The sequence below is a fragment of the Marmota flaviventris genome, chromosome X (assembly GCF_047511675.1).
Source record: "Marmota flaviventris isolate mMarFla1 chromosome X, mMarFla1.hap1, whole genome shotgun sequence".
Taxonomy (NCBI): domain Eukaryota; kingdom Metazoa; phylum Chordata; class Mammalia; order Rodentia; family Sciuridae; genus Marmota; species Marmota flaviventris.
Window position 1 is genome coordinate 124,912,706 of NC_092518.1, and position 72,089 is coordinate 124,984,794.

At 33.4% G+C, this 72,089-nt stretch overlaps 1 non-coding gene and 1 pseudogene across 1 annotated transcript; one reads left to right on the forward strand and one right to left on the reverse strand.

The window, feature by feature from the left end:
• Positions 1 to 18,985: 18,985 nt before the first annotated feature.
• On the forward strand, positions 18,986 to 19,058 carry Trnaa-cgc (transfer RNA alanine (anticodon CGC)). Its single transcript has one exon. It is a non-coding gene; the product is annotated as a tRNA-Ala (tRNA).
• A 25,917-nt stretch (positions 19,059 to 44,975) lies between these two features.
• Positions 44,976 to 45,743, reverse strand: LOC114096645 (nucleophosmin pseudogene; annotated as a pseudogene).
• Between the last annotated feature and the right edge of the window lie 26,346 nt (positions 45,744 to 72,089).

The window sequence follows — 72,089 nt, forward strand, 5'->3', positions numbered from 1 at the left end:
ACATCTGGAAAATGATGAATGTTCTGAAGTGGCAGCAGATCATGTTGTACGCATTCATGGCTTGTAGAGTGTTGGCTATTCAGGCAGATGACAGTAGCTGCCAAAAATTATTGGCAATTAATGGCTGCATGCCAGGAACTGTGCTAAACTCATCATGGGTTTTTTCCTTATTTAATTTTCACAATCCTGGGATTGAGTCAGGTATTACACTTATTCCCATTTACAGAGAAGGAAAGAGGCTCAGAGTAGGCTGAATATTCCCCATTTACCCATCAGTCCACTCTTCATGCTTCTCCAACTTCTTCTATGATTGGAAAGGCTGAATGCTATCGATTATATCACCTATATCTCCTGTGGTAAGTCCAAATTTGGTTTGTCTAACAAGAAACACTAGAAGGGGATTTGTGACATGAAGATGAGAAATGCTGGGTATATTTTGTCACCAATCATTCTTCTATACTAAATGTCACAGCTCTTCTAAGATGACCCTATATCTATAATCTATAGCTCCTACAAGCCTCTGGCAATCACCTCCTCATCTTACCCTTTCAGGCCTAGGCATAATAAGGGTTTTCTGATTTGTCCAGGATGCTTCATCAACATATTTGATAAATACATACTTTAACTCTGTCTACACATTTCAGAAACAATCTGGATTTGAATCTCCTTTTAGATACTTCTTTTAAGTGGCATCTGTTTTATGCTAGACCCAGATCACACAGCTAAAAGATTACTTAGCTGTGTTGTTCATAGTCTTTCTTTTCATTATGGTAAAAAATAACATAAAATTTAATCTTATTAAATTTTAAGTGTACTGATCAGTAGTGTTAAATATAGTCACACCATCATGAAGGAGAGCTCCAGAACTTTTCCATCCTGAAAATATGAAAGTCTAAACCCATAAATAACTCCCCTTTTCCCAAGCCCTGGTAAATATCATTCTACATCCTGGTTTCTATGAATTTCCTTAATATCTTCCAAAAGCAGAATTGCGTAGTATTTGTCTTGCAACTGAAGTATTCCACATAGCACAATGTCCTCAAGTTCCATTTGTATTGCAGCATGTCACAACCTTGCTACATTTTTAAAACTGGATAATACTCTATTGTATGCATTTACCACATTTTTTATTGATTCTTGGATAATAAAAATGAATGTCTTCTTTGCTGTTGTTAATGATGCTATTGTGCATGTGGATTTTCAAATATTTCTTTGAAACGTGATCTAAATTAATTGTGATATATACTCTGAATAAGACTTCCAAATTGTATGTTAAGTTTATCTTTAATTTTACAATGGACCACCATTATGTTTTGCACAGTAGTTGTACCATTTTTTATAGCAGTTTTACTGTCCCCTCAATGGTGCACAAGGATTGCAATTTCTCCATTTTTTCATTAATACTTATTATTTTTCTCTTTTCTTTTATTTTATTTTTATAGTAATCATCCTAGTAGGTATGAGGTAATATCCCACTGTGACTTTTATTTGTATTTGCTTCATGTCTACATCTATTCCTATATATTCTATTGTTTTTGAAGCTATGGTAAATGGAATTGTTTTAATTTCCTTTCCACATTGTTTATTGCTAGTGAGTATGGACAAATTTTTATCTTCTTTATTTCATTTATGTTCTTCTTCTTTCCTAGTTTCCTGAAGTATAAAGTTAGGTATTTGATTTGAGATATTTCTGTATTGATTTTTTTCCTTTCATTCCATTGCTGATTGGGAAAAATACTATATATGATTACAATCTTATTGAATTAGTTAACACATTTTTATAGCCTAACGTGGTCTATCCTGGAGAATGCTCTATGTGCCCTTGAGAATAATGTATATTGTATTGTTGATGGGTAGACTGTTCTGTACTATGGCCATTAATCCCAGTTAATATATAATGTTATTCAAATTATTGACCATTTGTCTGATTGGTATATCCATTATCAAAAATGAGTTATTGAATTCTTGTTCATTTCCTGTTTTCAGTATTACTAAAAGTTGATTTGTGTGCTTAAGAACTCAGTGGTTTCTTATACATACATTTATAATTTCTTCAACTTCTTAGTAACTTGACAATTTCACCATTAATGCTCCCTTCTGGTAGTTGTTTGCAGAGAATATATTTTTCCATACCAATATTTTCAGGCCAAGATTCTCCTTAGTTCTAAGATGAATCACATGTAGATACCATTAGAGTTGTATCCTGATTTTTTTAAAAAAAATACAGATTACTCATCCAATTTATGACTTTGGACTGTGCAGTTTAATTAATTAATTAATTAATTAATTAATTTTTGTACAGGGATTAAATCCAGAGGGTTGTTTCCACTGAGCCACATCCCCAGTCCTTCTTATATTTTATTTTGAGACAGGATCTCAGTAAGTTACTTAAGGGCCTCTCTAAGTTGCTGAGGCTGGCTTTGAACTTGTGATCCTTCTGCCTCAGCCTCCTGAGCCACTGGGATTACAGGCATGTACCATCATGTCTGGCTAACTTATTTATTTTAAAGTAATTACTGATAAGGAAGAACTTACTGTTTTCATTGTTTTCTGTATATTCTGTTTTTTTTTTTCTTTATTGGTTGTTTTTAGTTATGTGTGACAGTAGAATTTATTTTGATATAATTATACAAGCATGAAATACATTTTATTCTAATTGGGACCTCATTTTTATGGATATATATGATGGTGGAATTCACCATTCATTATGGTATAATCATGTATGTACATATGAAAGTTATTTCGGATTCATTCCACTGTCTTTCATTTTCCTGTACCCTCTTTCTTGCCTTCATTTCCTCTTTGTCTAGTGTACTGAATATCTATTTTTTCCATCTCCCCTTTTATTGTAGGGTTAGGTTCCACTTATCAGTGAAAACATTCAACCTTTGGGTTTTGGGGCCTGGCTTATTTCACTTAGCATGACAGTCTCCAGATCCATCCATTTGCTGTTAAATGTCATAAAGTCATTTTTCTTTATGGCTGGGTAGTATTCCGTATATACATATACCACTATTATTTTATCCATTCATCTCTTAATTGGCATCTAGTTTGGTTCTGCAGTTTATCTCTTGTAAATTGTGCTGCTATAAACATTGATGTGGCTATGTTCCTGTAGTCTGCTGATTTTAAATCCTTTGGGTATATACCAAGGAATGGGATAACTGGGTCAAACAGTGGTTCCATTCCTAGTTTTCTGAGGAATCTCCATACTGCTTTCCAGAGTGGTTACATTAGTTTTCAGGCCCACCAATAATGTATGAGCTTATTTCACTTAGCAAGATATTTTCCATGATATCCTGTATAAGTGACCAATATACTGTTACTTGTATTCTTTATAATTGCCATTGTGACTGGCTTCTAGCTGTTTCCCCACTTTTACCTCTTTTCTTGCCTTCCTTTGTGTTGTTTTGATTTTTGATAGTGACATGTTTGACTGACTTATGGTTTCCTTTTTATGTATATTTCATAGTTACTTTTGTGGTTACCATTGCAATTACAGATATTTCTCAATTTATGATGCAGTTATATCCTGATAAACTTACAGTTAGTTGAAAATATCATGTCAAAAATGCATCTATTGTAGAACATCATAGTTTAGTAACACAACACAATGTAGAGTATTGGTTGTTCATGTTCATCATCTTGTAGTTGAATGTAAGCTGTGTGTTGTTGCTACTGCTCAGCATTGCAAAAGAGTATTGAACCATATATCATGAGTTCAGAAAAAACAAAACAAAATTAAAAGTATAATTTCTACTAAGTAAATGTCATGTTGACACAATAATGAAGTTAAAAAAAATGTAAGTTGGGCTATCATAAATCAGGGACCATCTGTACAGAAAATATATTAAAGTTGTAATACTCTATTTTAAACTGAACATAACTTAATTTCATTCACAAAACTACTCCTTTATGACTACAGTCTCTTTATAATATTGAGGCTACAAATTACATCTTCCCATATTATTTTACCATTAACATAAAATATATAGGTTTTATGTCTTGTCATTTAAATTTAATGCACTAAAATTACAGTAGTAGGGGTTACTATTTTTGTCTAGATTTTTGCCTTTACCAGTGAACATTTTATAAAATTTTATCTTGCTACTGGCTGTTTTTTTTTTAATTTCAGTACAAAATATACTCTTTTGCATTTCTAACAGAGCAGTCCTAGTGACAATAAACTTCCTTTTTTTTATTCTAGAGAAGTTTTAATTCCGCCCTCATCTTTGAAGTACAGTATACTTGATTGACAATATTTTTATTTCAGCACTTTGAATATATCATCCCATAAATTGATTAATAACCTTTATGGAAGTTTACTTTTTTGTGATGAATCACTTTTTTATTTCCCTTGTTTAAGATTCTCTTTTTATATCTGACTTTATATATTTTAATTGTAATGAATCTTGGGGTGGTTATCTTTGAATTTATTCTGCTTGGAGTTCTTGGAGTTTCTTGAATCTGCATGTTCATTTATTTCCTCCAATTTAGAAAGTTATCAACAATATTTCTTCCAATAACCTCTATATGGCTTCATCTAATCTCTCCCTGTATTTTACATAATATACATATCCCTTTATTTTATAATTTGATGTTTTTAGATATACATGACAATAGGATGCATTTTGACATATTATACACACATGGGGTAAAACCCATTACAATTTTTATCCCATTCTTGTGGTTGTACATGATGTGGAGTTATACTGGTAGTGTATTCACATCTGAGGTTAGTAAAGTCATGTCTTATTTGTTCCACTGTCTTTCCTATTCCCATCTCCCCTCCATTCCCTTCATTCTCCTTTGTCTAATACAATTAAATTCTATAGTTCCCCTCTCTACCCTCCCTTTTTATGGGTTAGTATTAACATATCAGAGAGAACTTCTGACCTTTGGTTTTTATAGACTGGCTTCTTTTACTTAGCATGATATTCTCCAGTTCTATCCATTTATTGGCAAATGCCAAATTTTCATTATTCTTTAAGGCTGAGTAATATTCCATTGTGCATTTATAGCACATTTTCTTTGTGCATTCATCTGTTCAAGGACAAGTGGGTTGATTCCATAGCTTGGCTGTTGTGAATTGAGCTTCTATGAACATTGATGTGGCTGTGTCACTGTAACATGCTGATTTTTAAGTCCTTTGGTATATGTCAAGAATTAGGATAGCTGGCTCAAATGGTGTTTCCATTCCAGGTTTTCTTGAAAAATCTCCATACTGCTTTCCAGAGTCATTGCACCATTTTGCAGTACTACCAGAAATGTATGAATGTACCTTTCCCCCCACATCTTCTCCAACATTTATTTTTATTTGTATTCTTTATAATTGGTATTGTGACTGAAATAAGATTGAATCTCAGTGTCGTTTTAATTTTCACTCATCTAATTGCTAGAAATGTTATACATTTTCTCATATATTTTTGACCATTCATATTTCTTTTGTGAAGTGCCTATTCAGTTCTTTTGCCCATATATTGATTGGGTTATTTAATGTTGGTGTTAAGTTTTTTGAGTTATTAATATATCCTGGATATTAATGCTCTTGCAAGTGGCAAAGATTTTCTCCCATTCTGTAGGCTCTCTCTTGGCATTCTGGATTTTTCCCTTTGCTGTGAAGCTTTTTAATTTGATATCATCCCCATTTATTGATTAATGATTTTAAGCTATATATGGCAAACCAAGGCCAACATCATTCTAAATGGAGAAAAACTAAAAATATAAACTGAAACAGTATGGGATGTCGGCTTCTACCATTTCTATTCAACACAGTCCTTGAAAATCTTGTCAGAGCAATTAGGTAAAAGAAAGAAATTAAAGGGATACAAATAGGAAAAGAAGAGCTCAAACTATCCCTATTGCTGATGGCATGAGCCTATATTTAGAAGACCCAAAAAACTCTACCAAAAAACTTCTAGAACTCATCAATTAATTCAACAAAGTGGCAAGGCATAAAATTAACAGCCATATATTTACTGCATTCCTATACACCAATGAAAAATTAGATAAAAGAGAAATCAGGAAAACGCTTCTATTCACATTAGCCTCAAAAAAAAAAAAACTTGGGAATAAATCTAAGAAAAGAAGTGAAAGACTTCTACAATGAAAACTACAGAACACTAAAGAAAGAAATTGAAGAAGACCTTAGAAGATGGAAAGATCTCCCTTGTTCTTGGATAGGCAGAATTAATATTGTAAAAATGACCATACTACCAAAAGCACTATACAGATTTAATGCAATTCCAACCAAAATCCCAATGACATTCTTCATAGAAATAGAAAAAGCAGTCATGAAATTCATTTGGAAAAATACAAGGTCCAGAATAGCAAAAGCAATCCTTAGTGATAAAAGTGAAGCAGAAGTCATTAAAATACAAGACCTTAAATTAAACTACAGAGCCATAATAACAAAACAGCATGATGTTTGTACATATCCCTTTAATTCCGTTTTACTTTCATTATTTTTCTCTGCTTTTGACTTGAAGATATCAAATGACATGTTTTTAAGCTTAATGATTCCTCTACTTGATCAGGTCTGTTTTTGGACACTTCTATTTTTTTTTTTCAGTTTAATTATTGTATTTCTGGCTCCAAAATTTGTTTTTTTTTTAAAAAAAATCATTTCTATTTCTTTGTTGATACTCTCATTTTGTTTATGTATCATTTTCTTTTTTCATTTAGTTATCTATCTGCATTCTCATTGAGTATCTTTTTGACAGTTAATTTAAATTCTTTGTCAAGTGACTTTTAGATCTTTCTTTCTTTAGGGCCAGTTTCTGGAATTTTATTCTGTTACTTTGGACCATATTTCTTTGTTTTTAAGTTTTGTTTCATTTTGTTTTGCTTTTACCTTGTAATTTCTTGCTGGGATTTGGGTATTTGAAGAATCAAAACAAAGCAAAGCAAAACAAAACAACTTATCTCCGAGTCTTTGTATATGGGCGTTCTGTAGGGAAGACAGGAGTCTACCCATACACAGGATGTAAGACATTCTAAACCTTTCCTGTTCACTTGCTCCCTCTGACATATGCTTCCAGAATTACAGATCTAGCATATTTCTTAACTTTGTTTTCAATGACTTCCAAACAATGAATGCAGTCTTGTTAGTGCTCTAAGTCAGATCAGATAAAAACCAGTGGTCCTTCCAGTGGTCTAAAGACTAGCCATAATGTTGGGTACATGATCCATTCTTTGGATTCTCTTCCAGGGTAGGAAGATTTCTTCCAGCTTGTTCTGCACAATGCAATACTGGGGTAAGGGAATGAAAATGTTGTTAAAATTTCCTATGGCGTTCAGCATAATCTCTCCTTGGTTTTAAAATGGGTTATGTGCTATTTTTTCTTAACTGTCTTATTGATTACTCAGAGGTATTGTGGACTTTGTGCTATTATTTAATTAGTGTCTCTCTGGGGGAAAGAGGGCATGTGGTTCCCTAGTCTGCCTTCTTGCTCTACTAAGCTAGAATTTAAACAATCTTCTTTGATTCAGTGTCTATACTTCTATGTACCATTATATCCTCTCCCCTCAAATAGGAGTCATGCTTATCTCCAATTCAGGGCTAAATTCATATTCTGATCTTCTTACTATAGTCACTCAATGTGAATTTAAAGATTGAAGGTGACTAAACTGTCAGAAAATTTACCACCAGTGTCTCCTTTATATGTAAATATATCTAGTTACCAACACATAATTTCTAAGTGCTTGTATGTTACACTAATTTTCCACAATATTATTTTACATTTACGGTGATATTTATGTTGATATTCAAAGATAATAAAGGGATAATGATCTGGAATGGCTTGCAAATTTGTGGGCTATCTACAATGTATCATACAGACGTCTGGGCAAACTGTTTGAGAACTCCAGGAGATAAATTGGCCATATTTAACTTGTAAATAAATATATTCTTTACTAGTTATATAGTATTCGAACTTGTTCTTGAAACATAAATAGGAGCTAACTAAGAGGTTAAAAAGTGATGGAAAGTCACTGCAAAGAACAGTGTGGTTTAAAGTACAGATGACTGAAAATAAATGGTGAGGTGCTCATTGTACCAGGAGTGCAGAGAAACACATGAGGGGATTCAATTGAAAATGACTTGTAAATTTTTACTTGTTTTAATTTTAATCAATACATAATATTTGCATATGTTTATGAAGTACAATGTGGTGGAGTTTTTTGACATGGAATCTTGCTCTGTTGCCCAGACTGACATTGTACATTTGGACTCTAGTGATCCTCCTTTAACATTCTGAGAGGCTGAGACTATAGGTATACAACCATGACTGGCTCAATGTAGTGTTTTGACTCACTTAAAGTGACTTTTTGATTCAGGCATACTTTGGGTAATAATCAACTCAGGATAATTAGCATATCCATTACCTTAAACTTTTATCAAATACCTTTAAATTGCTCTCTATTCTTTGAGATATATAATACATTATTGTTCATTATGTACATTTTGCTGTGCCACAGAACACAAAAACTCAATTCTTTCTATCAAATAGTAACTTTGCACCTAATCACCTCTCCTTCTCTCCTCCCTTCCTCAATCTCTGGTAAACACCATTCTACTCCCAAATTCTAAGATATTAACTTTTTTAGATCCCATTTATGAGTAAGATTATGTGGTGGTTGTCTTTCTATGCCTGACTTATATCTTATAACATAATGTCCTCTAGGTACATTCATGTTGTAGAACATAGAGGGTGGGTTTTAATTTATGGTTATAACTTGTTCCTGGATTCCTATATCTGTCTTGCCAGTGACCTTTTTGTGAGACAGACGGTTGTGCTTTGCTACCTTTGACATCTGAATTAATGGTGGCCATGTGAGATATTTCATAGATTTAATACATCTGAATTTAGTTTTTTTTGACCCCCTAGAATCTTATCCAGAGAAATCCCAGATTAACTGTGTAGATAGACCTACTCATTTTACATCATAATAGGTTTTGACTACAGGTTTGGTAAGATAAAATCTTCATGTAGTTGTTATTTGCCATAACCAAGTAGCTTAAGATCTGTGAGCCTCAAGCTCTTTTCATTTGTATAATGGTTCTAATATTAGAACATTACTACAAATAGTTGTGAGGATGAAATGAGAAGATGCATGTGATCATGTTTAGGTGATGTGAATTATAATACATAAAATAAATTTCATACTGCCCTCACTCTACTTCATAGCACTCTACCCCATACTAATTTATCTTATTCTTCCTAATCTATATTGACCTGACTGAATAATGTCCCTTCCTCACCATTTCTATAAACAGCCTTAAAAATGTCTGACATAATGCTGATCTGACTTTTATGGCCCTATCCACTTCCAACTATGGATCTATAAAACAACTTACTCAAACTTTTCTTAGCTGTCCAGACTACTGGCCCACCTAGCTACCTGTCATCTCCCATATGACTGGCCCTAGCCTAGCACTTATCACCTTCAAAATCAAGCCTCTAACAATAAATTCCTGCTTTCTTATGTCTCATATAAGGGAGCAAAACAGAAAAGATATTCACTTTAGTTTTTGGTCTTTGAATAAAACTTTCGTTTGTATAATGGTTTGATTGCTTTCTTTCTTTAGAAAAAGTCATTTTCCATGTGTCCCAAAGGATGCTTCAAATCCTTATTCATTGTCTTTTCTAGCTTTTTTCCATTTCATGATGAGTGATGCTCCATTGAATTATCTGTGAAATTTTACTTGTCAGGAAAACAGCCAAAATATTGAAACAGATGTCAGAAACTATTTTCTCAACTTAGAATCATTAAGTGGATCTCTATTCATTGACAATATTATATATAATTATATGATGTAACTGAATTATAAATCCAATGTTTTACTTCCAAAACATGTAATAACATTTTTTTTTCATATAAGGATTGTATTTCACCAGTGTGTCTCTTCCCTGTGAATTACTTCTTTATAGAAGGCTTTAACAAGAGAAACTCTTTGAATCAATTAAGATTGTAGTCAACCACTGGTTTCCCAGTCCTTATAGTCACTACTATTATTTTTAATTTTCACACAAGGGGCACCTTTCTATCCCATCTACATGACTTAATTCTTGCCAAGATTGGAAATAGATTTGTAACCATGAACCCATCCATTTCACTGTTTGGAATTTGTTATGTTACTCAAGTCATTGCATGTGTTGCTTAGCCTTGTAGCTATACTAATCATGAGTCACTTAATAAAATGTATATGTTCTAAGAAATATGTTAGGTAATCTCTTTGTTGTGAAAACATAATAGAGTGCACTTACACAAACCTAGATGATATAGTCTATTGCATACCCAGGCTATATGATATAGGAAACAAACCTGTAGAGCATATTATCATATTGTACAGTAGGTGATTATTTCACAATTGTGTTTATATATCCAAATATTGAAGTTACCATAAAACACAAGCTGTTATGCATCTTTCAGTTCCATTATAATCTTATGGGACCACTGCCATATATCTGATCTGTTTTTGAAATACAGTGATACAGCATGTGACTATCTGTGTGATCTTTGAGTCACATGTTTCCCTTATTGTCCCTCCATATTCCTGGCCTTCTGTGTTGTCTTTTTTACTCCCTTCTTACCATATGTCTATTTCCCCTATGATAAATCCCATCAGATCATATTGAAACCTGGTATCTTACTTAGGTCTTATAAAGTACCTACTGCAAGAGTTTGAATGAATTTCTGTTACAAATGTGCAGCATAGCATACAGATTAAGAATTCGATATATGGAAGTATATATAGGCCTTTGTATTAAACTCAGCTACATAGCTTAGCTTATGTATACTACTCCAGTTCGAATTTTCCCATATGTTAAGTGGAGATAATGCTATCTATTCTTTAAGATTATTGTAAGGAATGCATGTGCTAATGAAGATAAAGCACCTAGACAGTACCTTGAACATAGGAAATGTTTATTAATCGAACTAAAATGTGCTGACTATACAGAACTACGGTGTTTTCACCTAGTTAATTCCCAGCTGGTACCAAAAAATTATAGCTATAATGAATCTTTCACATCCTTCAGGTTATATATTCCTTATTTCCAGAAAATTTCCTTATGATGTATTTGACTTCTTTACACAAGAGTCCAACTGATCTTGTATTTATATCTACTAGAACCTGCTCTGTTTACATTATTCTTCTTTTCTTCAGCATGAGAGCATATGCTTCTCACCAAAACTTCCATAAGTGGTAATAACTATGAAACTTGTAATCATGTTACTCACCCCAACAAAACATTGAACACAGGATTCTGTTCACATGATATGTCCCTCAAATCATGCCTAGGTGATATGTAGCATACTTTAATGATGATAGAGGATGTTTTGTGCTTTTCAAGTACAATAAAAATGCAATTCACCCAATTTGCCAAATATAACCTATAAGACTGAAAACAGTTATCCTGATTATGCTTCATTCTCAACATCCTATTGAAATACCAAAAAAGATGCAAAGAAACAGACAATAAACTACAGAAAGAGTAGTCCATATGTTAAATGAACTATTTGTTAGAAAATCTTTCAAATGTAATATTTCATGGGAAAAGACTGAAACAATGGAGAAAGAGCTTTTTCTTTACATTCAGCTAATATGGATACTTCAGAAGCAACTAATTGATATAAGAAACTATTTAGAGTGAACATTTCTCTTAGTTTGCTCAGAATAGTCCAAGTTTATACATGTTATCTCAGTATAATTTTTTTAAAGAGAGAGAGAGAAGAGAGAGAGAATTTTTGATATTAATTTTTTAGTTTTCGGTGGACACAACATCTTTATTTTATCTTTATGTGGTGCTGAGGATCAAACCCAGTGCCCCGCGCATGCCAGGCGAGCGTGTTACTGCTTGAGCCACATCCACAGCCCATCTCAGTATAATTTTAATAATTGCACCTTTCATTTTCAAAAGAGTGCCAATTTGGATGATGTAGTAGTGCTAGTATTATATTGTCCCAATGAAACATGCAAGATTTATTAATGGCTGTTCATACATATTAGTACATATTTTAACAAGTAGTTTGAATATATATCAACCAACAGATATTTTATTTACCTTGAAGCCACATAATCTCCTTCTCTGGTATCAGTGAACTATTTTAGCAAACCTCACAGGTATATTTACTTTTAGGGACAGTATGAATTCTGAATAGCCAGAGTATGTTTCCATTGGTATCAGCAATTTTCTTAGATATTGTAATTCCTCTAAAACAACATGGAAGTAAAAATAAGGCAGAATATGGGTAACTACCATGGAAATCAAATTTTAATACCTGAAAAGGTTTTATTTTTCTTAAGAATGGATAAAATTTAAAGGTTATATTTATTTATAAGAGCAAGGAGAACATTTATGGAACAAGAGTAAAGGGAAAAAAAGATCTGGCTATTGTAAAGTAAAATATAAAAATGGATGAATAAAACAGGCAAATGATGATATCTGAAAAAAATTGGTATAAAAATAAATATGTACATTGGAGGAAATAATTGACAAATTTTTGCAATACCCCTCATGCCTATTAGAATTCCCAGTATTAAAAAACAGCAAACAAAAAGTATTGGCAAGGATTTGAAGAAATTGGAAACTTTGTGCACTGTTGTGGGAAATGTAAAATGGTGGTTCTCTGAAAAATTACAAATACTATTACTAGACAATCCAGCAATTATATTTCTGAGTATATGGCCCCCATTGAAAGAAGGGTATCGAAGAAATAACTGCATAACTATGTACACAGCAATGTTATACACAGTAGCTAAAATGCAGAGGTAACTCAATTATCCATTAAGTGGATGAATGGAAAATCAAAATGTGGTATTTACATGAAATGAAACATTATTCAGACTTAAATGAAGGAAATTCTAGCATGTGGTAAAACACGAATGAACCTTGAAGATATTATAAGTGGAATAAATAAGCCAGTGATGAAAAGAAAAATACAGTAAGATTCTATATAAATAAGGTACTTAGAGTAGTTAAAATCATAGAGAAAGGAAGTATTATAGTGATTGACATGGGATGGGGAAGTGGAAATGGAAAGTTCATGTTTGGATGGACAGAGAGTCACAGTCTTAAAAGATAAAGAGTTATGGAGAAGGATGGTGGTGACTATCACACAATCTTATGAATGTATTTAATACTACTGAACTGTACACTTACAGTAGTTAAGATGATACATTTTCTGTTATGTATATTTTGTCATTGTAAAAATGAGGAAAAACTGTACATGAGTTACGATCTAAGAATTGCAGGTAGTCAGAGGAGAAACAAGAAAAAACAGAAACCCAAGCAATAAAAAATATTTTAAAAATTTCCTGTCTAATAAAAGATGTCTTTATACATATTAAATGCACTCATCAACAATTAGCCAAAGTTACTGGAAAGAGATTCTTATTTTGAGATTTTTTTTTGTAAAAACTTCAAATTTCAATATTAAATTCACAAATCCTCTAATCACTGGTGAAGAAAAAGTTTACTAACAAATGCAAAGAAATGCAGCTTGAATTCAGTTTTCTATTTAGAAAAAAATTAAAGGCAAGAAGAAAATGAAGTAATATCTACCATCTTTTGGAGGAAATAACTATGATTCAAAGTTTCTACCCAACTATCTTGATATATATGTAAGAAGAAAACAATTATATTCTAAGTAAGTTATAATGCCTTACCCTACCTGTCCCCATCTCACATATAGAAAATGCTATTTTTATTGCATAATAGAGTAACTGGATATGACTGCTCACAACAGAGACAAATGGTTGAGGTTTTAGCTGCCTTGAGCTATGAATAGTCACCCCAAAGTTGAAAGTGCTCAGTTCCTGTAGCATATGTGTCACCCATTTTTGGTATAAGTATTGTACTATAGCATAAGAAAGTCTCTTGTTACATGTACTATAACTCAGAAAACATATCATGTGTTCACCATTTAATAGAAAACTGTCTAAATTATATCTCAACTGCAAGAGGAGTAAGTAGAACCCAAGATGAGAATATTTTGAAGAAGGCAACAGGGGTGGCACACAAGTCAACAAATAGAGTGTTAAGAATGAGAAATTGCTAGAAATACAGTTATTACATTCATTTCAAAATCTTAAGACTGTTCTTGAAAATGTTTTATGTTATTAAAACTAAAATGACAACTTTATTATTTTGGTTTTTAGTATATATTAAAGGACTTATGAATAAGGTAATCAATGTTACTATATCAAATGACAGTTTTCACTTCTCATTATATTCTCTCTGTAACATTTATAAATGAATTTTTAACGAATTTATTTTTATTGGTCTGTTTTTATATGTGATGCTGAGGATTGAACCTAGTTCCTCACACATGCTAGGCATGTGCTCTACCACTGAGTCACAACCCCAGCCTTGTAAACTGAGTTTTTAAAAATTATGTTTTCAGAACTATACTTGGTAATAAAATTTAAAAATGTATACATAAGTTTATAAAAATAAGCTGAAAGAAAATTTTCCCAAATTGACCTCTGATTTTAATCCTCAAAGATACTGTTCATAATTTGTAGTTTAACATTAAAGTTACCTATAATATGCCATATATCAGATGATATACAACATGTACTATGTAACTTCATTTTAATAATTATATGATTTGATACATTTCTGATAACATGTAACATACCCTGTACAACTTTTCTGCAAAATAGTGTCATGATATATTGTATTGTTTGACTTCTTTGTTTTAAGTTAATATATAATGAACATATTGTTCATGTCAGTTCCCATAGTTCTACATTCCTTTCAACTGTGTTATAGTATTCTGTTCTTTAAAAACCAAAGATTTTGGGGGGCTGGGGCTGTAGCTCAGTGGCAGAGCATTTGCCTTGCATGAATGAGGCACTGGGTTCAATCCTCAGCACCACATAAAATAAAGAGATAACTAAAGATATTGTGTCCATCTACAAATAAAAAATATTTTTTAAAAAAGAAAAAAAATTATGATTTTTTTTTCTGTTTCCTGGGAGAATTTTGTTTTTGAAGAGTATTTTTTTCATATATTTATGTCAAGTTTCTTTCAGTTTTCTTTTATTTTGTATGTACAGGAAGTATTTTGGAAAATCAATGCTTACTATATTTGAATATGCATGGCTAGGAATGTCCTTCCTAAGATTTGCATAAAGAAGATAATAAGTAAATGGGAGAGAGGAAATGGAAATAGAAGCAGCTGATGACCTCAAGGACTACTCTACTGCTCTCCTGGAGAGTTCCTGTTTGACCATAAGAGCTTACCTGTCTAATGGCCTATTTTTTTTTTTTTTCCAGCAGAGTAACACATAGTCTGATTTGTTTCCCATCCATTTCTGCCTAGCTTTCTGTTTTTTTTTTTTTTTTTTTCCACTGTCACTGACCTTGGATTGAGTTTCTCAAATAAGGCATCAGTACTTAATCCTGTCTTCAGGCTCCATTTTTAAAGAAACCAGATTAAAACAAATTGAAAGGCAGAATTTTAGTTTGCTGATTTCTTTATTTCAAAAACTTTACCTAGCCAACCTCTTGGTCATTTTAATGTGTATTAAGACTGAATCAGATAAGATATAGTTATTCCCACATTCCCAAATCCTTTGTTTTTCTGTTTTACTCCTGACCACTCTAATCCTTATTGATCCAAGTAAACTTGGCTGAGTCCATCAAAATACTCCAATGCTCTTAGAAAAAGTCTCTTTTGCTTGATCATGATCTGGAGAAATATAAACTGTTTCCATGCTTTCTTACTCAATTTGATCTTAAGTTCATCATTTTCAGAAAATATTATTTTGTATAATGATTATTCTCTAGTTATAGCATGCATACTGTCTAATTCTTCATTTCCTCCCCCTTCCCCTTGATTGGGGAGGTGATTCAATCATGAAGGTGGAACCATTATGAATGGGAGTAGTGCCTTAAAAGAATTCTGAGGAAGACTGTGCATCCCTTTGGTTATGTGAGGACACATCAGACACTGAATCTTCTAATTCCTTGTTATTAGACTTTCCAGGCTCTGTAATACAAGTAATATAATTTTGCTTATAAATTTCCAGATACATTTCAGTATAGCAACCCAAACAGATAAAGGCAGTTTCCTGACTATTCTGGCTCCATTATCTTTTCATTTTACACAATGTACCTGAATGATTTCATTTACTGCAGGGATTCAATATCAATGTATATTTTTGAATGTCAAAAACTATATCTTTAGCTCAGATCTATCTCATGAAATTTATATACATATTTAACATTGTTCTGTTTCCACTGTGATATTTTATATATCTCAAACATGTCAAAAATAAACTTAATTTTCCTCAAAACCTGCTCATATGACAGACATATATATGTACTTATATATATAACATTAATAATATGCTAATAAGATTAATAAAATCATTAACATTAATAATATTAACAACATATCAAAACAACAGTATTCATCTATTTCTCATCTCAAAACCTAATGATGGGGCTGGGGCTGGGGCTTAGTGGTACCACACTTTCCTGGCATATGTGAGGCACTGGGTTCGATTCTCAGCACCACATATAAATAAATGAAAAAAGGTCTATCAACAAATAAAAAAAAATTTAAAAACTAATGATAATTTTTAAAACATATTTTAGTTGTAGATGGACACAATAGTTTTATTTATTTTTATGTGGTACTGCAAATGGAACCCAGTGCCTCTCATGTGCAAGGCAAGTACACCATTACTGAGCTACAACCACAGCTCTAGGATCATTCTTGATTTCTCTCTTTTCCTCATGGACACATACAATATACTAGCAATGATACTAATTTACCTTCAAAATGTATCTTTTTTTTTTTGGTCTTTTGTCTTGGCCCTCTCCAATCCCTTCTACACATATTGGCCAGAATGTTTTTTCTAAGAAACCCATTGTATATTGTGTCATATCCCTTCTTTAACCTCCTCGAGTGCCTCTCTGTGCACTTCTTCCTTGGTTACAGTTCTTATTTCTGAAAACAGCTCGCAAGGCACATCATGATGTAGCTTCTGATGACTTCTGCAGGCTTATATTTGACTCTGTTAGTCAGCTTTATTTCATTGTGATAAAACATTTAATCAACTTAAAAGGAATAAAGGTTTATTCTGGCTCACTATTTCAGAGGTCCATAGTTCGTTGGCTCTCTTGATTTTTTGGCCATTGAAAAGACAGAACATCATTGGACGAGGACATGATGGAGCAAAGCTGCTTACATCATGGTGCTTCAGATGCAAAGAGAGAAAGGAAGGACCATGGTCTAAATAAGCCCCTCAAAGAATGATCAAAATTCCATCTCCTAGATTCAGAAAGGTTCTACCAGCTCCCAACTGTGCTATCAACTGGGGGCCAACCTTTCAACACATGAGCATTGGATGATACTTAAGATCCAAACCATAATACTTACCTTTGGCATTTCCTTGAATTTTATACTCACAGAAATTTTCCTCAATATCTCAAGCATGCCATTGTTCTTTGCCAATGGACCTTTATATATAATTTTCTTTATTCCTATAACATTTGTATCCACAATTCCCATTGTATATGGGTAACTCTTAATTAGCCTTACGTGTTATTATTATCCCTTATATCAAGAAGTCATTCTTGTCTACCAGACCCCAGGTCACAATAGGTCTCCTTCCAATATACTATAATTAGAACACTAAGAAGAGGGCTAAATACTTTGTTTATAAGTGTAACTCCCCTATTAGACTGTGAACTGTCTGAGCATAGCAATTAAGTCACTCTTGTTTATTTCTGTCTAGCACTTGGACTCCTTTCCAAATATATTTTGAATCAAATACTTGACTGGATAAATACTTTTCAAACCAGATGCTTTGGAGACATAAGAGCTCCTTACAGACAACTGGAAGACTATTATAGGGTAGGAGCAGGTACAAAAGAGGACAAGAAGTAAGAGAAAGAGGGGCTTTGTGGTCTCAACTGTATGTAGTTCAAATAGAAAAGACCCACTTTTACCAATGATGTGTTTAAAACTTTGATTTCTCATTTTGTTTGGAGAAATATTTTGCTAAGGAAAAATTTTGAGAAACAATTGAAGTCCATGCTATTGACAAAACTCCATGACTCTGAAATCTGTGTTTTTGTGAAATTGTGATGAATTAAATGGCTAGAAAAATGTAAGATGGAAACATTGCACTCTATTGAATACACAAAGGGTCTTCAGTGAGGTTTAACCCAGACTTAGAACATTTTAATACAGTTCACTAGATCATCAACATTACTGTAAAAGACAATCATTCAGTAAGAGATTTTTAGGAATACATTTTTGGTTCAAGAGTACATATCTGACTGCCTAGAAATAAATCACTATGTCATGTATACAGAACTACAGTCCTGTTTTACTTCAACAACTATTCAAACCAACATAGTTCATTCCATTTTAGTTAGTAACTCAAATGAATCTATAAAATCCATAAGCTTTTCTCATTCCTGTGGGGGCCTGTTGATTTAAGAAATGTGATTGAATAAAAAAGCAAATATCTGGAGAGGAGAGACACAATTGTACAACTAATTAAATCACTTGCCTCTTGCCTTGGAGGGTAATGAGCATCCTAAGTGGGGATCATGAAATTAAAACTAGACATTTTAGAAGTTAGATATGTAGATATTATAATCTTATTATTAAAAATCATTAAAGCTCTTAGTATTCTCTGAATTTTGTACAATTTTCGCTGTAGGGATGAAATATGAAATATACCAGGCAACAATTGGAAGGACTTTGGAGACAACATGGCACAGATTTCTGTTCATCAGATATGGAAATGAAACTCAGAGAAAGGAAACAACTCAAAGATCACTGAAGCTATAGAAATATAGCTGAAATGAGGTCTTCTGACTCTAAACCCAATGATGTTTTTTTGACATTAAGTTTTCATCTAATATATACTTTGGAAAAATATATAATAATGTAAGAGAACAATATTCTCTATAAAGCAACACAACTTCATGAAGAATATAGGTTTTGGGGTTGTGGTTGTGGCTCAGTGGTAGAGCACTTGCCTCGCATGTATGAGGCCCTGGGTTTGATCCCCAGCACTGCATAAAATAAATAAATGAATAAAGGTATTGTGTCCATCTAAAACTAAAAAAAAAGAATATAGGTTTTGGAGAAAGACAGCTCTCTGTTGTTTGAGTTATGACTCTTTTTAGTCATTTAAATATATTGAGTCTCAGTTTCTCCCTCTAAAAATCTAGCATGGAAATATAAATTGCAGCAAATTATAGTTTTCAAATATGGCTACAAAATCTCCCATTTCACATGTTCTTCCATAAGGTGAATTTCACTCACCTACCATAATTGATGAATCTTTGTCTTGTTTCCTCAAATATGATTGAACCTGACACTGTTTTGAGCATTAGAAGGCAACATAAGTTATATATTTGTAAGGTAGAGCATAAAATATTCTGCAGTTTCTACTATGCTTTCTTCAGACATTCACTTGGAGGAAAGTAGTGATAGTATATGAAATTCAACTGCGTTATGATTTCTACGGTGATCTGCTACATATTCTCAGCTTGGGTTCCATCCTAAAAGATTATCTACTAAGGGCCATGTGAATTAACTCTTTTGAAAGTACAGCCCAGTTAGACCTTTACATAACAGAAATCCAGTTGAAATTTATTTGGTATCAGTGGCATGATAAACCCCAAGAAATGAAAAGCTAAGCCCTTCCTGAATTCTTGATTACCTAAGTCATGAGTATAGATAACTGGTTTTGGTTTTAGGCCACTATGTTTAGGATTATTTGTTATGAAATAATAATGACCACAACACATTTGGTAAGCATTAAAATGTTTGACATATAAAAACCAATGTTAGAGTGTTAAAAAACAATAAACAAACATAAAACAGCTAAATGTTCCTGATTTTTATTAAAATATTGGTATTGATGCATGATTTAATTTTCGTAGTACAGTATTGTAGAACCAGAGGATGCTTGGATAGGAGTGTTTAGTAGTAACATTATTAACAATCATTCTGTTTATAAATCAACAAACCATTAATTTTGAAAAAAACATATTAAAAATAATATAGTTCAATTATTTTTAACTAACTTATATCCTTAATACTATTAATATTAGCAACATATTGCCATAAATAATGTCTTATTATAATGAAAAGATCTGAGAATAGAGTTGGAGTAAAAGCATGTATAGAAACCTTATCCAGGATGATCTGATATGCTACATTGTGTGTTGCTGTCTCTCCCTTCACCCAGCTGCCATCCCCATTTGGGAATGCTGAAGTGGCTGAATTCTCTTTCTTTACAAATTAAACATTAACAGCAACTGAGAAAAGTGATTTGGCCAAAGTACAAACTACGATATAATGTCTCAGGCATGTTTAGAATCCTTGTCATCTCTATGTTAATTCTTCTAAGACACTGCTTGCTTATCTTCAAAACTGTGTCCTGACTAATGTCAGCATTTCTACAAATGCTAAATTTGAGGACTTATCAGGCCATTCTTATATAAGAAGAGCTCATTTTGTCTAGTATGGAAATTATGTGAATACAAGGGCCCCATGGTTTTCACATATTAGTCAATGTCCCATTTGCAAGAAAAAGGCCAGAACACTGGTGCTGGAGCCCTTATCTGTAATTTCAGGCAAATGAGAGAAAGGTTGTGCATATTGATTACTCTCTCTACCAAATTGAAGTTTATGGAGAATTTAGAATGGTCATAACCACTATAGGAATTAAAATTATAGCTTGAATTGCTATCTGAACATGAATCAAAGTATTCTATCAGTTGCAGAAATCATTTTATGGTCATTCATTCCTACAGAAATGTACTCTTTCTGTTCATTTTGTTGATTGATTTTTGGCATGAATGTAGGAGTAGGAAGCAGATGCACTTTGTATGATTCTCTAGTGCTTGTTTGTATTCTTTTATCAATTCATTATATCAGAATATTTAATGTATTTTAATGAAACCAAAATAGAAAATGAACTTCTCCCAGTGGCTTCCTTCTTTTTTTATATAAATTGTTAGTGTTAAATTAAATCATAAGACAACAGAACCATTTTCTTTTCTATAAGGAATGTGAACACTCCAGTTTAGTGGTCATCATGTAGCTTGACATTCAAATTCAGGAGACAATTTATCTTTTTGAGTCAAATGAGTTACATCATTACATCCTAATTTGATTCTTCATACAAAGTAATTTTAAAGAACTATTAAACACATTCATCCTAGTTCTCTCATCCTACAATTCACATTATTGGAAACAGACTGAGAAGATTCTGTCCATTTTCTCAGTGGCAGAAAATTTTTGAATTTCCCAGTGGCTTTTTATTCATTGATTAAATTATAGCCAATTTTTGTTGAATATCATCTATAAGGGAAAAAAACTTATGTCTGGAGCTCCAAAGGTAAGCCCTGGGGACCAGCACTTTTATAGGAATATGGATTTAATAAGAATTAAAAATATGTGCTGTGATGACCCTATAGTCTCCTTATAGAATAGAGAGGGAAAATATGCTAAAAACATATACACTCATTAAATAAAACTATCAGTTCATATAAAAGTTCACTTATGATTTCAAAAACATAAGAATAAAGAATAAATTTGCACAAAGCATTTAAAAAAAGGATTTAGAATTCAGATTTTGCTTTCTCAAAATGTCACTAATTCTATTGTGTGTATACTGTAGCCTTAGAACAACTGTAGCAATATATCTGCCCGTTAAAAACGGAGTGGTAGAATAAAAAAAAAATAAATAAAATAAAATTACTACAAATTAAAAAAAAAAAAACGGAGTGGTAAATAAACACCATCTTATAAACTATGCCACAAATTGCATATTGTTGCATTTAAATTTGGTTTTATATGTGGATTTTTCATTGCTTAACTAACATGTATGTGGACTTGCCTCATCTTCTTTAATTTCCAGAACATCTCATGTTTTTTTCAGGACTCACAGGACATGTTAAACATGGCATAGACTGAGTGCCATCAGTACATACTCAATGCTGACATTTATATCCTTATTAAAATTAATCTTCCATAACATTGTTATTAACTAACCCAGAATACTATGTTACACATTCATTCTTATATGTCTTTTATTGCTAAAAGCAAGATGACTTAGAAAGGATTCGATTAGAATTGGTAGATATCTTTATCTCTTCAGAAAATGAATGTGTCACTATTAGCATAGATACATATAACAAGACACTATTCTGTTTATCAAGCTCTCTCTAAGGTACCCATGCCCTCCACCAACACATTCAATAACATATGGTTTTCTGAGTCAATCCCTTGGAGAGAGAGCAAGCATATGAGATGAGGCAAATTACCTCATGGGATCTCATGTTAAACTTTACTATTGATTATTTATGTGTCTGCATGCACTATATTAATGCATGTACTATAAGGCTGGGCTTTTCCTTCATGTTTTTTTGCCCTGGACCTATAATTCTCAGTGATCTTACAGACTATTCTAAACCTAACCTACCTGGCTGGAGCATGATATTTACCTTATTTATCATTATCCTGTCTTTAGAGGGATGAATTCTGTTTACTACACCTATTTTAGTCAGCTTTTTCATTGCTGTGACTAAAGGATCTATCAGACAATTTTAAAGGAGGAAAAGTTTATGTAAGGGCTCATAGTTTCACAGGTCTCAATCCATAAACAAGCTATATTCCTCAGGGCTCCAGGTGAGGAATAACATCATGGCAGAAGAGTGTGGCAAAGAGAAGTAATCCACATGATGATCAGAAAGGAGAGAGAGAGAGAGAGAGAGAGAGAGAGAGAGAGAGAGAGAGAGAGAAGAGAAGAGAAGAGAGAAAGCCTCCACTCTCTGGATACAAATATATACCACAAAGGGACACCCAGAATGAACCACTTCCTCCAGCCACACCCTACCTGCCTCCATTACCACCCAATTAATCCCATCAGGGATTAATCCACTGATTATTTTAAGGCTATAACCCAATAATTTCTCCTCCAAACCTTCTTACATTGTCTATATGTGAGCTTTAGGAGGACACCACATCTAAACCATAATAATACCCTTGTTCATCATCCTGTCCCCCATTACTCAGGTAGTAGCTAGGGTATTGTTTGGGGAAAAAAAACCTCCTGATATCCCAAATCTTGCATGAGTGGGTTTGGGGGTCAGAGTAACTAGTTGAATATGAGATCTGCCTCTTACTTCTTGTGTGACATGTGGCATAATATACCTTAAATTAGACAGCTTTTTTTTTTGCAAAATTCAATTTTACCCTCTGTCAAATGAAGGGATAATAGTATCTGCATTAGAGAATTTTGTTAGGTAAACCACTTAGTGGAGGGACTGGAATTTATTAAGCTCTCGATAAATATTTGTCAGCTCTCAATAAATATTAGGAAGCACTCAATGGTATTAACTGCTTCTGAATCTTGTGTAATCTTTATGGTGAAAGGAGATAAATTTATGAGAGTCCCTAAAAGTGTATTATTCTGACTCAGAACCAATGGATATGAGAAACTATTTTGGGCCTATTAGAGGGAGAAAGCATCAAAAAAGTGGCTTCAGGTAGAGATGATGGAAACAAGCTTAGATTTATTTCATCCTTTGGATCCAATACAATTTGACCATGCTTCTCAGAGTTCAGTCCTATACTCAGGCTAGTTTTTTAACTCTCTCTTGGCCACATTTACCTCTCCTCACTAACAAGTAAATTGAATAAAGTTAATCCCCTACTTGACAAAGCTGACCAAGAGTAATAAAGATAAATATTAACAATGTGATATTATCTCATTGGTCCCAGTATCTGCTGTCCTCATTAGTTTCAATTACATTAATAATGAATTTCAGGTAAAATAAAGAATATGACATAATCCATTATAGATTAATCATGCCTTTAGCATTTTCCTACCCAAAGTGTTGCATTTGATCTGCACTGCATTAGGTTTAGTCACAAAAGAAAACTTACTAAAAACGCAGGATCATGATGTCTATGTTCAATCTTCTGAACAGGTCTGCCTCTCTTTCCTTCTGAACATTGCATCTAATGCATTTTTATTCTAAGATACAATGCTTTGAAATAAACACTATGTTTAAAATGTCTGCTTTGTAATTAGGTAGTCACATACATGTAGTTGAAAACAAGATCATAATACTCAACTTAGAAACATATAATTTAAACAAGTAAGAGAAGTAAGAGGTTATGTATTCTAAGCAATCTTTTGTATCTTGAACAACTATTTTTAGTATGCAAATATACAGATGTGCATACTTGTTGCTTTTAATGAATAAGTTGTGTCAGATCTAACAAAAGCAATAAATCTTATTTAGTTATAATTTTAAGAAGAAAATTTCAATGCATATTTCTTGTTTTATTTATATAAAACTGCATTTTGCTACAGAATTATGTGTATCATCAACATGAATATTGTGATATATTAAAATGCAAAACTCTTAAGTTGATATGCACAAAATGTCTAAGTAATATGTGATTTTTTAAAAATGGAATGTCCACTGATTAATCCAGATAGTCATCTTGGCTGAACCAAAACAAAAATCTTACAACTGATTTTTTAAATGACTGTCAAATATTTATGTCTTATTCAAGTTGGAAATGATACAAGAATTCAATGTTCCTTGCTAGGCTCTATTGTTTATCAAGGTTATACCAATGTCAACTATGTGCTATTATGTCAAGTGTATTGTACAGGGTGACCTAACATCTTCATTTATTATTGCAGATTCATGATCTTGATATATTTGTGCCTATAAAATAAAAGGATAAATTAGAAATATTACCATAGATTAAAATAAATGAAATCTCTAGGGGATTTTTTTATGTAAAACATTGAAATTTGATATTATCTATATGATTTTGCTTTTTTTGTTAATTCTACTATGTGCACATTTATAATATGTATTTATGTGTATATATATTTTTATTGAATGTAAAATATTAAATTTACATACACATATATACATTATTTTAGGAGTATGCATTATTTAATTATTGGTGAGGCTTATGTATGCTTATCAAATATTTCAGTTCATATAATTCTCATAAAATTGTATGTACCCAAGGATATCATTCACTTTTTATAAATAGGAAAACTGAGATTACAAAGTCCAGGATCTGTCCATTGAATTATGTGTTAGCAAACATTTCATTAAGCATTTCAGATTTTCCTATCAACTAATGAGACCTTCTTTTTTTTGTTTTTGAGACCTTCTTTTTTTATATACCTTTATTTTATTTGTTTTTATGTGGTGCTGAGGATCAAACCCATCCTCACACATGCTGGGCAAGCACTCTACCACTGAGCTACAACTCCAGCCACTAATGAGACCTTCATAAGTTGTTTTTTCATTGTGACAACTCTCTGGCTGATTAAGTAGAAAATATCAGTCAAATTGAATTATTTTCATATGGGCATTATTTAGTACAGGATTTGATGTAGATGGGATGACAAATGGAGAGAGGATTATGAGCAGATGAGAAATTACATAGATTAATGTATATTGATTGCAAGAAACAAAAGGGAATGAATAACTGTGGGACTCAATCTGATCAAATATTAGAAATGAGGGAAACTCTTGCTAGTGGAAGTTAAATATTCTTGCACACCTCTGGCTTAAGATAGCATTTACCTAGTAGTCTATTCCTAAGCTTTTCCTTACATAGCAAAAATATTCATTATGATTAAAAACTAGAAAATCTCATTCAAAAAAGCTTGCACTCTATTGAATCATTTGGCACTATTTAAAATTAACTTTAAAACTCACAGAGCTGAGCAATGACTCCAAATAAGTAAATGATGCATTCCATCCCATGTAAATAAAAGAAACATAAAAGCCTGGGGGAAAAAAAAGTAGAACAATAGCAAAAACTTCCTCCTTTCTCCTGTGACTAACTGTTCTGTGACTTAGGTAGATTCCTTGCAACCAAAAACCTGTTCAAACATTTCTCTAGATATCATCATTTTTACCTTTGTATAAAGTTTATTAAAATATAATTTATTTACATATGGTAAAATGATCAATTTTAAGTATACTCTTATATCAGTTTTGACAGGTATACCAAACTTATGCATTTATCCTCACAATATAAAATATTTTACCACCCAGAAAATTTCAACTTGCCTGCATCTAATCACTATAAATGCTCCTGATACAAACATTGATATGATTATTACCAATTAAGTTAGTTGACCTGTTTTTAACTTCCATATAAATGGAATCATGTACTAATTTTTATTTGTCTCTGGCTTCTTAGGCTCAGCATACTGTTTTCGAGATTTATCCATGTTTACGTGTACAAAAGTAGCTCATTCTCTTTGATTGCTTTGTAATATTAATTACATGAGCATATCACAATATTTATCTGTTGTTGGAAATTATTGTTTTTACTATTTATTGATTATGAAAAAGCAGTATAAATATTTGTGAACAAGTATTAGTGTGAACATACATTTTTATTTACTTTGGGTAAAAACTTGGGAAAGATCTCTGAGGAGTTCTTATAAGCCTTTCATGGCAACTCTATAGTCACCCTTAATTTAATCCTGATGTATCCCTACCAATGAAATGTGATTCCTTTGACTTTTCTAATGAATGTTCCAGGTATTCAATAATGTCTCCCAACTGTGGCTTAAATTATTTTATGTGAACTTTCAAAACTGAGTTTCCCAGTGTTCCTTAGCTTTATATTGTGGAGTTTCACACTATGTATGTAGAAATTTATGTCTAGAAGTAGACTCACTGCAACTTAATGCAGTTTTGGAGCTCTTTGTCTATACACTTCCCTCATTTCCAAGACTACCCACAAATCTAGGCACTTCAGTGTCTCTTAAATCCAATGTCTATCTCAATTCAAAACAACTTCTGTGTTATGTTCGAGCCTCTCATTTCTGCATAATGGTGTAGAAGTTTACCCTTGGCAAAAGACTGGGTGATTGGAGATCTCCTTTGCTTCTTTTCTTGCAGGGATGTCTATAATGATGTCTATATTTTCCAGTGCCTGAAAGCAGGGTTTTTTTAATATATATTGTTAATTTTTCTCTTTGTTTACTGTTAGATGGAAGTCAAGTTTCAGGCACATTTCCATGACTTGAAGGTAATGCCCATGGATATGGTTCTTGAAGGTAATCAGAGTTCTGTAGTCCAACTACATTTCTTAGTTCTTCTACATAGAGTGGAATGCCATCATTCACACAAGAAAAAGGGGAAAGTTGAAGGGACTGTTAACTACATATTGCTGGTGGAAGGGGATAATTATCACCTTTAAAGTTCTAATGGATATGAAAGGAAAAGAGGACCTTGGTGTCATCACATGAACCATTGGGTTGCATGTGCTTCTTTGATTTAGGATATTAAGGAGATAGTGGGCTGGGGTTGTGGCTCAGTGGTAGCGCAATTGCCTGGCATGTGTGAGACACTGGGTTCGATTCTCAGTATCACATATAAATAAATAAAGGTCTATAAACAGCTAAAAATATAGTTTTAAAAAAGAAGGAAGTAGTACAAATAGGTAATATTTTAAACGAATTTAAAAATTCAAATTCATAGAAGCAGAAAGTAGAATGGTACTTAACAGGGGCTGAGGGTAATGGTGGAGAATGTAGCAGATGTTGAATAATGGTTACAAAGTTGAGCTAAATGAGAGGAATAAGTTCTGGAAATCCATTATACAGCATAGTGATTGTAATAAGAAAATAATTTATTGAATACTTGAAACAGTACAAATATATTTTTAATATTCTCACTACAAAAAAAGATAAATGTATGAGGTGATGATAAGTTAATTAGCTTAATTTGAAATTTCCACAATGCATGCATATGTCAAAACATCACCTTATGTACCATAAGTATACATACTTTTTCATTTATCATTAAAATGATCATTTTCAAATTAGTTAATTAACAAAACAAAAATAAAGGGGATATTTCAGAAGAACATTCATTGGAAATGGTTAACTCCTGTGTACATCAATCTGAACTGTACCCATAGATAAAACAAGGGTGTACTACCAAGTCCCTCTTGTAAGATTTTCCAAGTATAAATCTTAAATTTAGTTTTCAGATAAAAACAGTCCCTTCTACTTTCCCCTCTGTGCTGCATACAAATGTTCTTATTCTACTATTTTGATATTAATTATTCTGCTGATTTGGTGCTTTCATATGAAGACCATAAATTTCATAATGCAATATTTCTGTTAAAATTATCTGGCAACATAACTTATGTGGAAAGTGAGTAAAGGGAAATTACACATCACATACTCAATTTGTTGGTAAATATTAGATCTGTATAGGTATCTTCTTGTTTCATGTTGGATAAACAGGAAGTATCTGATTTGAGTCTCTGATAAAACAATATAGAAGCAATGAAAAAATAACTTTAATATCCATTATAAGAATATAAGTGAAATTTTAGGACTTATTGCCATCTGTAATAGGTAACAAAAAACATAGTTCGCATGTATGTAATAAAAGCATGAAAATATAACATGGTGATAAGACGGAAGAAACACAAAATTTGATGGATAAAATTTAAAATCACACACACAGGATAATTTTAAAATATATATTACTCATGTATATTTTAATTAATATATAATATATATATTATATTATATTATATTATATTATATTATATTAAATGCAGGGAAAAGTCAAATTGTAAATGGAAACACTAGAATTAATGATAAAAGAAACAATATTTTCCATGTTTCAAAAAATAGGGAAAAGGGAAAAATAACTCCTTTAGCACATCTTAATTGTTTATTTTGTGAGATATCCAATTTTTGTCTAACAAAATGCTTTTATAAAATTCAAGTTATGTAGCCAGATGTTGTGCATCAGATGCTTTAATTAGAAACTAATAGAGAGTATATGAGTTATCTGATCTCAAGTTAGGATTTATTTTTAAGCATAAGAGCAAAGGAAGAGTCTATAAACATTTTTTTTCTTAGCATTTTAGCCCTTTTAAGTAATCCTAAAACACCATTTCTTCTCATTACAGTCTCTTATAGTTCCCTAAGTGACATATCCCTCAAGAAGTCTTTGTTTTTACATTTTTACATTTGTATTAGCAAAAAAAACTTTTGTTATACTTTTTAAAAACTATTTATTTTTTACTTGTAGTTGGACACAATACCTTTATTTTTCTTATTTTTATGTGGTGCTGAGGATTGAACCCAGGGCCTCGCATGCACGAGGTGAGCGTTCTACTGTTGAGCCACAATCCCAGCCCTGATTATACTTTTTTTAGTAGCTTATATTACGAAGTCGGTGATATTGATACATTTTTACAAACATGATTATTTAATTATTGAATCTTTTGCTTCTTTTTCAAACTATATGTTTTTTATATATACCATTTTTTTTGTTTCATGTAGGGGGTCACACCTAAAATTGTCCACTACACAAAAATTATTGCTATAAGGAAAAAGAGCATGACAGATTTGCCTACCCAATTATTTTAAAAATTTCCAAGCATGAAAAACACCAAATAAAGGCAAAAGACACATTGGGAGACACACAAATGCATGCATGAGTTCCCCCTCTCTCTCTGTGTCTCAGTTTCTCTGTATCACTCTTTTTTTTCACCATCCATCTTTATTGCAAGCTATTGATAAAATTAATATACACAGAACTTTTAAAAATAGATTACATTAAAATCCAATGAAAAGTAGGTGAAGCTTAATTTAGATATGCAATTATTTTAATTGTTCATGGGCCATTTCAAAAAATGTATCACATAAAATTCTGGTTTCTTGTTCAGCCTTTAAAAAGTTACAAGCTGCCTCTTCATACCATCAAGAAGTAAAAATGTGAACAAGGTGAAAAAAATTAACAAGTCTTCTTAGATTAGTAGTAAAAATGGGGTCATAGGGAAAACTGTTGCCGCCAAATTAAAGAGATAGATATGTAAAAAAAAAACAATCATAATTTCTTGGAGAAAAAACTCACAAATAAGATCCTCCATTGAAACCAGCACTGAAGAAGGAAATTCTGAACGCTAGTGGGTGATTTGCTGAAGATTTAGTGTAGAAAAGTCTGAGAGTTAAAAATTCCAGGAGGACCTAGTTAAAGAGAGATAAATTTATACTTGTAAAATTTGCAATACTAGTAAAAATTTATGCTTGTAAATTTTATCACCATGAGCTCAAACAGATTCACACCTTGAATATTTAGGAAAAATTCATTCATGCTTCTGGCACATAGAGGAGAAAAGCAACCATTCTGAGTTTGTTCTTAACAAGACCTCCCCTCAATAAAAAATGTATTATCAGAATCTAAAGTATTGGGAATTTTCAAAGCTTAATTCACCTGGGAAAGTGAAGAAATCCCAACTTTATGCTAATGTAGTCATATTGTCTCATTTAAAGAAGGGGAACAACTGAGAATCACTTGAGAACCAAGATGCATAGCTGTTTTAAAAAACTGGGACCTGAGCAGGGTGTGGTGGCACATGCCTTAAATCCCAACAAGGCAGTGCTTTGAAGCAGGAGAATTATGAGTTTGAGGCCTATGGGAAACCATGAGACTGTCTCAAAAAATTAAAAGACGGAGTCCCACTTGTATGATTATAGTGTATGTTTCCTATCCCCCAAACCTAACACCACATCATTAAAGGCCTATTTACCACTAAAGGCCTATTTACCAGTTTTTTTTTTTAATGAAATGTATCATGCCTCTTATGTTTAGATCTGTTATATCCCCCAAAATCTCATGTGTTCAGAGGTGGGATTTTTGGGAAGTGATTGATTTATGAGGCTCTGACCTCATCAGTGGGTTAGTCCATTAATAGCTGAATAGACTACTAGGAAATGTTACCTATCTAGATGAAGTAGGTCACTGGAGACTTATGAAGAACTGGAAAGGTTTGTCTCCTCCCTTGCCCTTCACACCCCCTTTGCTTCCCAGCTGCCATGACCTGAGCAACCTTCATTCATCACACCTTTGCACAATCATGCTGTGCCTGACCTCAAGCCCATAGCAATGAAGCCAGCCAGCCATGGGCTGAGTTTTCTGAAATTATGAGCCAAAATAAATCTTTACCCTTCTAAGTCAGATATTTTGGTTACACTGATGCAAAGTTGACTAACGCATAAATTAGTACTGAGAGGTGGGTTCATAGCTGTGACCATATTTGAGTATGCAGTTCAGAAGGTTTTGGAACTGGTTTGCACAAAGAGTTTGGATAAGTATGAAGATGCAGGTTAGAAAATCCTTAGAATGTTGTGAGCAGAGATGAATTGATGATACTTTTGTAATCTTGGATGATCAGAATGCTGACAGGAATGTGGATAGTAAGAAATATGCTTATGAGGTTTCAGCTGGGAATGATGATTCTATTGAGAATTGGACTAGAGGCAACACATGTCACATTCTGGCAAAGAACTTGTACACATTTTGCTCATGTCCTGAGACTTCTTGCGGGCTGACCTTAAAAGTGATGGGCTAATTAATCTGGCAGTTAAAATTCCAAGGCAGTACATAATTCAAATGGTGACATGGATATTACTGGTTGTTTTAAAGCAAGATTTACAATGAGAATTTAGAACAGAAAGCATAGCAAAATAAAATTGGATAATTTGTAATTTGGTTGAGAAGTACATGTAAAATTGGGACAAGGAAAGTAAGGTTGCTGAAGAGATTAGAGTCACTAAAAAGAGCTAAGTGATTCTTAATAGGACAATAGGAAAGATGCCTTGAGGGAATTTCAGGAATTGGTCAGATCACCATCAATCTAAGGTTCAAGTGTGTACAAGCGACAACTTTATGGAAAGACCTCACTTTAAGAAAAGACCTTGAGAGTATCTTGATCACACAGAGGTACCTAAAAAGTTGTTTCCCCAGGACATGTTTCACCATGTTTAGCTGCACAAGCATTTAGAGGCCACTGCATTCATGGTTCAAGGGGTCCTGGTTACTTTTTGAGCTTGCAGAAGGTCTTGATATTTGTTCATATAGTGCTGGTTTTGCAGGAAGATAGAATGCTGGATTTACAGTCTTGAAGGCATCCACTGAGATTCCAAAGACAGTTGTGGGAGACTAGGCAAAGTGTAGCAGGGTCTGAATTCCTCTGTGCATCCTTTGAGTGGGCAAAGTGTGAAACTGAGAGTTAAGCTAAAGCTCCAATGGGAAGCCAAAGAATTTAGAGATGCAAGGAACTTGTAATGCCTGCCAAGGAAAGCTATAGACAACTAGTAGAGCAAGTCCAAGTGGAAGGCCACATGGGCTTCAATTAGAAAGGTTATAGTGACTGGATTCCTTTAGTTCTTTGGGGACTCAAAACTTGCCACCATGTGCCCTGAATGCCTGACATGGAACTCTAGAATTTAAGATTTGCATTCCTGAGTTTTGGTCTTTGTTTGGTATCATCCTTTTTCTTATGTCCTTATTCCTCCCCCTTGATTTTTGAATGTTCACTCTGTGACATTACATACTGGAAGTATGCATCCTGATTTTTTTTTTATTTTTTATTTTTATAGGGATCATGGCTAAGAGTTCATTTTGAGTCAGAGAAGACTTTGACTTTGACTTTTGAGCACTGCTGGAACTATTGTAATATAGACATGATGAGAGGTAAACTGAATGCAGTTTGCATTGTAACATAGGCATGAGTTTTTAGGGGTAAGGGATGAATGTTATGGTTTGGATTTGGAACATCCTCCAATATCTCATATGTTCATAGGTGGGGTTTTGGGTAGTGATTTCACCAGTAGGCCTCTAATATCATCAGTGGATTAATCCATCAATAGCTGAATGAACTAGTGGGAGGCAGGACTTAGAAGAAGATCCACTTGTGCCATTAGCATATTAAACATTATACTATAGATCCTGAGGGTTCAGAAAATGCCATGCACGATAAATTAAAATAACAGAAAAAATTAAAAACAGAACAATTCCACTAAGCCATATCATATTCAAGCTGCAGAAAATCAAAGATGAGGAAAAAAATCTTGAAAGAAGCTAGAGGAAAAGATAACATCCATAGAAGAGCAAAGGAACACATTACATTTGATTTCTCTTCAGAAACCATGCAAACATGAAGAGAGGTTGTAAAATATTTAATATTTTGAAAGAAACTCCCATAAACCTAGAATTCTGTACCCTTAAAATTTTTCTTTGAACATGAAGAACTACAGACTTTTTTATAAAAACAAAAATTGAGAAAAATCTGTGGCCAATTGATCTGCCTTGTAAGAAACGTTAAAATAAGTTCTTAATACATATGGACAACTACATTAATCAAAACTCTGGATAAACACAGAGAAAGGAAGATCATCAAAGTAGAAAAATATTAAGGCAAAATAAATACTTTAAAATTTTCAGTTGAGCTAATATATAATAACTTGTTTAAAATAATATAAAAAAATGTTATTGAGTATTTATGCTTATATATAATCCATAGAATTATGAATCATATGTACAGTCCATAGAATTATGGATTATTCATAAGCATACATATTCAAATTAGTTGTAAATTTATATTTGAAACCAGTGAAAACATAAAATAAATATAACTGATACAGAATGGAGAGAAAATTAAATCATATAAAACTCAAATAAAACCACAAAGTGAAGGAAAAAAAATGGAAATCAGAAAAGGAAACAAAGAATAAAGGCAAGACATAGAAATAATATCACATAGAGTAGATGTTAAATTAACTGCCTTAGTCAGTTTAGGCTGTCTTAGCAAGATACTATATACAAATGCCTGGAAAACCAAGATCAAGATCAAGTTTCCACCATCTTTGAATTCTAGTGCAGACTCAATTCCTGATTTGCAAATGGCTGATATCTCATTTTGTCCTCACATGGGGGAGAGAGAGAAGGAGAAAGAGAGAGAGAGAGAGAGAGAGAGAGAGAGAGAGAGAGACGCATCATGCATCCTATTCTTATAAGGCCAAAGTCCTATTGGACTACAACCTTCCCTTATGACTTAATATAAACATAATTACATCCTAAGGGTTTCAAATTAAGAATTCCTGAAGTATACAATTCAGTCTATACCACTAGCTACATCAATAATAACTTTAAACATCAATGATCTAAAGACATCAATTAAAATGAATAAGAAAAGATCAAATAATATTTTTAAACAAGTAACACTTTAAATTAAAATATATATAAAGACTAAATATAAACAAATAGATAAACATACATTGGAGGAGAGATAGACTCTTCAACAAATGGGGCTGGAAAAACTGGAAATCCATATGTAGCATAATGAAATTTAAACTCTATCTTTCATTTTGCACAAAAATTAACTCAAGGTGGATCAAGGATCTATACACTAGACCAGAGAACCTGCACCTAATAGAAGAAAAAGTAGGTCCAACTTTCCATTATGTTGGCTTAGGAATAGACTTCCTCAACAACAGTCCTAAAGCACAAGAAGTAAAATCAAGAATCAATAAATGAGATGGTATCAAACTAAAATGCTTCTTCATAGCAAATGAAACTAACAAGAGTGTGAAGAGAGAGCCTACTGAATGGGATAAAACCTATACCACATGCACCTCAGGGAGAGCACTAATCTCCAGGATATATAAACTCAAAATTCTTAACCCCAAAAACAAAACAAAACAAAACAAACAAAAATAAAAACAAATAACCCAGTCAATAAATGGGCTGAAGAACTGAACAGTCACTTTACAGGAGAAGAAATATGAATGGTCAACAAATTAATTGCTAAAGATGTTTAACATTTTTTCATATGAGAAATGCAAATCAAAACTAGACTGAGACTCCATCTTACTCTAGTCAGAATGGCAATTATAAAGAATATAAGAAACAATAAATGTTGGTGAGGATGTGGGTGAAAAGGTACATTCATACATTGCTGGTGCGACTGCAAATTGGTGCGACCACTCTGGAAAACAGTATGGAGATTCCTCAAGAAAACTTGGAACGGAACCACCATTTGACCCAGTCATCCCACTCCTAGATTTATACCAAAAGGTCTTAAAATAAGCAGACTGCAATGATGCAGCCACATCAGTGTTTATAGCAGCTCAATTCATAATAGCTAAACTATAGAGCCAAACTAGGTACTCTTCAACATATGAATAGATAAAGAAATTGTGGTATATATACACAATGTTATATCTCTCAGCCTTAAAGAAAAATGAAATTTAGATGAATGGACCTGGAGAATATTATGCTAAACGAAATAAGCCAATCCCAAAGAACCATGGGCTGAATATTCTCTCTGATATGTGGAAGCTCATTCACAATAAAGGAAGATGGGAAGAATAGAGGTACCTTGGACTAGACAGAGAACAGTAAAGGGAGGGGAGATGGTATCAGGGCAGGATGATAGTAAAATATATTGGACATTATTACCCTATGTGCATATATGATTCATGACATGTGTAACTCTATATCATGTACAACCAGAAGAATGAGAAGTTGTATTCCATTTATTTATGATATGTTAAAATGCATTCTACTATCATGTATAACTAATTAGACCAATTAATTTAAAAAGTGGCTTAACAATTCTCAATGTCTATGCACCTAACACCATTATATCAAAATACATGAAGCAAAAACTTGTGGAGGTGCAAGGAGAAATAGATGAAAATCTTTATTACAGTTATATATGTCAACATATTCCTTTGGAAATAGACATATGCAGCAGCAGAATATCAGTAGTGGCATAGTTAAAACTCAATAGTATCATAAATCAAATAGATATAATTAGTATCAATAGACTGCTTCATCTGTCAAAATTTCCTATGTAACATTCACCAAGATAAACCATATTCAGTGTCATAAAATATACCTTAACACATTCAAAAGACTAGAGAGATCATATAATTAAATTAAAATGAAAATCAATAACAGAGCAATAGCTGGAAAATCCCCAAACACTTAGACATTAAATGACATGTATCTAAATAAGATGCCTCAAAAAAGAAATATAAAGAAATTGAAAAATATTTTTTAACAAATTAAAAGTAAATATATAATTTCTTAAAAATTTGGGATGTTGGGAAATCAGTGTTTTGAGGGTAATTTATAGCACTGAAAACAAATAGAAACCACTTACCTCATACCAAATCTACATAACTAAATTATAAGAAAATAAAACTAAAGACCATATTATTCATTAACATATATATAAAAACCCTCAACAAAATTATTATAAAGTTTCATTTTTAAATTTTTATTTTTAAAAATGTTTAGTTGTAGATGGACACAACACCGTTATTTTATTTATCTGTGTTGCACAGAGGATCAAACCCAGTGTCCCATGTCTGCGAGGCAAGCGCTCTACCACTGAGCCACAAGCCCAGCCCTATTGTAAAGTTTTAAATCCAATAATGTATTAAAAAATATACACCATATTTAAGTGGAAATTACCCTAGCTATGTAAACCTAGTTCAACATTTGAAAATCAAATAATGTAATCCATTACATCAACTGGATAAAAAAGAAACATCATATGATAATGTCAATAGATGTAGAAAAAAAACTTGATAAAATCCAATATATGTTCATGACAAAAAGCCAGCAAACTAGGAATAAAGAACTTTCTTAACCTCATGAAGAATGTCTACTAAAATTCTGCAGCTATGACCAGGGTTGTGGCTCAGTGGTAGAGCACTTGCCTAGCATGAGTGAGGCACTGGGTTCGATCCCCAGCACCACATAAAAATAAAAACAAATAAAATATGGGTATTGTGTCCATCTACAACTAAAAAAATAATCCTGCAGCTATCATTTTATACCTAATGGTGAGATTCCACCTACTGGGAAAAACTAGAAGCTTCCCAATAAGATCAGGAATTACTCCTTTTCAAATTTGTGCTGGCATTCCTCATTAATGCAATAAGAAAATAAAAGAAAAGAAAACATGCTGATTGGAAAAGAAGAGTAAGACTGTCTTGGTTTTCAGGTGACATAGTTGTCTATGTAGAAAACCTGAACTAGTAGGAAAAACCCTTCCTGGAACTAGTAAGCAATATAGCGAAGTATATGTTATAAGATTAATATGAAAAAGTCAATTGCATTACTATGTACCAGAAATAAACAAGTCACATTTGAATTTACTTTACTATTTATAATTTTACCCCACAAAATGAAATACTCAGATATAAATTTAAAATTACGGATGGACAAATTCTATATAAAGTAAACTACTAATCTGATGAAGAAATTCAAAGAACTAAAAATAAAGATACAGTCTATACTCATGAAGAGTAAGACTCAATATTTTCAAGATATAAGTTCTGTACATATTTTCTTACAGATTCAACATAATCCTAGTTGAAATCTCAGTAAGGTTATTTTGTACCTATTAAGCTGATTGTAAAGTTCATATAAAGACACAAAAACTCACTTTAATCAATTTAATTTTGAAAAGACTAAAGTCAGAAGATTAGTACTATCTTCAAGACTCATTATAATTCTACATTAATCAAGACAGTGTAGTATTAACAAAAGCACAAAATAATAAGTGAATGGCACAGAATAGAGAATGCAGAAACACACATACACAATTGACTTATCATTTACAAGGAAATTATAGCACTATAACAAACAGAAGATAATCTTTTAACAAATGGTGCTAGAAAAAGTAGATATCTGTATGCAAATACATCATCATGGAGAACTTGAAGACCTTCACAAACAGTAAATCAAAATGGATCACAGTTCTAGATATAAAAAGCAAAATTATAAAATTCCTAGACAAGCTCATAGGAGAAAAGCTACACAGATTTGGGTATAGCAATATATAAAACACCAAAATCATGATACATGAAAGAAATAATAGCTGTACTTTATGCAAATCAAAACCTACTATAATGCCAGTGGCTCTGCAGGTTAAGGCAGTAGAATTGTGAATTCAAAGCCAGCCTCAGGAACTTAGTGAGGTCCTAAGCAACTCAGTGAGACCCTGTCTCAAAATAAAATATAAAAAAGGTTGGGGATGTGGCTCAATGGTAAAGCACCCTTGGATTCAATCCCTGATACCTAAATTAATAAATATATAAATGAAAGCAGTACCAGAGAAGTTGGGGTTCTTTACAGTTGATTCCTTGAGAGCTGATTGCCCAGTTTAGCCCCCAGGACCAAAAAACAAACAAACAAACAAACAAACAAAAAACTAAACTAAAAAAATCTAAAATCATTTTGTGAAAGACATTGTCAGGAGAATGAGGAAAAAAAAAACACTGGCTGGGAGAAAAACATTCATTTGCAAAAGACAAAGTGGATTATGAACTATTACCAAAAAATATAACATTTGTTAACAACCAACAGTAAGAAAATAAATAACTTTAGTAATAATACTTGAGCGAAACACCTGAACAGAAACCTCATCAGAATATGTGTGGATGATAGCTAGTATATAAAAAGATGCTCAACACTGTATATCACTAAGTATTTTTAAATTAAAAACAAGAATAAGATGCTACTACATAGCTATCAGAGTGGGCATAATCCAAAGCACTGACAATATAAAATGTTCAAAGGAAATTGAGCAACCACAACACTCATTGTTGGGAATGCTAAATAACAGTCATTTTTGGAAGAGAATTTGTCAGTTTCTTGCAAAATTAAACATAGTCATACAATATGACCAGTAATCATGTTCGTTGATATTTACGCAAATGAATTTAAAAAAGTTAAAAACTTTTTCCTACAAAAACTACACACAAATGTTTATAGCAGCTTTATGTATAATTACCGAAACTTTGAAGCAACCAAGTTATATCTTTAGTGGTGATTTGATAAACTATGGTACATTTAGACAATGGAATGTTAATCAGCACTAAAAAGAAATGATCTATCAAGCCATAAGAAAACAGGGAGGAAATGTAAATGAATATTATTAATTGAAAGAAGCTCATCTATATACTGTACAATTTGAACTACATGGCATTCTAGAAAAGGCTAAACTGTAGAGACAGTTAAAGAAACAGTTTTTTTTAGGGTCTATGGGGAAGAGAGGGATGATTAGGAGTACATTTGTTTTCTAGGAAGGAAAAATATTCTGTATGATACAATGGCAGATACATGCCATTATACATTTATCAAAATCAATTCGATGTACAACATAGTCAACTCTAATGTAAACTATTAAGTTTGGGTGAAAATGTGACAAAGTAAGATCACTGATTGCAGTAAATGTATTATATGAGCATGTGGTGTGTGTGTGTGAGTGTGTGTGTGTGTGTGTGTGTGTGATCCTAGATGATGAAATCCAGGGCTTTACTCATCCTCTAGGGATATGACTTACCAATAAAGTACATACCCAGCCCTGGGTGGTATGATTTTCTCATACATTTATTTATTTATTCATTTATTTACTCACTCACTTACTTATTTGCTTATTTATTTAATGTAGTGCTGAGGATTGAACCCCATGTATCAGACATGCTAGGCAAGCACTCTACCACTGAGGTACAAACACAGTCTTGGGTGGGTGATTTTGATAGTGGGGAAGCCAACATTGTGCATGATGGGATATATGAGATTTATCTGTACCTACCACTTAATTTTTCTATAAACATAAACCCAATCTAAAAGCAAGTCTATTTTAGATAAAATGGATAATAATCAAGATCAAAACATAAGAATATATTTTGGATCTCCTTGAAGTAGATGAGTGGTTTCTGCTCAAATGAAATACAGAATTCACCTTTTATTTGTGGGGGATATATTTCAAGACCCCTAGTGAGTGAAACAGAACTCTCTGTATACTACACATGTATAACTACAGTAAACTTTTACATTTTCACTTAAATGGAACATTTGTGGCTTCTGTTTGCAATTCCAAATTACCAGCATTACTACTTTTTGTCACCTGGAGGCAAGGAAGCTGGACTTTTGTGCCCTTATGTCAGGCAGTCATTGGCCTTTAGATGTGTTTCTTGTGGGCACAGTAGCACCTCCTGGGGGAAAGGCCTCCCATTTGACCAGGACAATTCTCTGGATAAAGCGGGAGCTGTTAACCCTTAGCATTTAACATTCACAACATATGGGAGATGGTGATTTGGCTTTGTAAATGGTATCAGATGAAATACCAGTGGTGTTCACTGTACATAATCTGAATAGTCTGGAAAAGTTTAAAGCTCTAAACATTTGTGCAAAGTTAAAATGAAGAATTAGTTTGGAGCAATATTAGTGTAAGTTGTTTATTGTATTTGGATTTATTATAATAAAATAAATGTTATTAATTTTAGGTTAAGATTAAAATAACTATTATGATTAAGTATTTGGGCTAGTGTTAAAAGGATTAAGGCTGGAATCCAAGATATCATTAGATTAGTGAATAACAATCATTTTTTTTAAATCCCCAAGTAAAATCATGCAGATTTTCTTGTCAAAATGCAAGAATCCAATTACTTACAAAATTGAAAAAATGTACTTCTCCCTAAACAACAATTGAACCAAAAGAAAATTTAAAGGTATTGAATCTGTAATAATATACTGTTAATGAAATATTCCCACATATTAAATATTAATAAATAGGACCAACATGATAGAAAAGATTAAAAAATGTAAATGTTTGCATTATGAAATAAGTAAGAATTAGGTTAGCTTAATATTCAACACTCAGAAATTTGATGAAAGGAAGTTAGGCAATGAATTAAAGTAATGTTTATAAGTATATATTGAATTACTTGGATGTAATTTCTTGAAATCATTAATACCTTCAGCACCCATAAATGCAAAATCACAAAAAAGTAAGCATGCAATACAATAATAATGATGGTGATAAAGCTCTGTGATAGGTACTTTACACTCTAATTTATGCTCTCATGCTAACTCTAAAGTTTATAATACAACCTCATTAAGATTACATTATTTTTTTTTAATTTTTATGGTTGGTAGATCAAAACATTACATAGTTCTTGACATATCATATTTCACACTTTGATTCAAATGGGTTATGAACTCCCATTTTTACCCCGTATACAGATTGCAGAATCACATCAGTTACACATCCACTGATTTACATATTGCCATACTTGTGTCTGTTGTATTCTGCTGCCTTTCCTATCATCTACTATCCCCCCTCCCCTCCCCTCCCCTCCCATCTTCTCTCTCTACCCCATCTACTGTAATTCATTTCTCCCCCTTGTTTTTTTCCCTTTCCCCTCACTTCCTCTTGTATGTAATTTTGTATAACCATGAGGGTCTCCTTCCAATTCCGTGCAATTTTCCTTCTCTCTCCCTTTCCCTCCCACCTCTTGTCCCTGTTTAATGGTAATCTTCTTTTTTTAATTTATTTTTTTATTTTTTTTTATTGTTGGTTGTTCAAAACATTACATAGTTCTTGATATATCATCTTTCACACTTTGCTTCAAGTGGGTTATGAACTCCTATTTTTAGCCCATATACAGATTGCAGAATCACATCAATTACACATCCATTGATTTACATATTGCCATACAAGTGACTGTCGTGTTCTGCTACCTTTCCTATCCTACTATCCCCCCTCCCCTCCCCTCCCCTCCCCTCTTCTCTCTCTACCCCCTCTACTGACCTTCATTTCTCCCCCTTGTATTATTTTTCCCTTTCCCCTCATTTCCTCTTGTATGTTATTTTGTATAACCCTGAGGGTCTCCTTCCATTTCCATGCAATTTCCCTTTTCTCTCCCTTTCCCTCCCACCTCTCATCTCTGTTTAATGTTAATCTTCTTCTCATGCTCTTCGTCCCTACTCTGTTCTTAGTTACTCTCCTTATATCAAAGAAGACATTTGGCATTTGTTTTTTAGGGATTGGCTAGCTTCACTTAGCATAATCTGCTCTAGTGCCATCCATTTCCCTGCAAATTCTATGATTTTGTCATTTTTTAATGCAGAGTAATACTCCATTGTGTATAAATGCCACATTTTTTTAATCCATTCGTCTATTGAAGGGCATCTGGGTTGGTTCCACAGTCTTGCTATTGTGAATTGTGCTGTTATGAACATCGATATAGCAGTGTCCCTGTAGTATGCTCTTTTTAGGTCTTTAGGGAATAGACTGAGAAGGGGAATAGCTGGGTCAAATGGTGGTTCCATTCCCAGCTTTCCAGGAAATCTCCATACCACTTTCCAAATTGGCCGCACCAATTTGCAGTCCCACCAGCAATGTACAAGTTTACCCTTTTCCCCACATCCTCGCCAGCACTTGTTGTTGTTTGACTTCATAATGGCTGCCAATATTACTGGAGGGAGATGGTATCTTAGGGTGGTTTTGATTTGCATTTCTCTGACTGCTAGAGATGGTGAGCATTTTTTCATGTACTTATTGATTGATTGTATGTCCTCCTCTGAGAAGTGTCTGTTCAGGTCCTTGGCCCATTTGTTGATTGGGTTATTTGTTTTCTTATTGTTTAATTTTTTGAGTTCTTTGTATACTCTGGATATTAGGGCTCTATCTGAAGTGTGAGGAGTAAAGATTTGTTCCCAGGATGTAGGCTCTCTATTTACCTCTCTTATTGTTTCTTTTGCTGAGAAAAAACTTTTTAGTTTGAGTAAGTCCCATTTGTTGATGCTAGTTATTAACTCTTGTGTTATGGGTGTCCTATTGAGGAATTTGGAGCCCGACCCCACAGTATGTAGATCGTACCCAAATTTTTCTTCTATCAGACACCGTGTCTCTGATTTGATATCAAGCTCCTTGATCCATTTTGAATTAACTTTTGTGCATGGCGAGAGAAAGGGATTCAGTTTCATTTTTTTGCATATGGATTTCCAGTTTTCCCAGCACCATTTGTTGAAGATGCTATCCTTCCTCCATTGCATGCTTTTAGCCCCTTTATCAAATATAAGATAGTTGTAATTTTGTGGATTGGTTTCTGTGTCCTCTATTCTATACCATTGGTCCACCCACCTGTTTTGGTACCAGTACCATGCTGTTTTTGTTACTATTGCTGTGTAGTATAGTTTGAAGTCTGGTATAGCTATACCGCCTGATTCACACTACCTGCTTAGAGTTGTTTTTGCTATTCTGGGTATTTTATTTTTCCATATGAATTTCATGATTGCTTTATCTATTTCTACAAGAAACGCCATTGGGATTTTGATTGGCATGGCATTAAACCTATAGAGAACTTTTGGTAATATCGCCATTTTGATGATGTTAGTTCTGCCTATCCATGAACAGGGTATATTTTTCCATCTTCTAAGATCTTCTCCTATTTCTCTCTTTAGGGTTCTGTAGTTTTCATTATATAAGTCTTTCACCTCTTTTGTTAGGTTGATTCCCAAGTATTTTATTTTTTTTGAGGATATTGTGAATGGAGTGGTTGTCCTCATTTCCATTTCAGAAGATTTGTCACTGATATACAGGAATGCCTTTGATTTATGCATGTTGATTTTATATCCTGCCACTTTGCTGAATTAATTTATTAGCTCTAATAGTTTCTTTGTAGTCCTTTTTGGGTCTGCTAGGTATAGAATCATGTCAACTGCAAATAGTGATAATTTAAGTTCTTCTTTTCCTATTTCTATGCCTTTAATTTCTTTCGTCTGTCTAATTGCTCTGGCCAGTGTTTCGAGAACTATGTTGAACAGAAGTGGTGAGAGAGGGCATCCCTGTCTTGTTCCAGATTTTAGAGGGAATGCCTTCAATTTTTCTCCATTCAGAATGATGCTAGCCTGAGGCTTAGCATAGATAGCTTTTACAATATTGAGATATGTTCCTGTTATTCCTAGTTTTTCTAGAGTTTTGAACGTAAAGGGATGCTGTACTTTGTCGAATGCTTTTTCAGCATCTATCGAGATGATCATATGGTTCTTATCTTTAAGTCTATTGATGTGGTGAATAACATTTATTGATTTCTGTATATTGAACCAGCCTTGCATCCCAGGGATGAATCCTACTTGATCATGGTGCACAATTTTTTTGATATGTTTTTGTATCTGATTTGCCAGAATTTTATTGAGGATTTTTGCATCTAGGTTCATTAGAGATATTGGTCTGTAGTTTTCTTTCTTTGAAGTGTCTTTGTCTGGGTTAGGAATTAGGGTGGTATTGGCCTCATAGAATTAATTTGGAAGTTCTCCCTCTTTTTGTATTTCCTGAAATAGCTTGAAAAGTATTGGTATTAGTTCTTCTTTAAAGGTTTTGTAAAACTCTGCTGTATACCCATCCGGTCCTGGGCTTTTCTTGGTTGGTAGTCTTTTGATGGCTTCTTCTATTTCCTCAATTGATATTGGTCTGTTTAGGTTGTCTATATCCTCCTGACTCAATCTGGGCAGATCATATGACTTAAGAAATTTATGGATGCCTTCACCATCCTCTATTTTATTGGAGTATAAGGATTCAAAATAATTTCTAATTATCTTCTGTATTTCTGAAGTGTCTGTTGTGATATTGCCTTTTTCATCCCGTATGCTAGTAATTTGAGTTCTCTCTCTTCTTCTCTTCCCTAGCATGGCTAAGGGTCTGTCGATTTTATTTATTTTTTCAAAGAACCAACTTTTAGTTTTGTCAATTTTTTCAATTGTTTCTTTTGTTTCGATTTCATTAATTTCAGCTCTGATTTTAATTATTTCTTGCCTTCTTCTTCTTTTGCTGTTGTTTTGCTCTTCTTTTTCTAGGATTTTGAGATGAAGTATGAGATCATTTATTTGTTGTTTTTTTCTTTTTTTAAGGAATGAACTCCAAGCAATGAATTTTCCTCTTAGAATTGCTTTCATTGTGTCCCATAGATTCCAATATGTTGTGTCTGTGTTTTCATTTATCTCTAAGAATTTTTTTAATTTCCTCCTTGATGTCTTCTATAACCCATTGATCATTCAGTAACCTATTGTTCATTCTCCAAGTGATGCATGATTTTTCCTTCCTTCTTTTATTGTTGATTTCCAGTTTAATTCCATTATGATCAGATAAGATGCATGGTATTATCTCTACTCCTTTATAATGTCTAAGAGTTGCCCTGTGACATAATATATGATCTATTTTTGAGAAGGATCCATGTGCTGCTGAGAAAAAAAGTGTAACTGCTTGTTGTTGGGTGGCATATTCTATACATGTACAGAACTAGGTCCTTTTGTTGTTTTAGGAGTTTTTTCCTATTTTTTGAAGGATGCTTGACCTTTTGATCTTGGTGTTGTTGGTTTTGAGTCTTTTCCATTCTGGTTCGATTTTTGTGCATTTTTGGCTAGAGTATCTCATATAGATTTCTTCACTGGAGCTTTTTCTTCAATTTACTCATCATCAAAATCATCATCATCATCATCATCATCATCATCATCATCATCATCGACATCTTCATCAGCAGCAAGTTTTACTATTTTCTGGGGAACCTTGGTACCACCTCCAGGGGCAGATTGCTTTCCAGATACACTTAAGAGTTTCACATCCTCCTCCTCTTCATCTTCTGACTCTGCATCTTCCTCTACAGCTACTAAGTGCTGGCCACTAATATGCACAGGCCCTGAACTGCACTTCAACCTTAAGACCACAGGTGGTATGATTTCAAAGCCCCCAAGGGAAACCGTTGTCTGTACTGACATTTTCAATGTTGCCAGTGTTACTTTAATTGGACTGCCTTCATAATTCATTGTCTCTGCTTCAACAGTGTGCAATTCATCCTTTGCACCAGCCTCTAAACTGACCGTTCTTAATGATAACTGGTGCTCATTTTCATCATTATCCACCTTAAAGTGATAATCTTTGTCAGCTTTTAGCTCATAACCGAAAAGGTAGTTCTGGGGCCTCAGGGGGCTCATGTCCATATCCATCGAATCTTCCATGGGGTGGTAGCATGCACTTAAGTGGGAGAGAAGGCGGACGGAAAATGGGTGGCTGCTCTAAAAAGAGGCGCAGGACAGAATCACCCCAGGCGATTACATTATTTTTTATTTTTCAAGTATCACTCATCCAGAAAGAGGCAGAGACAATGACTTAAAAGCTTCAAACTACAGTGCCTTACTCTGAACTATATTATCATAATTATTTTAAAATATAGCAATGGGTATTACTATAGTATTTTTGAAAATTTCAATACAATTGACTTTGTTTTTGACAAAATGACTAATCCTCTCCTAAATTTAAAAGCTGAAAAAATGAATAATCTTGGCAAAACCTGAAAAGGGTGGGGAGCCAAGGAATTGTTTTCCAAAATATTTCAGGTTTTATGTAGCTTAATAAATGTATTATGTCAGGCACCAAATATGAGATACTTTCCATCTTTTATTCTGTGCTTGAAAACAATGACACAGATAAAGGACATTATTTATTTTATTCTTTAAATATAGATTAATTTTTATTCATATAGTTATATTGTAAATGTTATAAAATATTCAAATTTCAAGGAAAAATATTCTCCTTTATCATTATATTACTCTAAACATGCTTTCTAACACTACCATCTATGAAATGAATTTCATAGAGAAATTTGCTTTTAGTTTTGGTGCATAAACTTGCTAAAAATTGTACTGTGCATTTATATACATGAAATGCTAAAAACCTAGCATGATAGCATTGTTTTATGTATGTATTTATTTATATCACGATGTATACATCATTATACAACTTGCTTTGATAATAATAATGGCATGGGAATCTTCATTTTATCAAATATCTTGTCTTATTTTAAGGTAACAATTAAAACTTCATATATATATATATATATATATATATATATATATATATATATATAATAGTTATGCAAATGTATATTATGATTATATATGTAAGGAGTATGTGTGTTTATATGTATTTATATATATATGTATGTGTGCATGTATATATATATATATATATATATATATATATATATATATATACATATATACACACATATACATAAATGTTAAAATATACATATATATGGAGAGAGAGAGAGAGAGAGATGAAGGAGATGTATATCAGTTTTTTCAAATGTTCATATCTTCTGTCTCATTACCTTTTTTTTTTTTTTGAGAGAGAGAGAGAATTTTTTTAATATTTATTTTTTAGTTTTTGGTGGACACAAATCTGTGTTTTTGTATGTGGTGCTGAGGATCAAACCCGGACCGCATGAATGCCAGGCGAGCACGATACCACTTGAGCCACATCCCCAGCCCCTCATTACCTTTTTTTTCCCTCTGATCTGGTTTAACCTATGCTAACAAAGTTTCTAGTTTTTCTTAATTTGCTAAAAATTCTTTTTTAAAAATGTTATTATTGGGTGTTCAACATTATTAAGAACTTTTTAGTTTGGCATCTTTGAGATGATCAAAAACCTTTATTACTATATTTGGCTAATAGAGTAAATTATATGATTAATTTTAATTTTGAAAATTTTTGCATTATAAGGTGATTGTTGTTTATGATGCATTTTACTATATAGCTAAATACAATTTGTTACATTTAATTAAACTTACTTTTCTTTTTAAGATCATGAGTTTGACCTATAGCTAACCTTTTACATGGAATACTTTTGCTTCTAATCTCAGGACTACATTAGCCTTAAAAAATAGTTAGGGCCAGACCAGACTGGAGGAAGCCCAGCCCCAGCCCCATGAGCTAGTCTGGAGGAAGCCCATCAACCCTTAAAACCCATCAAAGGGGGTGTGGCTACCAGCATGGTTCTGTGGCTGATCCAGGTACCCGGTTTCCAACTCCCACACCCTTAGCTGCGATAACTCAAAATATTTCCCACAAGCTTTTGGGGGGTGTAGCTATCAATGCAAAACAACAACTGTACAGGCACCTGGTTACCACCTCAGAGACTAGAATAGGGAGGATACAGGTGGAAGCTCCTGTCCTTTCACACTGGCTACATCCACCACCCTGAACACAGAGGCTCAAGCTAGGAATAGACAACGCCACCTACTGGAAGCAAGGAAAACAGAGTTCTGAGACTTTTTTTCTTTTCTTTTTTTTCCTCTCTTTTCTTCTCTCTCTTTCACAACCTCAGCATATGTGAAACAAAGAACTGTGCATGAACAAATGAATCACCAAAATAATGTAATATAGAGGAATTGCATATGCCGCACCTCCCCCCATTTTTTTCCTTTTTTCTTCCTTACTTTCTTTTTCCTTCTCTCTTTTTTCTCTTTCTTCCTTGTTATTTTTTTTCTTTTTTCTTCATTCTTACTCCCTCTATCCAACTTTCAACCCCCTAACTTTTACTATGTATATGTAGGGTAACTATCTAAATACAGATGGGAGGTTGAGTCTACACATTCTTCCATAATTACCAGTCTATTGGTTAGAGTTCTCCAAAGTTGCTAAGTTAGTTTAACCTCATACCATCACTTCTTTCCCTCTAAGTATAACATCCTTCGTCTGAAATTCAGTTTTCTATATGCCACCAGATATGGTATGCCTTTTATGAAACTAATGACTATATTTTTAAATAATAATTGAAACCAATATCTGTAGACTTAGATTCTAACTATAAATGTATTAATAATGAAAACGTGTGCTTAGATTATGTACTGTTGATACTGGGAACTGTTAACATTTTCTTTCACCGCAATAGAGGGATTTTGGAGCTATACAAGAACAATATAAATATATAAAGGGAAAACCATTAACACAACAGTTTCACAAAGCTAGAAAGAAACTTGAGCAGTATGAAAAGACAAGGAAAGAAAGGACCACAAACAATGCAGGTCAATTCAACATTAGAAGAGGTAGTATCTGCAGCAGATGGAATGTCAGATAACGAGTTCAGGATATACATGCTTCAGATGATCTGGAGTCTCACTGAAGACATTAGACAGCAAAATCAGACAATGAAAGATCACTTTGACAATGAATTACATAAACAAATCCAAGAAGCAAAAGATCGACTCTACAGGGAGATAGAGGATATATAAAAAAAATAATAATGAAATAAAATAAACAAAAAAACCCCAGAAATCCTGGAAATGCAGGAAAAATAAACCAAATTAAAAACTCAAATGATAGTATTACCAGCAGAGTAGAACACTTAGAAGATAGAACATCAGACAACGAAGACAAAGTTTTTCAACTTGAAAAGAACATAGACAGCTCAGCGAGAATGTTAAGAAATCATGAGTAGAACATCCATAAAGAGACCAAACTTAAGAGTTATTGGAATACAAGAGGGTATAGAGGTCCAAACCAAAGGAATGAGCAATGTGTTCAATGAAATAATACTAGAAAACTTCCCAGACTTAAAGAATGAAACAAAAATCCAAATCCTAGAAGCCTACAGGACGCTGAATGTACAAAATCATAAGAGATCCACACCAAGACACATTATAATGAAGATGCCCAACATACAGAATAAAAGCTACAAGAGAAAGGAAGCAGATTACATTTAGCGGTAAGCCAATCAGGATAATGGCTGATCTTTCAACACAGACTCTGAAACCTAGAAGATACTGGAACAACATATTTCAAATGCTGAAAGAAAATGGGTCCAACCAAGAATCGTGTATCCAGCGAAATTCAGCTTCAGGATTGAAGGTGAAATAAAAATCTTCCACGATAAACAAAAGTTAAAAGAATTTGCAGCTAGAAAACCAGATCTTCAAAACATCCTCGGCAAAACATTACAGGAAGAGGAAATGAAAAATAACAATGAAAACCAACAGTGGGAGGTAGGACAGTAAAGGAAAAACTAATCAAAGAGGAAAAACTAATCAAAGAGGAAAAACAAATCATGTTAAGTAACATAAATAACCAAATATGGCTGGAAGTACAAACCATATTGCAATAGTAACCCTAAATGTTAATGGCTTAAATGCACCAATCAAAAGACATAGACTAGTAGACTGGATTTAAAAAAAAAAAGATCCAACTATATGCTGCCTTCAGGAGACTCATCTGATAGGAAAAGACATACACAGACTGAAGGTGAAAGGGTGGGAAAAATCATACCACTCACATGGACCTCAGAAGCAAGCAGGGGTGTCCATACTTGTAACAAATAAAATAGACTTCAAGCCAAAGTTAATCAAAAGGGATAAACAAGGACACTACATACTGCTCAAGGGAACCATACACCAACAAGACTTGACGATCTTTAATAATATATGCCCCAAACTATTGTACATCTACATTCATCAAAAAACTCTTCTCAAGAGTCAAATAGACCACAACACAATAATCATGGGAGATTTTAACACACCTCTCTCACCACTGGACAGATCTTCCAAACAAAAGTTGAATAAAGAAACCATAGAGCTCAATAATACAATTAATAACTTAGACTTAATTGACATATACAGAATATACCACCCAACATCAAGCAGATACACTTTCTTCTCAACAGCACATAGATCCTTCTCAAAAATAGACCATATATTGTTGAGAGCCACAGCCGAAGGGGCCCCAGCAAACTTCCAGCTGCCAGCAATCCAGCTGCCGGCTGATGATTGGCTCACAGCGGCCCCAGCAACATCTAGCTGATTGGCTCCTCGGCCCCAGCAACATCTAGCTGATTGGCTCCTCTGCGGTGATGCTCATTGGACTGTTTCCCTGCCCTTTCAGACCACGGAGCTGCTCATTGGGGGACTTTTTGGCTCTGCCCACGTGACCCAGCCAATCGGCCTCAAGAGCAGGAGGATTGTGGGAGGTGGAGAGAAGCTTGTGGGGGGAGAGACAGGCTTGTGGAAAGCCGGTGGTGGCAGTTGAGGCTCTGAGGGGTTTTTCCTGAGAGGCTGTTTGTTTGGCGTGTTTGGTTCTAAAAATAAAGTTAGTTTCTTTTGACAAGTGGCTCCTGATTGTGCCCAGCCAGACTGCGGCAATATATTATGCCACAGGGCGAATCTTAGCAAATACAAAGGAGTAGAGATACTACCATTCATTTTATCTGATCATAATGGAAATAAATTGGAAATCAATAATAAAATAAGAAAGAAAAATTCCTACATCATATGGAGAATAAACAATATGCTACAGAATGAACAAAGGGTTACAGAAGACATCAAAGAGGAAATTAAAAATTCTTAGAGGTAAATGAAAAATCAGACACAACATATCGAAATCTCTGGGACACTATGAAAGCAGTACTAAGAGGAAAATGCATTTAATGGAGTTCATTCCTTAAAAGAAGGAAAAGCCAACAAATAAATTACCTCACACTACACCTTGAAGCCTTAGAAAAAGAAGAACAAACCAGCAGCAAATACAGCAGAAGGCAAGAAATAATTAAAATCAGAGCTGAAATCAAAGAAATTGAAACAAAAGAAACAATCAAAAAAATTGACAAAACTAAAAGTTGGTTCTTTGAAAAAATAAATAAGATTGATAGACCACTAGCCATGCTAACAAAGAGAAGAAGAGAGAGAACCCAAATTTGTAGCTTACAGGATGAAAAAGGCAACATCACAACAGACACTTCAGAAATACAGAAGATAATTAGAAATTATTTTGAAACCCTATACACCAATAAAATAGAGGATAGTGAAGGCATCGATAAATTCCTTAAGGCATATGAGCTACTCAGATTGATTCAGGATGATATAAACAACCTAAACAGACCAATATCAAGTGAGGAAATAAAAGAAGCCATCAAAAGGTTACCAACCAAGAAAAGCCAAGGACTGGATGGATATACAGCAGAGTTTTACAAGAACTTTAAAGAAGCACTAATACCAATACTCTTCAATCTATTTCAGGAGATAGAATAAGAGGGAGTACTTCCAAATTCATTCTATGAGGCCAACATCACCCTGATTCCAAAACCAGATAAAGATATCTCAAAGAAAGAAAACTACAGACCAATATCACTAATGAATTTAGATGCAAAAATCCTCAATAAAATTCTGGCAAATTGGATACAAAAACATATCAAAAAGATCGTGCACCATGACTAAGTGGGATTCATCCCTGGGATGCAATGCTGTTTCAATATAAGGAAATCAATAAATGTAATTCACCACATCAATAGAGTTAAAGATAAGAACCATATGATCATCTCCATAGACGCTGAAAAAGCATTCAACAAAGTACAGCATCCCTTTATGTTCAAAACTCTAGAAAAACTAGGGATAACAGGAACATACCTCAATATTGTAAAAGCAATCTATGCTAAGCCTCAGGCTAACATCATTCTGAATGGAGAAAAACTGAAGGCATTCCCTCTAAAATCTGGAACAAGACAGGGATGCCCTCTCTCACCACTTCTGTTCAACATAGTTCTCGAAACACTGGCCAGAGCAATTAGACAGACGAAAGAAATTAAAGGCATAAAAATAGGAAAAGAAGAACTTAAATTATCACTATTTGCAGGTGACATGATTCTATACCTAGCAGACCCAAAAGGGTCTACAAAGAAACTATTAGAGCTAATAAATGAATTCAGCAAAGTGGCAGGATATAAAATTTAGAAAGCAGTATGGAGATTCCTTGGAAATCTGGGAATGGAACCACCATTTGACCCAGCTATTCCCCTTCTCGGACTATACTCAAAAGATCTAAAAAGAGCATGCTACAGGGACACAGCCACATCAATGTTTATAGCAGCATAATTCACAATCGCTAGAATGTGGAACCAAACTAGATGCCCTTCAATAGATGAACGGATTAAAAAAATGTGGCATTTATACACAATGGAATATTACTCAGCACTAAAAAATAATAAAATCATGGCATTTGCAGGGAAATGGACGGCATTAGAGCAGATTATGCTAAATGAATTTAGCCAATCCCTAAAAAACAAATTCCGAATGTCTTCTCTGATATAAGGGGGGTGACTCAAAATGGGATCGGGAGGAAGAGCATGAGAAGAAGACTACCACCAAATAGGGAATAGAGGTGGGAGGGAAAAAGAGGGAGAAGGGGAGTTGCACGGAAGATGGAAGGAGAACCTCATTGTTATACAGAAGACATATATGATGTTGTGATGAGAAAAAGAAAAAATAGTGTGTCACATTAGATTGGATAGAGAGAAAGGATGGAAGGGGATGGAAGGAGTAGGGGGGATAGGAAGGACAGTAGAATAGAATAGACATTATGATTGATGTATGTATATTGCATGTATGTATTATATGTCAAAATACATTCTGCTGTCATGTATAACTAAAAAAATAGTTAGGTAGCTTCAAATTTTGTTATGTTCAGGAACAGGTTTCAGGAAATGAGATTTTTTTGAGTTATTGGTGGAACTCTTCTTTAAATACATCTGTGCTTGCTGTACCTTTTGGAAAGTGGGAGAAAGGATATTTCTCTTTTTTAACTTTGTCTATGTTTTTATTTGTATTCAGATACAGTACTTATTCTTGAGATAATTTTGTGGAATTTTTTCCTAAAACATTTTTACTTTATCTAGGCATTCAAATTTAAAAGGGTTCACCTGATGTTTTCCATTCATGAGAAACCACATATAACTCCTGTATATGTAGTTAATGATATGTGTGTGTTTGCAAGTATTGATTTATTTTTGTGTGTGTTTGGTTGTTACTTGGCATCAGACATGTGAAATAGAATTTTTAGTGTATCATCAGTCCTCTATCTTAAATATAGTTTATTGGTAATGCTCACATGTTACAAAGATAGCCCAAAATAAAGTTTATGTTAGTTTGACACTTGAATAGAGTTGCAAACTACTAGAAAATGAATGTAGTCATGTATATTATAATGAGTTATTTTCCCCTTTGAAAGGTAACAAATTAATTATTTCCATGTTTAGTTGTGATGGGTTTTCAGTTTCCTTACTTTTGGAATCTGTCATCTTCTTCAGGCCATGAATTTTAGAGGTCTAATGACAGGCTCGCTCAGAACTAAGAAATAGGTGTAAATATCCTTATCATGATTGCTCAGTCATGGTTGAAATATATATATATATATATATATATATATATATATATATATATATATATATACACACACATACATACACATACATATACAATATATACACATATATACACATACATATATATATTTGTACGTGAGTGATCCCTGTTTTGGCTACCCATTAGTTTTGCCTTTAAGGATGCTGTACTTCATTAACCATCACCTTGATTTTCTGCAAGTCAGAATCCCTTGGCTACCAATGAGACATTGCCTTTCTTAACAATTGTATTGTCCGGGTTTCTAGTATGGAGCACTTTTTCTGACATCTATTTTTTGGGGGATCCTATCATTCTTTTATTATCAATGAGCCCAATTTTGTGATAGCAATGCCTTGATCTATAGTTACCACTATGACTAAATTCAATGTGATGTTATTTCACTGCTTCTGACCTTATCACCTTGGTAAATGACATATCTCCCAGCTCCCGAGTGGATCACAATCATCTTTTCTTGTTTCACTTCCTTGCATAGTATATATAGACAATCTTCTTTGATGATTTTAATGTCTATTGTATGTCTGCAATGGCAATTCTGGTATTTCAAATTCACTTCTTATAGAGTGATATTTGTGCTTTTTATCTTGGAGGCTTCCCAGGACCATTTCCCCACAGTTACCAGGACCCTTGCATCTTTACTAAATACTTTAACAAGCGCTGTATTATATGCTATGACACTAATATGGAGCATGACCTTGGAAAAGTCACTTGCATTTGCATGTTCCAGGGCTTATTTTCTTTTTTAGTAAAATGAGATTATTTCAAGAGGCCTTTCAAAGTCTAAAAACCTATGACTGCAAACTAAATAGCTTGGTTGTTTGGGGACATTTTCACAATGTCTTTAAAATGCTTTGACTAAACTTCCTTCTCAGATGGAGTTGTGGAGCTCCTGCTTAAAGAGAGGTACCTCAAAAAATGACTATTTTCCCACTTTTTTTTTTTTTGCAAATGGGAGAAAGTTCAGAACATGAAAATTGGGCAAGCTTGAAATTCTAAGGCTCTGCAATTGGAACAGGTGCAAATGTAACTGGTGATAATTGATGGCTAATTATGCAAGGAATAACACACCCCAGGGTATGGGCTTTTCTGCCAATATATACAAGCCTTAGGTGTGAGTTTATTAGCAACAAAATACACACCCTGGAAGTTCTATTGTACAGAGAAAGTACTTTTGAAAACACAAAGTAGTTTAATCTTTCACTTAGCACTTCATCATTCTAGCCCCTCCCATTATACTTGCTTAATCCAAACATCCATTTGGAAAAAAACCAAGTGCTTTCATTTGCCTTTAAAAATAGCCTGTACTGAACTGAATTAGCATTTAGTATGAATTCATAAGGTGACACTAGGAAGATGATTTCTCATAAAGAATTAATTATATTTGACCACTATGTAGCAAATTATTTCCTAATCTCTTTATTTTGAGGATAGAGTGTAGGCCCCAGGAATTGATATTTAATGATAACAATCAGAAGAGCAATGTTCTTAGCTGAGAAGAAATTTGGCAGAAAATTATGAAAGAGTAAGATTATTAATTTTCTCTTGTGTCTAGAAAGTATGTCACCAGGACAGATTTAACAGATGGGACAGTTTTCCCAACTAAGAATTTTAGGGAATAAGGAGTAAACTACAAACTAATCATCAAAAGATCTAAAAAGAGCATACTACAGGGACACAGCCACATCAATGTTTATAGCAGCATAATTCACAATAGCTAGAATGTGGAACCAAACTAGATGCCCTTCAATAGATGAATGGATTAAAAAAATGTGGCATTTATACACAATGGAATATTACGCAGCACTAAAAATGACAAAATCATGGAATTTGCAGGGAAATGGATGGCACTAGAGCAGATTATGCTTAGTGAAGCTAGCCAATCCCTAAAAAAACAAATGCCAAATGTCTTCTTTGATATAATGAGAGCAACTAAGAACAGAGCAGGGAGGAAGAGCAAGAGAAAAAGATTAACATTAAACAGAGACATGAGGTGGGAGGAAAAGGGAGAGAAAAGGGAAATTGCATGGTAATGGAGGGAGACCCTCACTGTTATACAAAATTACATATAAGAGGTTGTGAGGGGAATGGGAAAATAAACAAGGAGAGAAATGAATTACAGTAGATGAGATAGAGAGGGAAGATGGGAGGGGAGGGGAGGGGGGATAGTTGAGGTTAGGAAAGGTAGCAGAATACAACAGTTACTAATAGGGCATTATGTAAAAATGTGGAGTGTAACCAATGTGATTCTGCAATCTGTATTTGGGGTAAAAATGGGAGTTCATAACCAACTTGAATCTAATGCATGAAATATGATATGTCAAGAGCTTTGTAATGTTTTGAACAACCAATAAAAAAACAACAAAAAAAAAAGAAAAACTACAATATATTTGAATATTAAAAAAAAGATATTGGTGGCTATTTCAGCTCTGTTCTCCAGCCTGTGCCAAATTCTTCCCAGTCTGTCTTCCCTCATAGAAACAAAATGGTTCCACAAATTCTAGGATTCACATCCATACAACAATTGCTCAACTTCAATAGCTCATAGTGGATTCAGTTTCTCTAGATCAAATTAATTGATGTTGGGGATTCATAGAAGTAAACATTACATAATCATTAAGTAAAGGTAAAGTATTATCTTAATTAATGTTGTTTTCAGGATGAGTGTCAGTTCTTGTGCTGCTTGTCAAATTTTTGTTTTATTTAGAATTACATTTGTCTAACATATTTTACTTAAAAAGTCCAAACAAATCAGAATAAATTAACTTATCAGTGAACTTGAATAGCAAAGCTGATTGATTTTTGCATAAATCTAGCTTTGGAGAACTCAAGGTTGTTTGTCAAATCCAGTCTCCCAAGAAGATTGATCAAAGACAGTTACATATAAGTCCACAATTTTTTACCCTTCATATATGATACTGGGTCATTTCACAGGGTATTCTTTGGTTCCCTAGCCCTAATGCTAGATGTGATTTACTCACTTTCTAAAGTTGGTAGAAAGCCTAAAAGAAATGTCATTCAATCCCTTCCTTATCTAATTATCACTTGCTATGTTCCAGACATTCTAGTAAGATTCAAAAATACCCTGGAATTCTTACCACCATGTGATGAATGCTATTAATACAGATATAACCACGTTTCTCATTGAGTACAGTAGGTTTGACTTTGTGAGGTATATAGATCAATGGTGCAGAACAGAAAGCCCAGATATACAAACAAACATATAACATTAAGTTATCTTTGTCAAAATCACCAAGAAGACAAAATGGGGAAAGAAAAGTTTCTTCAACAAACAGTGCTAAGAAACTTGGATATCTACATGCAGAAGGATAACATTGGAGATTTATCTTATGCCATACACAAAAATTAACTTAAAGTGGATTAAAGATTTACCTATAAAACCTGAAACTAAATATTTTAGAAGAAAACATATGGTATAACCTCAAAGACATTGGTTTTGGCATTGAAGCTATTGCCAGGTTGAAAAATAAAAAGTACATTGATAATATCTTAGATGGCAATTTTCTTCGTTGCTTGAAGGCTTATGCTCATACACATTCATCTGTTTTTCTTAAAGTTAATCATCCTTTAAACTAATACCAATACTCTTCAATTTATTTCAAGAATTAGAAAAGGAAGGAGCACTTCCAAAGTCATTCTATGAGGCCAATATCACCCTGGCTAAGACACTTCAAAGAAAGAAAACTTCATACCAATAACTCTAATGAACATAGATGCAAAAATTCTCAATAAAATTCTGGCAAATCAAATACAAAAACATACCAAATATTATGTACCACGATCAAGTGGGATTCATCCCCAGGATGCAAGGTTGGTTCAACATATGGAAATCAATAAATGTAATTCATCACATCAATAGACTTAAATATAGGAATCCTATGATCATCTCAATAAATGCAGAAAAAGCATTTGACAGAATATAGCACCGCTTTATATTCAAAACAGTAGAAAATCTAGGGATAACAGGAACATATCTCAATGTAGTAAAGACTATCTATGCTAAGCCTTAGGCCAACATCATCCTAAATGGAGAGAACCTGAAGGTATTCCCTGTAAAATCAGGAACAAGACAGGGATATCCTCTTTTATCACTTCTATTCAACATAGTTCTTGAAACACTTGCCAGAACAATTAGACAGATGAAAGAAATTAAAGGGATATGTATAGGAAAAGAAGAACTTAAATTAGCTCTATTTGATGACAATATGATTCTATACCTAGAAGACCTAAAAAACTTTACCAGAAAACTTCTAGATCTAGTAAATGAATTCAGCAAAGTAGCAGGATATAAAATCAACATTCATAAATTAAAGGCATTTCTGCATATCAGTGATAAATTCTCTGAGAAAAAAATGAAGAAAACTACCCCATTCACAATATCCTCAAAAAAAAAAAAAGATACTTGGGAATCAACTTAACGAAAGAGGTGAAATATCTATACAATTAAATCTATAGAACCCTAAAGAAAGAAATCAAAAAAAACCTTAGAAGTTGGAAAGATCTACCTTGCTCTTGGATAGGCAGAACTAATATCATCAAAATGGCAATATCACCAAAAGTTATCTATAGGTTTAATACAATGCCAATCAAAATCAAAATGGCATTCCTCATAGAAATAGAAAAAGAAATAATAAAATTCATCTGGAATAATAAGAGACCCAGAATAGCTAAAGCAATCTTAAGCAGGAAGAGTGAAGCAGGGTATCACTATACCAGACCTTAAACTATACTACAGAGCAATCATAACAAAAGCAGCATAGTATTGGCACCAAAAGAGGCTGGTAGACCAATGGTACAGAATAGAGGACACAGAGACTAACCAACAAATATACAACTATCATATATTAGACAAAGGTGCCAAAAGCATGCACTGGAGAAAGGATAGCATCTTTAACAAATGGTGCTGGGAAAACTGGAAATCCATATGCAACAAAATGAAATCGAATCCCTATCTCTCACCATGCACAAAACTTAACTCAAAATGGATCAAGGACCTATGAATTAAATCAGAAAGTCTGCATCTAATAGAAGAAAAAGTAGGCCCTAATCTTCATCATGTGGGATTAGGCCCCAACTTCTTTAATAAGACTCCTATATCACAAGAATTAAAATCAAAAATCAATAAATGTGAGGTGAACAGAGAGCCTACATCTAGGGTATATAAAGAAAAGGGCTGGGATTGTCCTCAGCAGTTGAGTGCTCGCCTAGCACGGGTGGGACCCGGGTTCAATCCTGAGCACCACATTAAAATAAAGGCATTGTGTTAAAAAAAGAACTCATAAGCTAAACACCAAAAAAACAAATAACCCAATCAACAAATGGGCTAAGGACCTGAACAGATACTTCTCAGAAGAGGATATACAATCAATCAACAAATATATGAAAAAATGCTCATCATCTCTACCAATCAAAGAAATACAAATCAAAACTACTCTAAGATATCAACTCACTCCAGTCAGAATGGCAGCTATTATGAGGAGAAACAACAATAAGTGTTGGCAAGGATGTGGGGGATAAAGATACCCTCATACATTGCTGGTGGGTCTGCCAATTGGTGCAGCCAATTTGGAAAGCAGTATAGAGATTCCTTGGAAATCTGAGAATGGAACCACCATTTGACCCAGCTATCCCTCTCCTTGGTCTATACCCAAAGGACTTTAAAACAGCATACCAAAGGGACACAGCTACATCAATGTTTATAGCAGCACAATTCACAAGAGTTAAACTGTTGAGCCAACCTAGGTGTCCTTCAGTGGATGAATAGAAAAAAAATGTGGCATATATACACAGGAATTTTTCTCACCACTAAAAAAGAACAAATCTTGGCATTTACAGGTAAATGGATGGCGTTGGAACAGGTGGTGAATAAAAGCCTCCAAAAAGAAAGGCTTTGAAAGGGAGAAAGAAGAAGGTAATTAATGAAACTATGGGACAACCAACCCAATATATCCTGACTATCCTCCATTGTGTCCAAAGGGGAGCTAGTGCAAGTGCTAAGAAAGCAATGAGAATGTCAAAATCTGTCATACCAGACCCATAAATTAGGGTTCTGCTTGTTATGTTTTTCCCTGTCAAATAATGAATAAAAAGAAAAATGCCATAACTTTCAGAGTAGGAAAAATTAAAGAGTGACTTCAATGATGTTTTATGAGGAGTACTAACACTTCCTTTTATACATCATCACTTATGTTAATCATTCCATGTGGTCCATCACTGTCTTTGACTCAGGTGAAGTTGAGGAATCAAAGTCATAGTAGAATGAGGGCCTAGATGTTCCAAAGCAACATTCAAAGATAGTGTGAGAGAGGGTTCTGAGAGATGAGGGCATTTACCATTTTTATTTGACTCTTCGCCATTCACTGTTAGTTTCAGGGAATTTCTGGGATCCTTAGGATTTCTAAAACTCTTGGACCCATGCTAACATGTGTATTACTGTGGATATCAACAATCAAATGTATAACTAAGAAACACTGGAGGAAATAGGGACTTAGATCATAATAATTGTGCCAGTTATTAACATATTGTATCTCTGCACTAAGTCTACCCCTTTACTTATCTTCAGAATGCTGACGTGCAGAGAAGAAATGTGGGGAACTCTGAAAAACACATTTATGCTCTTCCAAATGCTGCCTATAAAGTCTAGCAATTAAAGTGCTGAAATAAGAATAGGATGCCAGATATGGGAAAAGGGTTGCCAAATAAAATACGGGACATAAAAGTAAATTTAAGTTTCAGGTAAACAATATGGCATTTTTAGTCAAAGTATGAACCAAATATTTTGTGAGAATTTTTACATTAAAAATTATCTGTGTATCTGAAATTGAAATTTAACTGGGCATTCTGTATTCTTACTTGTTAAATATGGAAACTATAAGAGAGATAAAATATGACAATGATACCCAGACACACTTCTTCATCCTAGTGGCTTCCAGGCATAAGAGTTTTTTCTAACTTCTGATTGTTGTGCTGTGACTGAATTAGGACTAGACTGTAATGGAAATTTCTATTCACTACATGGATTCTAATATAGGATGTGTTAGTTTATAAATTTATGTGTTTCTTAATTGACTTTTGTATTTGTCAGTTTTCCATCATTGTGACCAAAATACTTGGGGAAAAACATAGAGAATGAAAAATTAATCTTGGACTTACAGTTTAAGAGGTTCAGTTCATGGTTGGCTGACTTCATTGTTCTGGGCCTGATATGAAGCAGAACATCTTGACAGAAGGGTGTGGTGAAGGAAAGCAGCTCAGTTCATGGCACCTGGGAAGGAGAAAGAGAAAGAGAGAGAGAGAGAGAGAGAGAGAGAGAGAGAGAGAGAGAGAGAGAGAGAGAGAGAGAGAGAGAAACCAGAAATATAAGTTATAATTCTCAAGGGCACTCCCCCTGTGACCTACCTCCTCCAGTCACACTTTATCTGCTTAGAGTTACCACCCAATATTCCATTCAAATCATTAATCCATCAAAAGATTAATATACTGATTAGGTTACAATCATTTCACCTCTATACATTTCTGCAGTCTAACACATAAGATTTTGAGATGACACCTCATATTCAAACCATAACAGCATGCTCTGTTAATGTTTATGGCCACATTGCTAAGAGGAGAAAATTAATCAGAATAATCAGTTGATTGGGCAAAGAACGTCATGCTCATCTTTGTCCTTGGTTGCTGCTGAAAGAAAGGGGTCATTCGTTTTTGTTTCAAGAAGAAAAAATAAATAAATTGATTTAATTCATGACTTAAATTCCCTTAAATAAATATTAAGGATAATTTTGTTCTTGTTTGTCAATTTATAGATGGATAAAGTAAAGTCTGTATTCCCTAGCTTATTTTCAAGCCAATCCTCTCTCTATAATAATAATTACTCCAACTCAGTATTCTTCAGTATTAAACATTCTAAGTGTACAGGTTACTGCATTAGACCCAGTACTTTGGGCAGTTTACAACAGAATGCCTATTTTTTTCTCTGTTTCTTGTCAGTACTTAGTACAATATCTTACACATAGTAATATATATTTAAAAATGATGAATTGAGATGGAAGACATTTGAACAGCTAACTGCAGAATAGAAATTGTGAAATGCACCAACACTTTTTCCTTTCTGATTACACCCTAACTAACACACTTTAAGTTTAAAGTTGTTTCCATTTGTCAACAAATTTAATTCAGTTACAGCTAACTATCCAAAATAAAGAAGGCTGTTTGAGATAATTTAAGAACATGTTGAAAAAGAGGGAGTTCATGTCAAGAGGTAATTTGTTGTCAAGTACTAGTATGATAAAGATGCATTAAAGATAATCTTAAGGCTTTGAAGAACATATACAGATATTATAACAAGAAAGAGAAGAATGTGGGGAACATTCTGTAATATGCCTCTTATATCTTAAGCACACATTTCATGCTGTTATGTTTTATTTTGTTGAACTAGTTGTTTAGCCCATTAAAATTTTCAAATGGTATAGAATGGACAATAAGAGAAATTAAATCAAATGTGTAAAGATACTAAAGATCTGCTATTTCATTCAGTGTATTCATTATGATGTTTTCTAATATGCTATTACAATCTCAATAGAAATCAAGGAGATATCCATTATCATCAATATGTGTGGACACAAAGGTTCTTTCAAAACCATTATTATCTCTAATGCAAAAGAGTCTTTAGCATGTACATTTTCATAGCTGAGGTATTTCATAACTTAGCTTCTGCTTCAGATTTTTGACTACAGATTTCCTATTTTTTTCAAACTTCATAAGTATAATCCTAGCAGCTTTTTAATGTCAACTTGCAGTTACCTGAGTACTTTTTTATATTATTTACCACCTATCTTCAGCTATATAAGTGATATTTTCATCTGGGATACATGTTTCTATATGTGTGCCTGTGCTTGCATGAGATGTCTTTTTAAAAATTTTTTATACCTTTATTTTATTTATTTTTATTTTTATGTGTAATGAGAATCAAACTCAGGGCCTCGCACGAGCACTAGGTGAGCACTGTACCACTGAGCCACAACCCCAGACCCTAGATGTACTTTTTTGGCAATAAATTGTCCATTAAAGTCTCACATCTATGAAATAGCAGCAAATGATGGCTAAAATGATCTACATTTCATAGAGTGTGGACATTTTTGCTGTAATCCAATGTAATCAAATCAGCAGGATATTTTCAATTATTTAAACTGCAATAGTTGTTGTCACTTTTTTTAACCATTGAATTTTTTCTCCAAACAATATGGAATTCTAATACAATGACTAGATAAAATGGAGAAATTCTAGTATGAACCATCTACATTACAATGAGAAAACTAACTGCAAAAAAAGAACTCATTGAATAATAAATGGTAAAGACAGCTAAAGTAGTGATAAAGTCAATAAACACTAAGTCAGCTCCTAAATCTAGTTTATTTCATTATAACAGGTAGACTTTAATCCTATGTACCACCAGCTAGCTATGATTTGACAAGTCAATTTAAATATTTGAATATCAATTTTCATAATTTGCAGAGTAAGGATTACATGAAGCATTATAATAGTTCAAATAATAATAGTTTAAACTGCACAGAATGAACATTTTTAGTAAATTATACTGTACATTATATTATACAAATATTATTTATCATTATCATCACCATTTCTTGACACTCAACACAGGGCTTTTGCCTCAGCATTTGTAGTTTTGCACTTTATTTTTAGCAGTAGAATTTAAACATAATCTTTTATCAAAGCAACCCAATAATGCAAAAAAATGGGCCCATTTGATCAGATATCATTCTGTCAGCTTTCCCCTTTGTCTCATCCCAGGAAATCCACAATGATTCAGCAGAACCTAGATGTTGGAGATGACATGCTTTAAATACTAGGTAATCCTGTACCTTCTTTTATACCAATAGATAATGTATTTGTTTTTCTCTGAATTTCATATTAGATCTTCTGAACTATAAGTAAACAGAGATTGTTTTTCTACTTCTCAAAATTAGTAGAAACAACTGAGATAGTCCCATGTGGCATAATTGTTCAAACAGCACAGAACGATGTTGACAACATACTTAGCACTATTTAGACTGAGCTTCCAATACAGAAAGTATCCTTCCCTAATGTCTTTGTTGTTAGTTTAAACCCATAGAAACCATGAAATCTGATATGTACCATTCAACTGCAGTGACATAAGAAACTGCAAGTAGTGTTGTATTAATTGATCTAGAAAGTACAATGCTACAAATTGAGGATATTGTCATCTTCATTAATATTCTTCTGGAATTTGTGATCTCATTTAATCCTAAAACTGACCTTATGAGCAAACCAGAATGTATCTTTTAGAGGTAAGCATTACAGCCTCAAAAGTAGTGACTATGTGAGCAAGAGAACCTGGTTTCAAAATCAGTTTTGAGACTCTTGTTTTGTTACAACACAACTTTTCAAGGATAATCCCATTCATTCATACAACAAAATGTAACCATTACCACTGTGTTCAAGGCATTGTTTAAAATTAAATAAATACATGAGGTTATATTCTGTGAAAATCCCAGGAGAATGAAAATAATAGGCAGGCAAATTTATGCATGATCTTGATTTACTTAGTAAATTATTTATAAACATAGGACACTAATGATTTACTTGAATGACACTACTTTTTCCATCTTCATTTATAGAAATCACATGTTTGTGAGTTGCACTTGAGGAATCAAAATATAGATAATTTTGCTAGAACCCTGTTCATTGAAATGCCTTCAAATTATCAGTCTGTTTCAAGAAATTCATTAAATTTTATATATATATATATATACACATATACATATATGTATTTTTGTGTGTGCATGTATACATGTATGTAGATCTGTATAACCTACCTTGATGTATTCAATTATATGCTGGTGAACATTATAGGAATACAAATACATAAATAGATGTAATGAGGTTGATTGAAAAATATATAATATATTATGCCTTGTAAAAATTAATGAGTATGCCACTGTTGTTGTTTATTTAAAAAAATAATAAAATCAATAAAAAACATTAATGAGGCTGTAGCTGAACATGGAGGGGTGACAACTTAAGTTATGCTAAGTAAAGACTAACCATCAGAGAAAGAAATTCAATATCAGGACTTAAAGCTTTCCTTTCTCCTAACCCTACTCTTAACGGTGTAATGCATTTTTGACCATTTATATAAATTTATTTTCAGCTTATATATTTGGCCTTGTACTGGTTATACATTAGATATTTGTTTTAGACCTGGCTGACCACAATCCCCAACACTAAAAATTTCCCCCTTTTATTAGTATATGCCTATGTTGAAAAATAAGAATGCAGATAATCATGAAAAAATGAAACAACTGTTACTGCCACCACTCAAAAGAAACACTTATTAAAATAATGATACATGCACATCTTAATACCTTTCACATGAATGTGATCCATACATGAATATACATATATATTGGAAACAATCTGCTAGCTCATATTGTTGGACCTTTAGACATATTTATTTTAAAATTCTTATCATTAAGGATGAATTTGTGATTAGTATCTTTGTAATTTTTATCATGAATGCTATGCTAATGAATTACTATCAATTTTAAGAAATTAAATTAATAGATCAAAGCTATCTAATTTAAAAATACTCTCAGAGGAAGGTAAGAGACTTTCTGTAATGTGCATCTCATGATATTGGGAATTATTTCAATAAAAGAACAATGTGAAAGTAAAACACTCAGTTGCATTGTGGAACTTTGAGAATGCTCACTTCAACTGTTGTCACCCTCATCATTTTAGTTTTTAATTCCTAAGTCATGTAAAAATAAAGAAATAAGTATAGCCAAAAGCAGCATGGTCTTGTATAAATACTGTAATTCTGCATTGCATTCTTTTCTGACATTCTAACAAACACTGCACCACTATTATTGTTACTTGCCAATATGATGATTATGATTGTTATGTAACAATATTCCTGAATCATGGTGAGTTCATTTGATTTATAGAGTTAAATTTTCTATGACATTGGAAAAGTTTTTCTCAGATATATCTTTTAAATTTTTGATTTTTTTCTTTATCAGACATATCAATTTTGAGTATATTACATCATATTTGTCTATTTTCCATATCTAACAATAGATAGATATCACAGTATGTATACCTTTACCATTAGAAAATCAATCAACAAATACACCATCTCTAGCAATCAGAGAAATGCAAATTAAAACCACTCTAAGATACCATCTCACTCCAGTAAGAATGGCAGCCATTATGAAGTCAAACAACAACAAGTGCTGGCGAGGATGTGGGGAAAAGGGTACACTTGTACATTGCTGGTGGGACTGCAAATTGGTGCAGCCAATTTGGAAAGCAGTATGGAGATTCCTTAGAAAGCTGGGAATGGAACCACCATTTGACCAAGCTATTCCCCTTCTCGGAGTATACCCAAAAGACCTAAAAAGAGCATGCAACAGGGACACAGTTACATCAATGTTCATAGCAGCACAATTCACAATAGCTAGACAGTGGAACCAACCCAGATGCCCTTCAATAGATGAATGGATAAAAAAATGTGGCATTTATACACAATGGAATATTACTCAGCACTAAAAAACAACAAAATCACGGCATTTGCAGGGAAATGGATGGTATTAGAGCAGATTATGCTAAGTGAAGCTAGCCAATCCCTAAAAAACAAATGCCGAATGTCTTCTTTGATATAAAGGGGGGGGGTGGCGACTCAAAACAGAGCAGGGAGGAAGAGCATGAGAAGAAGATTACCATTAAATAGGGACGAGAGGTGCGTGGGAATGGGAGAGAGATGGGGAATTGCATGGAAGATGGTAGGAGACCCTCATTGTTATGCAAAATTACATATAAGATGGTGTGAGGGGGAAGAAAAAAGAGAGAGAGAAACATGTCACAGTAGATTGGGTAGAAAGAGGGGAGGGGAGGGGAGGGGAAGGGGGATAGAAGGGCAGCAGAATACAATAGACACTAGTATGGCCCTATGTATAAACGTTGCTGTATAAGCAATGTGATCCTGCAATCTGTACACTTGGAAAAATAAGATTAAGATTACGTACCCCATTTGAATCAAATGTATGATATGTCAAGATCATTGTAATGTTTTGAGCAACTAATAAAAATTTTTAAAAAAAGAAACAGGTCCTTGGAAAATTTTGCCTACTGGAATGAGCTATTTACTTTGGAGAAGATAATGGTCAGCTGGCTGTATAAAATAAAAATAATAACATTATGTGTGCTTTCTCAGCATCCTTTTTCATCCTGATCTACATTTTGTTGAAATTGGCATCCATTTTTTAAAATATTTTGAAGCATGTGACTATACGTATAAGGCTATTCCTTTAGTTTTCCAAGGATGAAGAGCTGTTCTTGTTTTGAGATGGTTTCAAAGATGCAAAAGAATCTGAGTTTGTTAAGGCTAGAACTATACCTCGGTTATTAATTATATATAAAATTCATGTTTTTTATAATATCAAATAATAGACATTCACATTCATTAGGATAGATTTTAATTTATCTTTTCAGCCAAAGTTAAACTTTAGGGATCTATGTTTTGATGAGAATTTGACAATAAAAATTGATATCAAAATGAAACACAAAATCACCTTCTTACATGGAAAGCTGTACTGTTCTGCTCTTTGCACTACAGGAACTTGACATTCTTGTCAGACTTATTCACATCTGCTAGTTGTGTACAAGCTGTTCATTTTGAGTCATTTTGAGTTTGGTAGTATTGCCACTTCTAGGCTTTGAAAACAGACACTTCTTTGTCATTTTGCTATTTCATTGTGAGGTAAGATCTCAAGAAAATTCATAATTTTCCCACATTAATGTTTTTTCTGATAAGGGAAATAAAACATTTACATTATTTAAAGCTATGGAAAGGTTAAATAAGAAAAAATAAATACTTATTCTACCTTAAATTGAATTCTTTAAGTACTATTTAGCCATTTCTCTAGATCCTTTTTCCATGTACTCTGATCATTATCCTACAACTTTTACTAAAGTCTAATATTACTAGGTCAAAATAATATGCAATTTGGAAAAAAGTTATAAAGCAATGACAAAAGAAAAAAATGTCTGTCAAACTATCCATTCTAACATATCTGTTACTTCCCATTTTATAGTTTTGGAACTGATCCTAGGAGACCAAGCTATTTTGCCAGCATTACTTATTTGGAAAAAAATGTCATGATTATTTTCTTTCTTCCCTTCCTTCATTCATTTCTTTGTTCCTTCCTACCTCCCTTCCTTTCTTCCCCCTTCATTTATTCTTAATCTCTGTGTGTGTCTTCTTTCTTTTTCTTTCTATCTTTCATCAATACTATCCTTCCATTCACAATTTCATATCCCAAATACTGCTAGACATTGGGATTACTGGGATAAAAATATAATGTGTATTCTTCAGTGAAAGAGTAGAACAACAACAACAAAAAAAACAAGGACAGTGTATTAATTCAGGTCATCTGAGAAGCAGAGGCCAAAATGTGATTAGTCATGCAGATAATTTATTGTGGAAATGCCCATGAAAGCAAAAGTAGAAGGTGTGTTGGGAGCATTGATAAAGTCTCTGGTTTAGATGAAGATGTAACCGCTTTTAAGTAAATAGGCTGAGTAGGAAATGACAGAGTAATTTTGAGAATATTTTGGAGAGGCCAATGAGGAATTGTCAAGCAAATCAACAGCACAGGGATTGTATAACTTGCAGGAATGGATCTGCCTTAGCATTTATTCAGTGCTCAGTCACTGATTAAGTGTAGCCCAGGCTAAGTATGACATCAATGGAATGGGACTATTAGATGTAAATTGCAGTTGCTGGGATCATTTGTCAATTATACAACCTGGAACAGGAAATCTGCTTGGTTAATTTTAATGGCCACATGAAATGCAGACATCTTATTTACCTGGGTCTCACAGGAAAAGATGCTGGGGGTAGAGTAGGTTAATTTTATACTAGTAGGCCAGAACAAGAGAACCAAAAAGGAGTATCAGGTGAGTATCTTCAGTGTGTGTGTGTGTGTGTGTGTGTGTGTGTGTGTGTGTACTGTTTACTTGTGGGGGGTCTTGCAGTGGGGTTTGACATTAATAATAAAACAAATTTATTTACAGAAACAATTATGAAATGTAACACTTCCATTATTTTATGTGTTTTCAGTGTAATCTTCATGGTTTGGCCAATTTAAGACTGAACCATTGAAATCGTTAAATGGCTCAACTCAGCATTTTTCAGTATTAATTCACTTAACTTCAGACCTGTAGGTAGGTAAAGATTATTTTTTTTTCAAATAAGTTTTGGAAATACTAAGTTAATTTTTCATGGTTCATGTGGATATATACATGTGTGTATTTTCTGCAAATTTTTTTTTCAGAGTATGGATAATGTATTTGTAAGGTGAATCTCCATGAAGAGGATTTATTGTGCAGTGTGTCACAGATGTATTTGTGTAAGGAAATCTGTTTTTCTCCAGAGTAGCTCCTATAAGTTGTATTTATCAGAATGTTTTTAGAAATGATGATGTTGTTAAATAACCTGTCACTGAGAGTTTGTTCACGCTTTTTGAATCAATGAGGAATTAGCTAGAGACTTGACCTGTCATTTTCAAAATCTAGAAATTCTTTTCTATACTTTGGCAGATGTATTATGAAGGAGTGATTTAGGGCATAGTTTCTAGAATCAAATGATACTAAAATGCCTATATTTGCCACTCACTAGTTGTATGACTCTAAGTTGTATCACCATGATACTCTGTGTCTCAGGGTCCTTAGTGAAAATTAAGTATATTAAGATTAAATCCCTACTAGAGTTACTGAGAGGGTAAAATGAAATCTTATAACTAATAAATGTAAGCTTCTGCTATTAATTGAGAAACATTTCATAGAATCCAATGTATGGAAATATATCACAAAACAATTCATTCCTATTAGAGGTAGATCACTAAGATCTTCCTTTCTCCCTCCCTTCGTTCCTTCCCACACCTTTCCTTTCCTTTGCTGGCTTCCTTCCTTCCTTCCTTCCTTCCTTCCTTCCTTCCTTCCTTCCTTCTTTTTCTTCCTCCTTTCCTTTCTGTCTCTCAGATTTATCTTAGTATGTACCATGAGGCAGGCAAGGGCAGCAAGGCTAAGAAGAAAGATGATATTTAAGGACTCTGAAACTTAGTGGTTCTGGAGTTTATCGTTTTGAAGAAATAATTCCTTTGAAGAAGAGAAAATTTGCTTGGGACTGGAGGCTAAAGTAAGTCATTCCTACTGAAGCAGGCAGGAGGGAGCAAACTGAAAAGATTTGAAGAAGCATACCGGGAGTGGTGGTGTGAGCATGGTCCTTTGAAGCCAGATATGCCTGAGTTATGTATACTGATGTTGTTATGATTTATTTGGGTAGACATGGTCTAGGCACTTAAAGTTTCATTGCTTCTGGTCTCAGATTATAAAATGGATAAACAAAATGAACCTACGTGGGATGTCATAAGGATTATATGAAATAATTTATGTAAAGTTTATAATGTCAGAGTGAATATATAGAATATGTTCATCCAATGTTAGGTATGCTTTAAAATATCTTATATGGGCATTTTTGTGACAATTTACAAAGAAGTTGAACATGTACAGAAGGGCTTATTTAATCTAAATGGAATCATTAGTGAACGTTCTTTGCTGTATTTTGGTAGTTTGCACATAATGAGAGAAAGAAATCAGCCTGGATATTGTTGAAATGGTACACACACACACACACACACACACACACACACACACAATTATGGAATTTTATGTCCAGTTAGTTTTTCTTTGTTTTTAAACTCAGGTTTTCATTAGTAATTAAGGAAGGTAAAGAATGGTGATTTAGGAAAAGGGGATTATCTACAGAATGAAATTACGCTAAGTGATTGTCAGAAATAATAGCACTGGATCAAGTGAACAATAAAATTTAAGGGCTTCGAGTTGATTTTATTTGCTCCCTAAAGTTAAGAATTGATTGTTAAAAACAACAATACCAAGTCCCATCCGTAGAGATGTTAATTTAATTGGTCTGAGACAGAGCCTGACATCTGTATTTTTTACAAACCCCCAGGAAATTCTAATGTGCAGCCAGAACTGAGAACCAGTGCTGTAGTTTATCTAATCTCCCAAAGCTCAGTGGAGATGATGTGAAACCCATTCATACTTTGGGTATAACCTTTTTCTTTTCTCATCATACATTTAAGCATACTTCTCATACCACTTCACTGATTACAGTAATTCCCTGGCAGTGACTAGCATTGGTCTACTGGTATGATGTACTTTACCACTCTTCTAACAAGCCTGATATTCCTGCAAACGCCTTAATCAAAAGATCACATGTAAAAAAAATTGCTGTATCTGTGCTAGAAAATTGACATTTGCTTGACTGACTAATAAGTCATGGAAGCATATGAACACATGCTGCAACTATTTATGATTTCAATCATCAGCAAGGAAGCAGTTACAAAAATGTAACCAGCACCAATGTATGGACTCATGAAAATTCTCATGAACCTTGAAAATGTTTTGGAAGAGAAATTCTAATTCAATTATTAGGGATTAGGAATGGAGGAATTTTGAATATTTGTTTAATAAGAGCAATTCTGTTTGCTGAATAGGGTTTATCAAATATTTTTGTAAAGGTGCAGATAATATTTGTTTTTAAATATGTGGGCCATATGCCTGTCTCAAAACCAGTCAAATATGGTATTTAGGTGAGGAAGTAGTCATACACAATGTGCAGAAAGACAACATCACTATAGTCCAATAAAACTTCAAAAACAGGCAGCTGGCTGAATTTTTCCCTGGGCAATAATCTGCTAATTCATGGTATATAGGCTGGACAGACTTATGTTGTTTGACATTATTATGATCCTAATATTGTTCATAAATGAAACAGAGCAATTTGATGTTTGGGACAATAATACTGACCATGTGAAAAGATTGATACATAGCTCACAGTTTATATGGGAAATATCACCCGCTGGAAAGCTGGTATGGGAAATATCTGTGAAAAAGATAACACTAAACTTTAAGAGGGACTAAAGGATGATTTAAAACCCCTGGGCAAGTGGACTATTTGGGAGTATACTTTGGAATGAAGTAATTACAATCATACTGGAAATTGCTGAGGATAATAATTTCTCTGCAATCCCAGAGAACAAGGTAAAAAAAAATGGGTGCCTAGAAAATAATTCCTTAATCCACTTATTTTAGTTATTGATTTTTAAAAATTTAATTAAAAGTTGTGGGCCACCAAAGTTGATGTTGCTGAACCACAGAGAATGTGGTAAAAATAATAAATACATTTGCACATTAAACTAATTTTGAGGGAGAAGAACCTAGGGGTATATAAAAAGACTAGCCAAAAAAATA